Below are 70,438 nucleotides of genomic sequence, written 5' to 3'. Positions count from 1 at the left end.
TAAAGACTGTCTCCTAATTTCCAGCCTACATTAGCCAGTTTAAACCTATTTGTTCTTGTGCCAGTGCAGTCTCTTTGCTTAAATGGTTCCTTTCTGTACCTGGTATTTACTTGCTTGATATATTTATGGAGAGTAATCATATCCCTGCTTTTCCTTCCCTTCGCTGGGCTAAACAAGGCAAGTGCTTTCAGTCTCACCTTGTAAGACAGGCTTTCCATTCCCCCCACCGTGCTAATAGCCCTTCTCTGCACCACTTCCAGCATGGATTAATCTTGCTGGAAGATGGGCTATCATGGCTGTGTGTGATGCTTCAAACAGCATCTTCCAAATAGCAGGTGACCACAGCTCCAATCACAGCGATGCCACATGTGTACTGGCATTCCCTGTGCCAGATTGTCACCTGGATAAGGTGACACAAGCAGGAGACCTTGCTCTGTGCCTGCCTTGCCTTGCACCCAGCTGTTGGCCATCCCATCCGAGTCCCTGCCTTCCCCTTAAGCGGCAGCAGAGGTTGGGTGCTCCCGCATGCTAAAGAGGGTTGGTTTCTCTCCTCTCTGCTGCACTGCGATGTGGACGTGCAGAGCTCTCCTGTGAGGGGTTATAAACTCCCGTAGCCTTAAATGAAACTCACAGAGGACGCACAGACTCATCCCCCTGAACGCAAGAGGGAGATGGTATCACCATGCTCCGATGGTCACTAATAACTTTGCCTCTCCCGCGCTATTCTCAGCAGAGATAAACCTCCGGTGTCTGATGAGCCAGAACAGAAATATCCAGTGGCTCTCTGTTCTCTTCTATTTCTGCTGCAAGCTGGTTAACCCTGAAATCCAATTACTGCTCATTATTCAGTGGAACTTGCCTCTTATCAAACGGACACATTGCAGGGCCGCTGTGCTGACTCCGAGCGCTAATGGAGCTGCAAATTACTCCCGCCATGCTGAGGGACCCATAGGTGTGAGCCCAGGGGTGCCTCTCCAGCACCCAAATGCCTGCGGGGCTCTGGGACACCTACCCCCGGCTGCCCATCGCTGCTGAGCACGCTGGCAAGGGTTAATGCAGCCATAAACTCACCCTCCAACCCAGTGCCATGGGTGCCATGGGCTACTCCTTGTCCCCGGTGTGGGCTGAGCTTGTTGTGTGCAGGCTGAGTCCGGGGTAATCAGCCTTTAATGTCTGTGGGTTATTGTGCAGTGTGAAATGCAGGGGGCTGTTCCAGGCATGCCATGTGCAGGAGAGGCTGGCTCCCTGCATTATCCCGGGAAGTGGGCATGCAGCCAAGCCCAAACGCCACCTAATTCACATTCAGTGCTGAATTCAGCAGGTGGGGAAAGGCAAAAACAAAAAGGCTTTGCAGTTTTCTTTGCTGATTAAAGTCATGGCACAGCAAGTTTCACCTACGTTCATTAGCAGGGAGTTCAGGAGGGGGATGCTCCCAGCAGCAGCTGCTGCTGGTGCTCCCCCAGCACTGAAGAGGCAGCAGGGCATGGACCATACCTCCTGCCCATGACCCTGTGCTGCATGGGCTGGACGCAGCCCCAGGAGCCTGACCCATATGCTTTGCCCTGCACTTTCCCATCTCCCTCTCCCTGGCATAAGCCCACCCTGCTGTGATGGTCTCGGGGACAGCTTCTGAGGTCAGCCTGGCTGAAATGAGCCCCACAGTAGCCTCTGTTTCTCTTCCAGAGCATCCATCAGTCCTTCTCCGACACAGTTTAGGCTGATCCTCATCAGAGACAAGTGATGGAAATGGCAGGGGATGCTCCAGGCGAGGTCTCCTGACGCCATCAGATGTGCCTACCGCATTTGCTGGCACCCACCACTGCATCATCTGCTGCTGGAGAGCCCTGACAAGCCCTGCCTGCCTTCCTCCTTCCCTTTTCCCAGGGGAATGAGCATGTCCTTGGAGCACCAAAAAGCTGCTGCTCTCCCAGCCCTTTAGGCATTGCACTGGCCTCCCACGCTCCTTCAGAAAGGGGCTCATATGAAGTTGCCATCTACTCATACCCAAGGCAAGAGGACAGGATCAGGACCAGTGTGATGGGTGCGTGGACAGGATCATCCCCAGGCAGACACACTTCAGCTCCTCCACACTGTGAGAACTCTGCAAAGCAAAGCAGGGGCTGGACCAGTGGCTGGAGGTCCCCTGGCTCGGTGCTGTACCTGGATGCTACAGAGCTGGGCATCCCAGATGGGCAGTGAAAGCAGACATGGGGAGCTGAGCACAGCCCAGTGCTTTGCTTCTATCCCCAGCTGCCTTGTCACTTACCATCATCCTGATCAGAGCTCATTAATTCCTTAGGCTGCTCTCCCAGTTGGATACAATGATTAGCACTCTGGCAAATGGCACCAGCAAACCTGGTCCTCTCCCGCTGAGTACAGGGCAATCAGTTCCATACCTGCCTGCTGGGCACCCACAAGAGCAGAAGACCACAAGGTGCCACCCTGAGCTCCCATGGGTCCCAGCAACTCCTCTTGGCCTCGTCACCACTCTCCAGCTTGGCTTCCTCCTGCTGAAGGCAGAGCATCCCAGGGAGCCCCAGGAGGGGGAAGGGGGAAGAGAAGCCAACAATAGAAACCCCAGTAAGTGAAAGATTAAATATAATACCAAGTAAATTAATATACAAGAAGAGACGGCAGGTTTTAAATTAACTCATTACACTGCGAGGCTTTCAAACCCATTTATTTACCCCATAGGTCCTGCAGCTTCATATGGAAAATGGCTTCTGCTTGACTGCTATTAAAGCTGGAAGGCGGCCTCGGCGGGCGCCGAAGGCTGGCAGGCACCACCTGAGCGTGCCACAGATCTATGCAGGGACGGGTAATTGCACATGCAAAACGCTGGGCTGTGACAGCAAACAGGACGATTGAGCAGAGAAATGGGAATCCATTTCCATGCACAATTACCTGGGGGGGGGGCTGAGCCACGGCTTCGGGAGATGACAGCGCTGGGTGTCCGTCCCCCCCCATCCTTCCCTCCCCTGAGTGCTGGATGTGCTGTGTGATGATAACATCCTCCTCTCCATGCCTGCATGGATCCCGGGGGAGCCGGGTACTTCCATCCTCCCTGAGGTGGATGGAAGTGGTGCTGAGCTGGATAAACCTGGTGCTTATTACGTGGTTAGAGAGCAGGCAGCTTAATGAATGAGGTGTTGGGGGTGGGGGGCGGGTTACTGGGAAAAGGGGCAGGGAAGGAAGCGGATAGTCTCAGCCCCTTTGTGTGGGAAGTGGCTGCGATGAGGAAAGGCTTTGCTACAGGGTCTCTCCTTCTCAGGAGCTGCTGTTCCGAGGTCTTACTGATGAGGCGGATCTGGTTCCTAATAGATGATAATAAACAAAAGGGGGAGGAAAGAAAAAGCCCAGATCTCGTTCACTTCCCTCTGCCGCCCCTCCAGCTGGCAAACAAAAACCAAGCTGCACCGTGGGATGCTCAGCCCGAGCTATGGTGAAGTGACTCTGCCTGAGGCAGACAGCACATTCCTCAGGGGCTCCTTGTGCCAGCGGCAAGGTCTGGCAATGGCCCTGACACGGGAATCACACAGGCCAGCAGCGAGCAGAGCCTGCCTTTGTCTCCTTTCCTTGACCACTGGATTCAATGCACTACAATTCCCAGCAGCCTGTGGGAGAGGTTTTGCCTTGGAAAGCAGCATTAAGCAGGTCACGATGGATAAAGCACTTTGGGGGCTAGCTCAGCACTGGGCTGATGGAGGTGGGTGCAGGCAGTGAGACAGCCCCAGGAGCTCAGCCAGGGACATGGTCCCTTCCCAGCAAGGCAGAACCGAGGGCAGGGTGATGGGCTCAGGTCTTGCACACTCACAGTCTCCCACCTCCTCCCAGAGCAATTGTGATGCTTTACTTTGCCCTTCAACATCCACTGGCTGGGCAGGCAGAGGCTTTTCCTGTGTCAGTCTAGGGAGCACGACACGGGGGCACCTTTGTGTTCAGGCTGGATCAAACCTGCCCGTCCAAGGGCTCTAGGGACTATGACATTGTGATCCCAGATCACTGGAAGGAACCCCCAAGTCCCCTCTGCATGTGCCTTTAATTATGACACCTTCATCTCTGGAAACACCAGCCCTCCTTCTCCCCATTCATAATTCAGTGTGACACAGCCCAGCAAAAATCAATTCACTCTTATAAGAAAGTGCCAAGGCAAATTATTTCCCAAAGCTTTCGACAGGGCTTTCTTCTCTCTGACTGTATCTTTGGTGTTGAGTCCTAAATTACAGCTTAACCCTTTGAGCTCTTTCAGTCTGCTAGAGAGCCCAGCCAGACTGGTGATTGATGAAGCCATCAGCAAGAGCACCTTGTTGCCTCGTTGCCCATCCATTAGGGATGGACCCATCTAGCTGCCTACAGGCAAGTCCATCCATTTGTCCTTCCCTAAATCATTCCTCTAGGAATGCTGCTGGCTGTACAACCCTCTCCATATTGACCTTGTTGGGGGAGTAAGGGAAGCAAGGTTTGCCTTGGTTCATAGCTGGGCAGTTCATGTGTTTGGGATCTCTGGAGATCACCCACTGTTTCCCAAGGCAGTTTGTGGCCATCAGAGAACATATTTCTTTTCACAGTATCCTGGTAAAGTCACCATTGGGAAAAACCATTTGGCATCACTGATGTCTCAGGATCCAGCCCTAATGTGTGTCATGCTCAGGAGCCCCCCGGGCACTGCTGGGGGAGACCAGCCATGCTCTGTCTCACCCACACTGCTGTTCCTGCTAGAAACAGCACTTAGGAAGATAATGAAGCTCTTCTTCCTTTGCAAGGTCACTGGCTCCCATGCATTGGGTTATTATGTGGCCTTTAAAGCTCATTAACACACTCAGTTCCCAAGTGCAGAGAGAAGGAAGGGAGAAAAATGATGTGGCTTGAAATTAGGGATGTGAGGTCCCACGGAGCACCCATTGGCAGAACATAGTGGCAGGGGGCTGTCACCCCCTGTCTGAGGAGGTGCTGGAGGAGATGCCAAAAAGCCCTAAAATTGTCTGCTCAATGAAGGCTTTCTACAGCCTTGGGCCACAAAGGAGGGGAATCAGAAGGAGCCGATGAAAGAGCAAATCTAATAAAGGGAGTTTTAATCAGGGAAAAAGAAAAAGTGGGGAGGGGGAGACCAGATCAGAGCTGTAAACTGGCTGGAAATCAGTGCCTTCGTTATCACAAACACATGATCACAACTTCCTATTTGACATTTCATTAATTTAAGCCAGGAGTCTGGGGACCAGCGAGAGAAGAAGAAAGCACATTATTAATTTTAAAGACCTCCTCCCGGAAGGGCTCATGCTCCAAAAGAAAAGAGAAATGTTAGAAGAAAATTGTTTCTTTATATTTTCCCCCCTCCCCTCACTTTCCTCCTCTGCCTTTTCTCCTCTAGCTGCAGGAAAGCTCGCTAGCCATTAAAAACCCAGGGCTGGGCTCTCCATGTCTTTCCCAGCCCATGGGCAGATGCAGGGTGGGATACAGGATTGTCCCTGCAGGCACCTGGGAATGAACCAGCAGAAGCCACCCGTTGTTAGTAACTGATGGGCAGACTTGCAGAGCCTCGGGAGATGCCCACAGCCGCTGCCCAGAAGCATCCATCTGTCCTGCATCCCATCTTCCCTGCCTCGGAGGAGCTGAAGGCAAAGCTGCCAAAAATAAACCGATTCAGGACAGCGTCTCTATTGTAAGGGCAGATGGATGGCGCCGGGGCTGCGCTTGAAAAAGCAGATCTAAAAGGATGGAATTAAAGAGCCTTTGGAGAAAGGGAGGCTTTCTGCTAAAGCCGGTGTGCTGCTTTGCAGATAAGGCTTCTGCAGGTGGAGTGCAAGGCCACCCTTCAGGTCTAACTGGGGAAGGGAAAAGCCCACCCCAATCCTCCCCAGGTGCCTCCAGCACTATAAGGTGGCTTCCTTCCTCCTCCAGCTCCCACTATCAACTTGTTAAACATCACTTCTGGATCTCGGATCTAGCCCATGCATTTTACAGGATTTCAATCATCTTGGGCAATTATTACAAAGGACTTCTGGAGCTGTCACACATTCCCACCCCTGTCTGCACGGCCGCACATCGCAGCCGCACACTGCCCGCAGGGTGGCCAATTCAGCTCCATGTATTTTGACTGCTTCAAGTCCCGCTATTGATTTTTCTGTCAGGTCCAGCTGAGAATTGAGCTTATTAAAAAACAAACCATCACAACCGGGGCCGAGCTATGCTGCAATTCCTGCCTCCATGTGGGGCTTCCACCTTCCCCAAGCGTGGGTCCTGCTGCCCCCGGCTGTCCTTTGCTTTTGGGCCTGGTGGGCTGGTGGGACCCACTGATAAGAGAGAGAAATCAGAGTTTGCTCAGTGCCAGCAATTACCTCTGTCCCCATCACACACCCTGTTGAACAGCATTCACTCTCACCCTGTTTCAGCACAGATAATTTTAGCTCTTTAGCCCTCACTTTATCTCTTCAACTGAGGACTTCATTTGCTGCCGATGAAACCGGTGGTTTCAAGAGCTGGGCCAGGTTACTTGCCTTCAGGCAGATGTTCAGTGTTATCCAGACTGCTGAAAATGGGCAAATAATAGGGAAAAACTATGATCTCCAAGCTGAGCCCTTCAGGAACCTCTTGTACCAGCTCCCGACCTCACCAGCTCAGTGCTGGGCTCCCAGAGCCCAGAGGACAACCCTGTGCCACCAGTCCCACCCCAGCTAATTGGGTTTTGCTCCTTGCTCCTATTAGACATGCCCTGGAAGGGGTAAGGAGGCACCAGAGATGCTGAAGCCACCCCATGATGGCTTTGGCTTTTGTTCTCTTTTATTGCTGCTTTCTGACAGAGAAAAAACACAAAGGAGATATTTATGAGCCCTACCAGTGGTGGGTTTGGCTCCGGGCTGCGTTTAAAGCACCTCTGTTGTTTCCCAGCTTTAACTGCCTGCAGGATATTTACAGCGTTTGACAGCAGGAGCCAGAGCCAGGTTAAAGCACCATGAGCGACCCGCACCTCTGGCGAGCATTTGTTAGGGCAACACAGAAGAGAGCCCCTACATGAAAGCATGGCTATCTGTTCATGATACCGCATCCCTCACCCCAAATCCCCATGTAGGCATGGCCAGGAGGCACTGGGGAGGGATGCTGAGCGCTCCCCATGTTCTACCAGTGCGGTCCCCATTTGGTCCCCCGGTCCCTTGCTTCGCACACAGGAGCTGGGGTGAGTGGGGCTCAGCAGGTTGCTCCTTTACTCTCCTTCCCACCCCAGCTATGGATCTGCCTTATTTTTGCTTCTCTCCCACACTCCCTTTATCTCGTGTTTATTTTTCTTCACTGCTTTTGCATCCTATTCATCTGTCTCTCTTTCCATCTCATCTCCCCCGTCCTGAAAGGCTTGTCAGAAGAAAGAGCGAGCCCAGCTTCTCCCAGCTCTATTTACCAAATAAGGCCTGGAGTCAGGTTTTATTTAAGCAAAGGAAAATGAACTGGATGCAAGTAGGCCAGAAGTGCTTGCGAAGAAAAAGGATGACAACAAAAGGAAGGATGAACAAGGGAGCAGAGGCAGAGCATCCCCTTGCGATGCTGGACACAAGCTCATTGCCAGAGCCGGGATCTGGTGCCTCAGCCTCAGCAGTTCTGCTTGTTAGTGGTGCCAAAACAGCGTGGAAAACACAGGAATGCCATGGGAGGTTGGGGAGCAAATCAGGTGGCTGATTAGTTGGTTTAGGGCATCCTTTGTTTGAAGCCACAGCAGTGGTTTCTTTCCCCCCCACAGGCTATAATGCAATTAGGCAGCAGCTATCAGGAGCAGCAGCATCAGTGGGAAGCCTCTCTGTGTTGGGGACCCCCTAGCCAGCAACAGGTATGGGGGGGGGGCTTTGCCTTTCCTTATTGCAAACCTTTCACCATGCCACAGGGGCTGCAAGACATCCCTGACCTTCCTTCAGCCAGCCTGGACCCAGTCCTCCTCAAGGGATGCTGCAGTGCCTGGCAGAGAGCAGGACTAGGGCCCCATAGCACTACTGGGGCTCCTCCAAGAGATCCAGGGGGGGAATAAGGCTTTCAGGGGCACACTTCTCACTAGCATCAGCAGGCTCTAGGCAGGCTAATCAAAAGCAAGTGAAAAATACATCTTTGCAGGCAAACCGCCACCTCTCTGGAAAATAGCCTCTAAAGAGGGGCCTGGCCCCGTGCCCAGAGAAGTTAACTTCAATTGACTTGCCTGCATTTCACTTCAGGCCCTCTCTGATTCTTCTGGAGCAGCCTTGTAATATTGAAGTGCTATCGCAAGGAAATTAAATCCACTGCACTTAGCATAAGCACAAGCCCTTGCCCACGAGCCACTCTCTTACGCAGGCACCAGAGCATCTCCACCATCACTTACCTCAGGCTGCCTCTCAGCAGACACAGTCCCCTATGTCTGCAGAGTACCCAGCTCTCCTGCCAGGGAGGGCTGCTGGTTGTTCATGGCCGTGGCTCTTTGCTGCACAGCCTGGCTGCCACGCTCCCAAGACAGCAGGAAGAGATCCCCAGCAGAAACACCATTGTAGAGAGCTTTTACATGCTATATTCTAGCCTCAACCCCATACATCTCATGCATTCTCCAGCAGAGCCCTATCAATGCACTGCAATGGGAGCCTTCGTGTTTCCTTTAAATTAAACCCTAATTTACCCAGATAAGCAGGTCCTGGGTTGAGAGGCTGCCAAATCCCCATGGCCTATTGCCATTCTTTCTTATTAGCTGTTACTGGCCATCACCACAGTGATTTCACTTGCACCTCATTAGGCGGGCTGGGGTGGGATACAGCTGATGGTCAGCTAGAGCAGTGGTGCTGAGGGGTCCGGGATGCTCTTGGGGGTGGATACTGACCCACTGGAGCTTGTCTGTGCTGCAACCCCAAAGTCTCATGCCATGGAGGACCAAAATGAGGACCTGGGACCAGTGCTGGTGGCAAGAGGAGCATCCCTAGCAGCAAGCCCAGACCACTTTCAGCTCACCTTGTTATTGCCGTTCCCACAGCTGGACAAGCTGCCTGGCAAACCACTTGGAAGTCAGCATTTCTTAAACCAAGGCACATGGCCTTAAATCCCCTCTTTCCTCTCCTTGTGAACAGATTTGGTCCAGGAGCCAGGCATGCTCAGCAGCAAACCCACGTACAAGGAACGTGCATCAGCTCCTAGCAGGAAAGTGAATTATTGAAGTCCAGGGAAGTTGTGACGAACCAGCTGGGGTGGGCTGCTGTCTGCTCCGGTGAATTATTCAAAGCTGGGTTTTTAAGCAATTCCTGAAATAAAGATGATGGAGACAGGGGAGGGAGAAAAAAACACACTGCAAAGAGCCACCATGATGCATCCTGGGTGTGGGGACGAGGCTGTCCCCTCCACAGGCAGACATCATAGAATGGTTTGGGTTGCAAGGGACCTTCAAAGCTCATCTAATCCAACCTCCCTGCCATGAGCAGGGACATCTTCAACCAGAGCAGGTTATCCTGATGAGATGGGGGCTGCAGGCTTTGCTCTGCTTACATGTGAAAGTATCTCTGTCCCCAAAATAAAACCCCACCACTGGATATACATTTTAATGCTGTTTGATTCTAAAGCTGGATGCTGTGATCTGGACACAGCGGGGCTGGTTTAACCCCACTGGCGCAGCAAAACCAGGCAAAGAGAAGTCCTTGCTCCGGAGGACATCATGCGGATGTGATTTGATTTCAACAGAGCTGAAAGCAGCAGAGCTAGAAGAGATGTGCAGTGCTGGGAGGGGGGGGGAAACCCATCTCAACTGCCTCGGAGGCTTTAAAAAAGCCAAACCACAAAGGGAAACAAGAGGGAAAGCGAAAATACTTTATTACATGTGTTTGAAGTGCGGAAGATAGAGGAATGAGCAAACACCGAAGTGTTTTGGTTCTGCTGGCAAATGAATGTGCTGCTGAGCCTAATGGGATTTTAGATTAAAAGATTTAACAAAAAATAACAACCAACTCCACAAATAGAGCTTTATAAGGTCAAATAACAGATGCATGTTAGCAAAAAAACACTGCTGGTCTTTCGCCTCCTTCTGCAGGGATGCTTCTCCCATCCTGAGTCCCAGACTTCAGGTGCTCTCTTCTAATTCCTGCCTTTATCCTCAGCAGTCATGTTTCCCACTGAGGATGGCTGGGGAATAATCCTCTGGGATCCAGTTTTGGCTGCCTTTTCTAAGCAGAGCTTTGCAAGAAGCTTGGCACACCTTTGCAGAGCAAAAGGGCTGGAGATGAGGAGCAGAGACCCAGCCTGGATGGCACCAGGGATGCTCCATGGGGAAAAGCCCTTTTCTGCCTTCCTCAGCATGCAGTAAGGGCATTGCTCCCAAACATCCAGGGCGGATCCTGATACCCCCAAGACCCCCTTTGCTAGCAGGGCCATGGCCATCCCATCACACAAGCTGGCCCTTCATGTACCTATTTCTGTTGGGGATCAGATGTAAGTCTCCCATGTCTCATTTTTGGAGCAATTGGGTACTGTCAGCAGCTACTGACTTCAAGGACATTGGGGGGGTGCAGCATCCTTGAAAAATTAGGCAACTTCTGCACACCTAAATAGATGCTTAATGACAGACACTTGTGGGTGAGCGTGTTGGCAGCAGCCCAGGGCTGGGAGCACAGGAATCAGACACCATCAGGCTGCAGGATGGGCATCATTGCCCCTGCTGTCCTCCACTAGATCCCTGCACAGAGCTGGGAATGCAGGGGAGAGCTCCTGATGGAGGGTTCCCATGTCCCTGCTCCATCAGTGTTGCTGCGGGGTTATGGAGAGCGACCTGCATTTTGTCACTTCTGCTCCAAACCAGGGCTGAAGATTCTTCCTCACCTCTGCAAGCCATTACTTCTAACACAGCAAACACTTTGTGGTGCTCATAAAACCAAAAAGCATCAACCCAGTGCTGGAGCTGGCCCAGGCGTTTAGCTCTGCAATAAGGCAGAAATCAGGCAAATCCCCCCCTTCAGTGCCAGATACCAGCCTCATATCATCTGCCTGCCCCTGCAACATGTCTGGTGGTGCCAGGGGAATGCACGGGCAAGGGATCAGCTCCATTGCAGTCTGTCCAGATTAATAATTGGATGTGCTTTAGATCATGCTTATCCCTTTAAGCTCTTGTTTTCTAAGAGCCCCAGGGTGCTCTCACCCTGCTTTGCCCTGCCATCAGCTCAGCAATGGTCCCTATGGGACAGGGCATCCTGGCATCATTCCCTCCTCATCCCACCCACCCCAGCAGTGAGGATGGGCTCCCCCAGCCCACATCCAACCCTCCCAAGAGGGAAGAGTGAGGGTGTGAACATGCAGCATCCTTCTGTGAAGGGATGCTTGGGCATCGTGCTGAGGAGCGGATACTCCCCAGCAGCCACCCTGGACCACCGGGTGATTGGGAAGCATCATGGGCCTCTCCAGTGCTCTCAGCCCCCCTTCTCCCCCACTGATTGCAATCAACACCTCATTCATACGCCTCTGTTTACTAATTTTCCAGGAGGTATCACACTAATGAAGGGAGCCAAGCAATCAAGCAGCATCAAGCAGCCTCCCAGAAGTGGGGAAAAAGAGGAGAGCAGAGGAAGAGAGGGTGGCTCTCAGGAGAAAGAGGGGAATGGGGTAGGCAGGGGTGGGAGAAAGGAGTGAAGAGGCAGTTAGGGGGCTCCCGGGGTTCTCTCTGCCCTGCTACCAGTCCTGCATCCTTACCTGGAGTGGCTGGAGGACAAAGATGCTGTTACACGTTTAGCAATATCTGCAGTATCCTTGGCAGGGTGTTGAGGTAGGTGGGTACCACACTGGAAGTTGAGGTTGCTGGCCATGGCGCTGTGAGAAGGCTGAGGGCTTTGGAGGAAGTTCAGGTTGACCTTTGGAGAGCACATCACTGATCCCTGGGACAACAGGCTGTGCTCTGCAGTATCATCTGCCCTATGAGTTGTAAAAGTGCCATCCAACTGAGGGCTGCACACAGGTATCAGAGTTAAAACTGGCTTCATTCCCACTGAGCCCAGCCAGTCCATGCACTAGAGAGGCCAGGGCAGCGACAGGCAGGGCTGCATCCCCTCCGTCCACCCATGCCTTCAGCTGTAAGCAGACCAGGGGTGACACTCTGCCTACCCCAACACCACCCCTTGCCATAGTGCCTTCCTCCCATGGGGTGATGTGGCAAGAGGAGCTGTGGGGCTGGAGGACACCTTGCCAGCATGCCAGCCCTCCAGAATAAGCAATCAAGGGTTGTCCAGCAGGATACAAAGACCCCAAGCTGCCCATACCATGTTGCCTGCAGCCTCTTATGCCCCCTGTGCTTAGGTCCTCAGCTACCAGCTGATTCCTCTCAGGCAGGTCCAGCTCCATGCTCACTGCAGATGGGGACAGGCTCTCCATCACCTCCCACCGCTGCTGGAGCAGAGCTGTGGCCACACAGCTGCCTCTTGGCTCACTGCTGCCAGGACTGCAGCTTTGTGGATGCTCTTTGGAGCAAGGTCCTATTCTTCTGAGCAGAAAACCCCCTGGGGAAGGATTTCCAGCACTGGTGGACTGAGATCCCATGTGGGAAACTGGGTCCTGAGGACATCTCCTTGGTAGAAAGCAAAAGAGAAAGAATGTCTTACAAGTGGCAATCAGGCAACAAATAACACAGTGGAAGACAGACACAATTCCAGCCAGATGGAGAAACAGCAACAAACAATCTGTCTCCAGCAGAGGAAGCCCCATCAGTCCCAGCCACCAGAGATGGGAGCATCTGAGGGAACCAAAGGCTTTGCCAGGTGACCACTTTGACAACTCCCCAAACAAGTCCACTGGCATCCTGCTTCCCAGCCCCATTCCAACCCCAGGAGACCTCCCTTTTCCCCCAGGAGTGGCTTTTTGGGGTGCTACGAGCTGCTATTCCCTCTCCACTAAACGTTAGGCACAGCTGATTGATGAATGGGCTCTCAACATGATTGATCTCTTTGGCAGTATGAAATGTGGTGATTACCTGGTGCTAGTAGATTTTCCTAAGTGTATCTCATGCAGGCACAGGACATTTGTGTCATTATGGTCATTAACTCCATTGTTAGTGACTAATCTATGCAAAGATTTAGCCTGGCCTGTTTGAAGTGCACGACGCGGCGGCTGTGTTTGTGCTGGAGACAGGCTCTGCAATGGGAAAAGGGATTTTAATCCATTTTTCCTTCCTTTTTGGAATCCATTTATGGAGATCAGCATCCTCCAGGCATTTGTGCTCACTCCCTTGTCACGGGGGTTTGGAGCTTTTCCCCATTGGGACCATGGGAGCTCATGATGCTGAATAGCTTTGAGTAGTAAGCAGTTCCTCCAGCCCCTGGTGTCTCAGGAGCAGGGAGCTGTGCCGTAGGGAAGGAGGGTTTTCTCTGCCATTTGCCAAACCTAAACTTCAGCCCAGAAACTTATAACCACCATAAATGACACCCAGCAGGGCCATAAGGGACCCAGCACTGTGACTCTAAAGCCATTTCAACCTGAATGACCATGGAGCTCCAAACAAGGAGAGCAAATGCACTGCCTTTCCCCTCTGGATCCCATCACCAGCCTCTCCCAGGGCTGGCACAGCTTTTTTCTCCCCCTGAGCACAGTATTTCCTCCTCTGAAAGCAGCCGTCAGCTGAGACCTAATCAGCATTGCTCCAAAAAGGGAAATGAAACAGCAAAAACAACCCCTCCGCAGCGACGTTGTAGCTGATGCTCAAGTCAGGGGATCATTTAGGGGATGATTTATTAAAGAGCAAATAGGTAAAAGGAAGATTGGGCCGCAGGGGGAGGCACGACAGAGCAGGAGGGATTTAGCAACAAGGCAAAAATAGCCTAAAAACATGGCAAATGAGGAAATAGCGACAGTTGCCATCCCCACAAGGATGCGTTCAACTTCTGGCTGGTGTAACTCAGCAGAGAGCACGGGAAGCCAATGGAGCTGCAGTAATTTACAATAACTGCTAGTTTGGCTCCGTTTAAAAGCTCAGCTTTATGAAGACAGCAATACGTGTGTGTGTGAACGCGTGAGAAAGAGGAGAGGCGAGCTGGGAAGGTTTTATTTACACTGCAGCTTCGAAGCTGCTTAAACTGATTTGGAAGCAGGTGAATAATTAATTGCATCTTTAAGGAACCGAGCTGTTAATAATACTCCCCACAGTGGCAGTTTATAAATGTTCCTGTCAGGGCGGAACATGGAGCATCGCAGAGGGAATGTGTTGGGGGGGTAGGAAAGCCTGAAGGAAAAGTCTTTCCCCCCATTCTTCTGCCTGCAAAATGAATTAAAGTTGCCATTTTTCCTGTCATCCAGCTGTTGCTGACACCTGGATGTCAAATCAATATTATAATGACAGCACCACAGCAAAGAGAAAAAGGAAATAGGAAAAAGAAGTCCTATTACTACATGGAAAATATTTATACTGCCTCCCACTCTCCAGGGTATAGGCTGTTAATTGAGCACAAAGGGTAGGATTTGCCTGGAGCCTGCAGAACCCATCGGAGAAGCAGCCGATAATGTTATAGTGAAACTGGGTAAAAGGGGTGCTGCGAGGGGAAGGTGGTTCTGAGATGGACAGCACTTGGACCCTCCTACCTCCGAGCAGCCCAGCACCTCCTGCTGCATCCATCCATGCATCCATGCATCGGGAGCTGCTTGCAGAGTTGGGATGCACAAGCAAACGGGTGCTTTCATACTGCTTTCTCCCCTTGTTAATGATGCTGTTCAGCTCAGTGCATTCCAATGCCCTGGTTCATCTCCCACAGCCAAACCAGCCCAAAGCCAGAGCCACCAGAACTACCAGGCTACAGGGATAAAAACAGCACAGCAAAAACCTCCAAAGCTGGGACTTGTTGGGGGGAATCTAACCTTCCATGCTTCATGACACGAATAAGCCTCTAATAGGAAGTTGGAAGGGAAGAGTTGGGGGAAAAGCTGCTTCATTCAGGGAACCTTTGACCTTACGGAGAGAAGGTTTTGGCTCCCCGATGTGAGCAGCCAGAGCACAGCCTGGCCAGGGTACCACTGAGCATCCCGCAACCCCAGGAGCAGCAGCTGTCCTTTACTCCTACCCAGGATGTGTTCACAGGGACAAGAATCACCCAGGGCTTTGTTCACACTTTATTGGGGTGGTTTTCTGCCTCCTTATTCCAGTGTGGGACAAAACCATCACTCCTCACCTCTTCAATGTCTCAAGCCACCTCCTGTGACCTGTGCGCAGGGTAGAGGACAGGAAGAGACCTCACACTGCAGCTCCCAGCCTCTCCTTCTCTCCCAGTCCATTTCCAAGGTGGAAAACCAGCACCTGCAGAGCCCTGCCTCGTTTTCCATGATTAATCAGTTTGCTTGGGAGCAGCAGGACTTCCACCCTCATCCATCCCCCCCACAACAGCCACATGTGAAGGCTGACGTTAATCAGATAAATGCCTTTGCAGTAGCACCAACCATTTCTCTAACGCACGGTCTCCCTAGAGCTATTAATAATTACTCCAGACCCAGCCATTAAAGCATCACAAATAAAACATGGGTTTAATTAAAAAATTAACTCTAGTGGCAGACCCACCGATGCTAACGGGGAACAGCAGAGCACTTGTCAGGAGGGAAAGGAGGTGGGTGGTGAGGGGTGAGGAGAAGGGTCACATCCCTTGGGGCTTTGGAGAAGTCCTCTCCAAAACCCCTCATCGGCTTGGCCTCACAAACACTAACGTGAGAAGGTATCTCCGCATGCCCTGGGGTCTCTCTGTTCCATACAATGTCTCACATGGACCAGAGTTAAGGCAATGCCCAGCTCGGAGGCTACAATCCCAATTGCACCTTTCCCTATAAATGCCTCTGTGCTGCTGGTGAGGGGATGCTCCTGCATCTTCCCAAGGCTCTGGGAGGTTGATTTCACTGCTGGGATACCCTCAGCCCCACTGGGTACAGGATGAATCCTATACAGTAACTCCCTTCCCTGGAGGTGCCTGAACTATCCAGCCAAGCTGGATTTATCATCCCTGGGCTGAAAGGGGAGAGGAGGGGAGAGGATGGAAATAAAACCTGTCACCAGTGGAAAAATATTTCCATTACCTCGAAATGGTTTGTAATGGGGGAAAGGAAAAAAACAAGTGGAGATTCACTCAGCCCCAGTTCCTGTGCCCAAGCTCAGAGATGCAGATCACTGTGGCTGCCTCAGCACCATCACTTAGCACTGCACTAATACAGTGGCTGGTGCTGAAATAAACCCCAGTGATGCTCTGGTGAGCTCTTGGGGTTACAGCCCCAGCTTTTCCCAACTAATAGCATTGCTTGAGTAATCCTTCCCTCTGGCTGCCTCTCCTCCAGGGGTCTCAGGGTGCGGTAACTCCACAGAGTACAATGAATCTCTTCCCCTCCACTCACCAGCACCAGGGTTTGCAGAAGAGGGTAATGAACAGGTTCTGGGGGTGTTTTACACAAGCCTGATGGAGAAACATGGCTCAGCAGCGAGCCACTAACAAAAGATGCCTTTATTGCAGGAGGATGAAAGGCAGGATGGATCGAGGTGGAACAATGCTTCAGTGGCGGGGGCTTAATTAATTGGATATGGGAAAATACTTAAATATATCTATAGGGGAGAAACAGCAAGGCACTCGTGCAGCATTGCACGCGGGAAAAGCCAAACCAATGGACCTGGATAAAAAGAAAGATGCTGAGAGATGATTCCTCAGCTGGCACAGCGCTGTTAACACCTCTGGAAGAGGCACAGATGATAAAGCCCCCTAAACTGCTGGATACATCCCCTGCACCTTTCCGAAGGCTCCCAAGGCATCAGGTCAGAGAAGGAATACTTTCCATCCTCCCAGCCCAAGAACCTGCTAATGAATGCAAGGAGTTTAATCCAGGGGATGTTGGGAATACAAAAGATTGAATGAATTTGAGTTGCTTAACCCAGAGAAGAGATGGTCAAGGGCAGAAGTGAGTCTGCAGATACAGAAGATGATGGCTACAAAGTGGAAGAGAAAACCTATTTCTCTCCATCCAGGAGAAAAATGTTCAGGTGAGACATTAGGAATTCTCTTTCCAGCAGTGATGGGGAGGATATGCAGACAGCCCAGGTCCCATTCTGTTACATGGCTTGAGTTAATCACCCATGGAAGGGTAGCTTTTAATGCAGAAAGATGGACTTTAGCAGTTACAACAGGAAGAGCAGTTCCAGGGCAGGTGGGTTACTGGTATGCCTTGGATAATTATGCCAGGATATCTGCCCATCACTTCCCAAAGCATCCTGCACCCACACATGGCAGCTTGGCCTCTGTCAGAACAAGGATGGGGCATCAAGGAGGAACATGACTTTATTTCCTATCAGACATGTGAGCAAACAGCCTGCAGAGCTATTACCCTTCACATACAGTGAGCAGAGATTAACAGTGATTTATCTCAGACACTTCCCTTGGTAAGCATCCCCCTGCCTGGGCTGGAGCGATGCTCGGGGAAAGGCTGGAGAGAAAACACCCATGGGACTTAGGGAGCAACAATTCATTGTTGTTTCCCTTTCTTGGAGGATAGCTCAGTGGTTAAAGCTCTTTTAGAGACCTCAGACCCATCACTGCCTTCCAGTGCCTCACCTCTGCCTTATTTTGGTGCATTTCCCCTCTTTGAAAATAGAAAGGGGAAAGAAAAAGAACCCACCCTAACCCTTCAGTCTCCTGTGTGATGAGGAGAATGTTTCTGCTCAGCTGAAAGCCTTCAAAACCAATATATAACCCACCTGTAATAATGTCACACTTAAGGGAATTATTTCAAATCACATCTATTTGGGGAGATAGCAATTTAGACCAGCTTCCCCGGGATTGCTCTTCCCATATGTGTGGCTCAACTGCCTGAGCAACAGGTTGATGGAGCTGAGCAGCCTGCTTCACCCCATGAAGGGATCGTCAAATTCACCCAGCTCCTCATGGACTCTGCCATGTCTGCTGAGCATACCTGTGCCAGCACAGAGCTGGGTGACCCACTGAGAGCCTCAGTGTGAGCTCAAGAACTGCTGCCCGTGGGGAATAGGAGAGAAATCTCCCTGTCAAAAAAATGGGGAGAAAATAAAGGAGACCTGAGAGCAGCTCCAGTGCCTAAAGGGGCTGCAGGAAACCTGGAGGGGGGCTTGGGACAAGGGCCTGTAGGGACAGGCCAAGGGGAATGGCTTGAACCTGCCAGAACAGGGGAGACTGAGATGAGCTCTTAGGCAGAAGCTCTTCCCTGTGAGGGTGCTGAGGCGCTGGCACAGATTGCCCAGAGAAGCTGTGGCTGCCCCATCCCTGGCAGTGCTCAAGGCCAGGTTGGACACAGGGGCTTGGAGCAAGCTGCTCCAGTGGAAGGTGTCCCTGCCTGTGGCAGGGGTTGGAGCTGGATGAGCTTTAAGGTCTCTTCAACCCAAACCAGGCTGGGATTCTATGAGAATAGCCCTTTTGGGTGAAAATAGGAGCAGCTTCAGCCGCTCTCTGCAGCACACAATAAGCAGCACTGCCAGTGCCAGGAGTGGATACCAATTAGGAAAATATCAAAGAAAAAGCTCACTTGGGATGGCTTAAACCCATCAGGGCCAATGGGTGGATGCTGTTCTCCTTCTTGCAGCTCTTAAGCCCCTCTCCTTCTCGAGCATCTTGAAGCTTTTTCTCAGCACTCACCAAAGACAGGGGTGACAATGAACCCAAGCCAGGCAGGATCCTCCTGGGCTTTCCTGCTTCCCTGGGCAGAAGGGACAGTGGGTTTTCAAGCACATGAAGATGCACAGTAAGAGCGGGGTGCTTGGTGGAAGTCCAGCCTCTGGTTTTAGTGACTGACAGCACCACCAATGACTCCTCTCCTCAAGCCAAGGTTATTCCTCAGAGCAAAGGCACATTTGGCAGTTGGACAAGCCTTTCAGCAAAGGCAGCTGAACATCCTTGGTGTGTTTTGGGGGCAAGAGAGTGGCTTTCATAGTGTTTATGCCAGTGCTGCTGCCTGCACTGGGCTCTGCCCACATCACAGCTCCTCTTGGGGAGCACCCAGCACCCCACAGTGATGGTCATGTCTACAAACAGCATTTTAAAGGGACTGGAAAGATGCACCAGAGACAAAAGAATGTTATTTTACTAACCTGTGCTGGGGAAACTGGGACTGCAGTGGTAAAGTGAGGTACACAAACACCCTGGGCTAAAGCCTCCTCAAATGGGAAACATGAAAAGACTCATCTCTAATCCCTGCCCTTCCCTGGGATCTCCTCCCTAAGCAAAGATTTCCCCTTTGCTATTGCAAAGCAGCAGGTTAACAACTAAATACCCTCCCCTAGAAGAGACACAGGGAAGGGTTACTTGGCCATCAAGCAGCCCCTCATTGGCCCCAAGTTCTGCTGATGCTGCACTTTCTTAGCAGTTCTCCCTTGTTTCAGTACCAGGAGCATCTGCAGTGAAATGGGACTGCTCATTTCATTGGCAGTCCACTGCTCCTCAGCAGATGGGACTTTTCAAGCACGTCACCTCCAGTGCCACAGGCAAAGACTCCTTAAGCTGGTATCACAGAAGGGTAATGAGAAGCTGGGGATGGTCCCTGCTGACCTGGCCAGGGCTCAGGCAGCAGCAGCGCCAGACTGGATGCCAGCACCACCCCACCACATTGTGCCACTTAGCTTTACCCCCAGAGTGCCAATACAAAGGGAAAGATCCCAAATCCTCGGATGGAAGCTCCTCACAGCTGATCCTGTCCCTCCTGGCACCAGCCCCAGCCCAGTTCTAGGCCTTCATTGCTTCTTCACACAGATTCTTTGCTGGACTCCTCAAATTAAAGGCTGCTAATTTACTCTGCACAGAACTCTGCATCCTGCTGGTGCCTCTCTGCCAGCTGTGACCTCATCCCAGTGATTGCATCTGGGAGGAAATTAATAGACCCAGGCCATTAATTAATTGCTACTAACTTGTGCTGTGAACTGGACCCATCTCTCACATTCACAACCTGCGTGGGAACAGCTCCAGATCCCTGCTTGCAGACCACTTTACTCCGTTCTCATTCCAGCTGAGGGGCTCGGGTGGACACTTCCTGGTGCACAGGCTATTAGCAAACAGCAAAGCTCTAATTATCCCCTGCTCTGCAGAACCCAAAATGAAAGGAGAACCTTAGGAGCATCATTCCCAGGCATTGGACTCCGGATAATACCGAGGATCACAGAGGCACGTTTCTAGATAGGAACTGGAGAAAAGCAAATGCTCCAGCAAAATCTCTAAACACTGCACATATATTTTGGGTTTATTTGCTGGGCCAACCACTGAATCTTGTTTGCTGGCATGGTAGGTTGCTGCTTTCTGGTTTTTTTCCCTTCTTTCTCCCTGGGAGAACTTAATAAATCTTTGAAATCATCAAAAAGAAATGCAGCTTCAACACTTAGAGAGCACGGTTAAGTTACTTCCCGGCAATATAAACTAAGGCTGTAAAGTCAAATATTTCCATGCCGTAACGTGAGATGAAAATGAGGGTTTGGGAGGAGAGGGAACAGGAACTTGGCTCTCCCATTGCTTAGGGTTAGAAAAGCCTAGAAAGCCTGGGGCTGGCTGGTGGTAGGGATGAGGACATCACTATCCCCCCCCAGCCTTTGCTACTACCTCCCTTCTGCCACACACAACAGCTCCAGCTCTTCTCATTACAGTGCCTGTCTCTGCCTGACCCTGCTCTGAGGCTTGATGAAGGACATGTACACCAAGGCACGCAGAAGGGCATGGGCACCAGCAGCTTCAATAAGGGACCAGCAGAGACGGATAGAATAACCAAGAGAGTGCTCACCTCCCTCCTTCCCTCTTCCTCCTTTATTAATGCTTTAGACAGTGTTTGGGGAGGTGGATGCTGTGGCCCAAGCAAACCCACCAAACCCCTTCAGCAGTGTCCCAAAGGAGGAGGCTGGTGGCACTCACCAGCAACAGGAACAGGGATGGATGCAGGCAGGACCACGATGGATGAAGGCAGGATGCAGGGATGGATGCAGGCAAGAACTAGGGATGGATGCAGGCAGCATTTCCATGGCAACACAGCAAAAAAGCAGCATGGCAGCAGCCCCAAGAGAAGAAAGGGGTCAGGAGAAACTTTGCTGCTGGCAAGAGCATGGGGAAACAGGTCCTCCAGCATCGGGTGCAGCAACCCACACCAGCAGCTCAAGGGTGCAATGGGGACCCTGCACGCAGGTCCCCACAATGGGGTGCCTCGTCCTTCTCCAGTGCTGGGGAGCCGTGTCTGATTGCAATGCAGATTGCCAAGGCTGTGCTGTGCCCTTGATTTACTCTCTTAAGCCTCCTGCTTTCTAAATCTTGCTTTATTAGTATTACCACACAGCAGAGGACAATTAGCAGTGTATTAGCAATAAAGAAGCAGCCAGAGCCAGAAGTACCGCAGGTTATCATTTAAACCCTGCCAGAGTGGCCATACACACGTGCTCCCCCCATGACCAGGACATGGTGCCACCTCTCCCCATGGGCAAGGGGGAACCCCAGCAGCGAAATCCCCATCCCCAGAGCTTTTACCTATTGTTACAGCAGAGCTGCCACTAATCCTGGCCACATTTAACCATTTATATTGATTACCCTGTCAGCTCATTTGAATAATTAAAACCAGATGGAACCCTTTTATGTGTTTAAGGGAACAGCACCAGGAGCATCCCCAGAGCTGTGTGGTTTCAGTGCAAGGGAAGCTGGGCAGCTTTTGCTGTCAAATCTTCCTTTGGGTGACATCTGCCACCCTGTGCTGTACCTCCCATGTCCCCACCACCTCCAAGGTTGGGGTGGTGGCATCAGCTCAGGTCCCATCCCAGGGCTCATGGAGGGAAGTAACTGCTGTTGTACGCTGCTGCTATTCCTTGTACAAACAGCACTAAAAACACCAGCCACAAAACTGATAAACAGCAGCAAATAAATGAATCCAGTGCCAGAAGCCAAATATTCCAGTGCCATCTCATGTGTGTAAGGATAAGAGGGGTCCCATCCAGCCCCACTTTGGCATCGTGTCCCCCAGCTCCTGCTTCAAAGCCTCATCTGCCTGCAAGCCAGAGCAAAGCCTCTTGCCAGGGACTTCTGGCTTCTTAAAATGAATGGGAGACACCAGTGCAACTCTGGTTACTTGTTATTCCACCGTCTTTTGAAAGCAAGTAAAATATTCCTGGCATGGCACTGGTTCCGCACTCCTGCCACCACGCAGGGATGAGTTATCTTCACAGAAAGAAGCATAGATTAATATGTCAAATGAAAGTGAACTATCGGCAGATTAAGATGAAAATGCAATGGCCGGTGACAGGGAGAAAAGGAGGAGAAAAAAGACAATGAAGCTCCTCAGGAGGATGGGAGCATTACAAATTGAGTCATTGATCAGCGTTGGTGAAGTTGGAGGGAGCTGGAACACTCTGTGCAAGGCAGAGGCCTTCCTCTCCTGCCCATTGATGGGATGAGCCTCAGCCCAGTCCAGTGAGGGACCAGTCACCATGGTGGGGACATCCCAGAGCAGCCCCTCACCACCGCATCCCACCTTGCCATGTACTGTCACTGTGCCAAGCCTTAGGTACTCAGCAAGCCCCTGGGATAGGGATGTTCCATGCAGGGAGCACCATCCACACTCAGCCACATCCCTGGGCCAGGGCAGCAGCAGGAGGAAACTGGGAGGGCTCGGAGCAGCTCTCCTCTTGCAGCACTGCCCCTAACAGCAGCTCTGCTCAAAGCAGCATCCTCCAGAGTGCTTGGAAGCTTCTGGAGTGGATGGAGCTGTTGGAGCAAGTCCAGAGGAGGCTACAAGGATGGTCAGGGGCTGGAGCATTGGGGCTGTTCAGCCTGAAGAAGAGAAGCTGCGTGGAGACCTCAGAGCAGCTTCCAGTGTCTGAAGGGGGCTACAAGGATGCTGGGGAGGGACTGTTCATCAGGGACTGTAGTGATAGGACAAGGGGTGATGGGTTCAAACAGAAACAGGAAGAGTTCAGGTTAGATCTAAGGCAGAAGCTCTTCCCTGTGAGGGTGCTGAGGCGCTGGCACAGGGTGCCCAGAGAAGCTGTGGCTGCCCCATCCCTGGCAGTGTTCAAGGCCAGGTTGGACACAGGAGCCTAGCTGCTCCAGTGGCAGGAGTTGGAGCTGGATGAGCTTTAAGGTCCTTTCCAACCCAAACCAGGCTGGGATTGTATGGTTCTATGCTGGCAGCAGGACACTGCTGTGGGTCTCCATCCCACAGGCAGACACAGGCCCCCACCTGTTGTCCAGCACCACTGGTGCCCTACTCTGTACTGTCAGCATCCAATCTGCCCCTCACTGCAGCACCCAGCCCTACTTTTCTTTCCCAGCTCCAGGGGCAACCACCAGAGATAAATACCTCAAAACTGTTTTTCCAAGCAGGAATGGGTGCAGTCCAGCATTGCTTCACAGAAACCTCCCAATTTACAGGTGTTTCTTGTCCAGGATGAGCTGTTGAGCCTCCTCTGGTTTATTTAGACATACTTCCAGTGCCTGGAAATGGATATTTATACAGCCCCAGTGTTTTGATGCATTTAGATGCCTGGATTTGATGGATCAAGCTGCAAGCTGGCAGCTTTCTGTTCCCTCCCAGCACATTTCCCTGCTCCCAGCCCCACTCAGTGGTACCAGGATGTGGCCACTGAGCTGTGATGCTGAGCAGGGTCCCGCAGCCTCTCCTTCTGCTCTCTGGTGGGTAAAAGAGGCCAAACAAGATCCCTCTCCCTGCCTATGGCCCATGGACATCATCAGAAGTAATTAGGTTTGCCTCTGCAAGTGCCCAGGGGATTTATCCACCTCCACCACAGGGTCTGGCTGATTTAAAGCGGGATACGTATATACACCAGTATGTGTCTTAGTATTGCAGACAGGATATCACCCCTGAGCACCAAACCAATGGGGATGGGAGCTCGCAGTCAGGGCTGACAGGGAAAGGGGCAGGGTCCAGGCAAACAGCACTAACAAAGGGCCCTTTGCTGGGACAGGGAGCCTGGGACCTGGCCCAGCATCCTCCCACCCTGATCCCATTGCAGGGGGAAATACTGTGCCCAAGGGAGGGAAAAAAGCAGCACCTGACAACTTACAGAACCTGTGCTTTTGGCAGATGTCAGGGGTGAGAGTGGGAGCACCCCATCCTTTGGCTATGGACAAGACCTAAAGGTGTCTTTGCAGGGTTGCTTCTTCCTCAACACTTAGGGTGCCACAGCATCTTCCATCAGTGCACCCCAACCCCAGGAATCATCCCCTGTCTGGGCTCCCACCACCTCAGCCAGGTTGATGGCTGGACAGGACATGACACAGTGGAACAAGGGATGGCTCCTTCCAGAAAGAACTTTGCAGGGCAGAAGAGGACCCTTGCAGGGCTGCAGAGGCTGGTTTACCCACACCATGCTGTTGGTGATTCTCTGTTGGATCAAGCCAGGAATATTTCCACTGGCGCATCTTCTGCGAGGTGCTGGGCTTGAGAGGAGCATCCCAGGGGTTGCCAGGGACAAGAAACAGGCTGGAGGAACAGGAGCCATCCCTCCCAACTGTATGGGACACCTGATGTCCCTCAGGGCCACTCTGGCCCCACATAAGAGCTTTAGCCCTCAGAGCCCCAGTGCCCTGGCAAGCAGCATCCTCCTGCTTGGCACAGGCCAGCCTGTGCCCTCCACCCCATCCTTACCCATCCAGGGCTGTAAAAGCCTGTGGTGGAGGGACCTGCCATGAATCACAGCAAATTTACAGCTGAGCTGTGGGAAAGGGAATAACATAACTCTCGGGAGACAGGCTGGCGGGGAGCGGACATCCATCACACACACGTTCTGGGTTATTTACCACGCTGCAGCTCGCCAAGAGAAACACCCCCTGTGCTGGACAGTCTGCAAACAGCCGGCCATGGGGACCTATGCAGCACATGAACAGCCTCCATCCTGCCTGGCAGAGCAAACCAGGGGGATTATTTCCTCTCCAGGACCCTCTGCCCATGGGATGAGCCCAGTGCCTGGCACATGATGAATCTCAGCTCCCCCAGCTCAGGTCCTGGCTCCTGGTCTGGAGGAGCCTGGCAGCAGCGCCAAGCAACACTTTTATGAGCAGCACTTAATTATTCACCCTTTTAAAACGTTGTGCACCATAAACCTGGGATGGAGCTGAGGAAAGCGATTATTATCCCACTTGCTCTCTCTTGCTGGAGGCCAGCAGCATGTTGGGCAGACACAGCAGTGAGAGGATGATAAAAACCAGGGCCCTGCCTTGTTGACACTGGCTCTTATCCCCTTCACAATGCAATCTGTGTGAGGCAAGGTGACACCTTCACCTGCACCAACACCGAGCATTGGGCAAGCAGCAGCCTTCCCCCCACAGCCATGAGGGAGATGAAGGGTGAAGCTCACTCATGCGGTAGGAGGCAGAGTGACACGTCCCCACTTTGCACTGAATTAAGACCCCCACAGGAAGATACAGGGAGGTGGGACATGGACCTCGGGCATGTATCACAGCTGTCAGGACCTGTCATCAAATCACTGCCTCCTCAACACCAACAGCCTTAAATCAAGGCAGCAGAAGGGGCAGGCAATGCTCTCCAAGGCTCAGCCCAGGCAGCCACAGCATCCCTGTGATATACAGGAGTGATCATCCCCAGACACAGGCTGTATTTTGCCCTCCTGCAATCCTGGCCACACCAAGCCATTGGCTCCCACCCTTCAGGGACATAATTTGTCTGCTTGGCTCTAGCAGCTGCTTTAGGAGCATACCAAGACGCTCCTGTGCAATGGACCAAGAGCTAAACAAAACCTCAGTTACATAAATAAACCTCTAATCATGCCCTGTTACATTCCTCAGACTGAAGCACACATGGAAGTGCTCCATCAGCTCAGGAGGGATTTGAGCTTTAAGGCAGGACTTGCAAATCCTGCATGTTGGGTTTTCCAATGGCCTGTGGCTTGTCCTTGTGTTTGGCAGATACCTGGAGCTCCATTCAGCTTGCTCATTCTGATCTGCTTGCAAATGGTCCTTGATCCCACAGGGGAAGGTGGATGTTCAGCCCAAACCCTGTGTTCATTTGGAGCCATCACAAGGAGCTTCTGGTATCCTGCTTCCCAAGCCCTTGCAGAGAGGAAAATGGATCTGATGTACCCAATGGTTGAGTTTTTAGGAGGGATTTTAGATGTGCTCCCAATCTGGAGACTTTCTCTCAGTTCTTTCTTCGCTGCTTTCCTTGAGTTGGCAGTAAAAAATCAGGGGGACGCAAAGTCTGTGGCTCGTGCTTGGCACAGGGGAAGCAGAACAATCTTTTGTGCATTTACTGTGACAACTGCAGTTCAGGTTTAATTATTTACGATAATGTTCCCGGGTGCATTAGGGAATGTTCTCCTAGTTCATAAAAAATAATGACACCTTAGTACTGAGTGGCATCTAGCTACGGGCTCTGCTACTGCACTGGCTGCAGCACGTGTAGCTCCAGGAGCAGAGCCAAGCTGTCATCCCTTGTCCGGCTGGTGGCTGAGCCCATCTCTTGAGCACCCATAGGAAGGGTGGGAGACAAGCCCTTTGTGGCCCCACATTCAGTGCAAGTGTGCTTTGTAGGTCCTTACAGGCTTTTCCTGCCCCTCAGAACTGTAACACCATTCTCAGCTGCAGAGACACCATCCTAGTTCATCCAAAGGCAGAGGTCTTTTCCCAGCACAGCCCCAAAAAGCCATCCCCAGCAAACAGGCAGATGTGCTATACCCACCTTCCAGAGGAGCAGGAAGAGCAGGACAGGTCCCTGCAGTGCTGAGCAATGCAGCCAGGACCAAGGCTACCAAGGGAGGGGACATCAGCAGGGCCCCTCTGCAGTGCCCTACACTGCTGCAACCTCTGCACAAGCAGGCAATGCTCCTCTCCAATACGGCTCTCCATTTGGCTGCTTAATCCAGACAAGCCTTGTTGCCCTCTCCTGCCCATCACTGCACCTGTCAGCAGCAGAGGAGGGAGAATCCAATATCATTCCCAGCCTTCATCTTTCTTGGCTTGTTGAGAAGCATCCTTGGAGCTGAAGAGCACACCTGGTCCCCCAGGTACGAGGGGGCAGGCTGTTGGAGCAGGACACTGAAGGGACACAGACCTGCTGCACTGGTACCCAACCAAACAACCCTGTATCTTATCACCTACACACCCGTAACACACCCGCATGAACGGCTGCAGCCTATAGAGTCCTGAGAAAGGGAAGCCATCTCCAGGGGTGTATTTTTAGTCCCCACTAAGGCAGCCCCTCTCCTGCAGTACAGCCCATGAGACACATCCCCTCCTGCCACTCCTTAGCATCACATTTTGGTCATGTCCATTGCATTCCTATAAATACCTGCTGCCCCAACCCAGCACTTACTGCACCGGTATACACTGATACTTTTACTATGCCCTTCTCCATTAGACACAGGAATGAGGAAAGACAGTTAGTATTTCCTCATTAAATGTATCACATCCAATAAATTGATCATTCTTCTCTGCTGATTATTAGCAGCTCACTTTCTATCAGTTTAGGGCAGTTACATTGGGTTTCTTTTCTTCCACCTTCAAGGAGTAGCACAGTTTCCCTTAAGATCTGTTATAATCAAAGGATTAGAGCTCTGGAAATGTCCTTTGCATACACAGGAAGGTTTTTTTTCTCCCCTGCTCTCCTTCTCTCAGAGAGAGATGCTTTGAAACCCTGGCTCCCAGCTCCACAATACTGCCTGTACCTGACCTGGTTTAATTTTAGCCTTGCCTGAATCTGCCACCAGCTCATTTAGTTGTAGCATTGAGAGCTCTCCACAGAGTTGGCCACAGGTCAGCTTTGATTACAATTGCTGATTCCACCCGTGTCCTGCAGCTCTGACCCAGGTCTGGCTGCCAGGCACCTTCCTGTGCAGGGCTGTGACCCCCCTCCAGTGCTCCCGCATCCCTCTGCTCCAGATGGCACCCACGGGAGGCGGGACAGGAGCTGAGCCCCTCGTTCCTCAGAGCACAGCGTGGATAGACAGCAGGATTTACATCATGTCCTCTGCTTCGCAGGCTGCAGAGAAAATGAGGTGGAGATTTTCTGTTGGGATATTTCCAGCATTTCTGACCCAGCGAGTGATGCCCCAGGAAGAGCTGACCCAGCTGCCTGGTTGAAGCCATGATGGGCCAAGCAAGACACCAGAGCATGGAAAATTCCAATGAATATTCAGCTGAAAACTTGCTCAAATATCCCCCAGGTAAATCTGGCTGTATTAATTTCACCCTGCACATTAAGCACATTGTTATTGCATAGACAGAGCCACACAACCAGATAGAAATCAATCTGGGGTTCCCTCTCACCAGAGCAGGAGGATTTAAATACCTCAGCTATAAGGGCTCTGAAGCAGCATCCCACTGGCACCTCCTCCATCACACATGTGGCCACATGGGGTGGCAGCACCACCTTCCCTGCCGCACGGTGGCTATGAAGGAACAGGTTGTTGCTCTTCTGGTTTGCATTTTTCCAGAGGTATGGAAAAAGCACTCTGAAAATAGCCACATAAATAGTCTGGAAATGCAATTAGATCAGTTCTGTTGACCTCTGAGGCAACCCTCGCCGAGGCTTTTGCTGAGTCTCACAAGTCAGGAGGAACATGGCAACATAATTAGCCAGTGGAGACCAGAGCAGTGAATCCCATTCACTTCTCCGAACAGACCCAGCCATGAGAGATCCTTCTTCAATCCCAGCACCTCCTCTGGCTTTTCAGCCCCCTTGCAGCAGACCACAGCTTGCCCCACTTCATCTATACCCCTTTCCCCCATTCCCATCCCTCACCCTTGCATTTCTTCCCAGGCTGTAATTGGGATAATGGCCACATTTGTGGATGTGTTTGTCATCACGCTCATCTTTTTGTCCACTCCGTAACACAAGACCCATGCCAATGGATACATTCATCATTCCTATGTGCTGCTCTGGCACTAATGTTCTCGTGAATGTTGCTGGATTGCTTGGGAGATAATGAGTTTGCATCTTTAACAGCTCCTTCAATATTTGTAACTGGCTCTGTCTTTGCCTGGCTCCAATCTCTCTCTTACCAGGAGGTCTCTAATTGTGGCATGATGTGTCGCTTCAGCCGCTGATCACCAATCACTCTGTCAGCCAGGCCCTCAAAGCAGCACCTGGGGACCAATTCGCTCTGGTGACATCTCCGACAGCTCCACACAGTTCCAGGAATAGGGATGCACACGGTAAGGACCAGAATGCAGCCCCACAGCCAATACAGCCCCTGTCGCAGGGGCTCCAGCAGAGAGAAGAGAATTCAAAGAATCCGAGACGGGCAATTTAGATTGGGGTTAGGACTAAGCCAACTGAAAATAAGCAGCCAAACTTCTGAAAGCAGCTTCCACCTCCTATCAAGTTTTGAATCGCTACCTCCTCTAAATCAGCCCTGGAAATCAACTCCTTCTGCACTCAGAGTCAGCTTCTGCCTGGCTGCTTGGCCCTTCTTAATCCCAGAAATCACAGTTCCTCTCTCTCCATCTGTAAACTGGGGGGGAGCAGCACCCTGCTCCATGGGTGAACATTTCAGTACCTCTTTAAAGACACCTTGTGCTCTGTGGGATGCTGGTTGGGCTTCTCTGTCCCACACCAGGGGAAAAGTGGCTACCCCAGCTCTTCCCACATCCCATTTGCACCAGTATGAACTGGCACTGGAAAAACAATCCTAAACCAGGAGGGTGTGAGGAGGGGGCAAGGGATGAGCTGCTGCCAGCCCTGCCCTCCACACTGCTGAGGATGCTGCAGCTTTCTCCCCATCCCACTCTGCTCTGTGCCTTGTTTCGTTCCGAGCTCAGAGGGTATTTCAGCCATTTCAGTGCTTCTAATCTCTTTAGGAACATTGCTGAGAAACACAATTTCAAGCCTCCCAAGATGTGACATGACTTGTAATTCAAGGCAGAGGTGAGCGTCTACCACCCCAGGGACAGAAAATAAACAGGCTCCGCATGCTTCTGCTCCCAGCCCTCCTCCCCACGATGCTCATTTCCAACCCGAGCACCAAAACCTCAGGCTGGGGTCCCCACACTTCCCCTTTTGGCAGGAGGGGACCTTCAGCCTCATGTCCTTGGAAGTCAGCACCCTGGTAGAGCAAAGAAGGGGCTGGAGAAACGTTGTGGTGAGGAGGTGAGGATGCAGGGCCCAGGGTCTGCAAACAGGAGATGCTGGAACTGAGGAGGGAGAGGATGGAGGGTGAGCTGGGGGAGAGTGCACTGGACTGTGGTCCAGCCCCAGCCCCGAGTGGCTGCACAGAGAAGACAAGGAAGCCATTTCAGAGCAGGTTCTGCACACTGAAGAGGCTGTGCAGTGCATTCCAGAGTGCCATCTGCTGGCACTCATCCTGCTCCCCACTAAACCACCACCCCAAAATCAGCCAGTGTGCAGGTCCCGCCCCACAGGAATCCCCCACACTCCAGGCAGGCCTCCATCCCCATGCCAATTCAGTTCCCACAGCTCCACTTGTATTCATCTCTCTGCAAAGCCAAGTTGCCTGTTTGGATCCTTGTCTGGACTCAGATGTGCTCTTTGTTAAGCATCTTGCAAGGGTGCTGCCCCCCACATTGAGCTGTGAATCCCTAATTAGACCCAGCTCCCAGGGCAGGGACTGCCCGCACCAGTGCTAGGCAATGATGCTCATACACACTGCCTCATTCCTCAGCACTGGGGTGGGCGAGGCTGAAACAAGAGGAGAAATAATGCTGGCAATTAGCCTTGACATTTCTGGGGCCAAAACAAGGGGGAGGCAGAGGAGTGGGAAACAAATCGGTGACACTCAATCTCAGCATACCCAATTAAGCATCCCAAATTTCATTCTTAAAAAGGAATCACCGATTTTCACTGGAGAACACAGCGTTTTCTGCAGATCTGGGGGTGGCTGCTGGTCCCTTCCCGGTGCTGTGGGGTTTGATTTGTTCCCTTTGAGCATCCCATGTGGGTCACCCCAGCTAGGAGAGGGTGGAAGGGATGCAATGCCCATGGTGCAGGAAGGAGCTGGCTGCCTTCGTGCTTCACCCACAGAGGAGATGAAAGGCAGGCTGCAACCCTGCAAACTCGCATGACTTTCATTTGTCACCAGCACCGCTCTGCTCACTGCTCAGATGTTAATTGCAAGATTCCCCTGTATTTAACACAGCAACACATGGAGCTCCCCAGCTCTTTTGGCTGGGGGATGGTTTCATTACCATTTCCTATATGTTCGCTTTAAATCCCCAGTAATCCCCCACAACTGGAGCCCATTCCAAGCAAAAGGAGAAATCCAATTTAGGATCCTCTTCTCCCCGGCTGTGTAACCAGAGCCTTCTTCGTGCGACACAAGCATCCAATTCTGCTGCTTCACCTCTCAAGAGCTGCCCCTGTGAGACTGACCCAGCTGAAACAGCCCTCAAAAGGCAGCTCTGGAGGTGAGGCCGGGAGGAAGCTGGCTGCAGGCAGCACTGCTCTGCATCCCTGCGCCATGCTCCTGCACGTGTTACCAGCAGGCAGGTCCCCTCTCACACCGTGACCACCACACTGCTCCACACCCATCACAGCCCAGGCAAGGATGCTCCAACACATGTCAGCATCCAGGGGCTCAAGCTATTAGAAACCTCCTAAGGGCATGTAATTAGCTCACACAACACTCAAGGCATGTCCCAGAGGAGCTTCTGTCATCAGGAGCCAGGACATCCCTTGACTGTCTATCACCACAGACACCCCAGTCCATGCTACACTGGGCAGCATCCCAGTAAGCCTTTTGCCAGGGCTCTGCTCTCATTCCACAGGCTAAGAACAGATCAGCATCCAGCTTTTCCCAGCTACTGCATCCCTTTCTCCCTGGTCCTCTAGCACCCTGTGAGCATGGGTAAGAAGCCCTGCACATCTCCAAAGCCCTCCAGTGGGCCAGCAGCCTCAGAGCTTTCCCAGGACAGTCAACGACTTCCAAACCATACATCACCAGCTGCCCCACATCTTGTGGTACAGCCACAGCATCCCCCTGCCCAGTCATTCAAAGGATGTCAAAACTATCATCCAAAGGATCCCAGTTTCCAGCTATCCCACACCAGCAGCCATCTCCCTAGATGCTTTCCAGGTAGCATTTCCCCTGCCTTACTGCCTATTCCCAAGACAGTTTAGTCCTCCCAGAGCTTCTCTCCCATTCTCACTTAATTCCCATTAATCCCTATTAAATACACAGCATTCTGAAGTCATTCCAACAGAGATTGCTTAAAGAAGATTCCTCCTGTTTCCCAGGGCTGGAGCCACACCGAGAAACCAGGGGCAGGGGGTCAGTAGTAACACCACTGAAACAGAACTTGGACAAGACACAATGAGCTTTCTACATGTTTAAATCCCCAGTCAACCAAAGCCTTATGCTTCTGGGCTGGCTTTCATCCTCTTCCATGCTAGAGCTGGTAGGAAAAGGGTTTTATCCCCCAAAAGGACCATTATTCTTAGGGGACCATGCTGCAGGGACGCAAGGGCTGTGAGGGGAGAGTGGGAGTCAAACCCATCCTAGCAGAAAGCACCAAGTGGATTCAGTCTTTAGAGCTTGCTTCACTTTGTCTTTTTAGATGCCTGGCTGCAAACTCACATTTCCCAGGCAAAAAGTCTTTTGAACCAGCTCTCCCCGATTGTGCCCACTCACCAATCACCCGAATGGGACATGGCTGAGCATTTCTGAACGCCTGCTTTCAAACTGGGGAGATTGATCACATCTGACCTTCCCCACAGGCACTTGCTTTGACAAAGGAGCAGTTTCCAACAGAAAAGAGAAAACCAAACCAAGGCTACTCCAAAAAATCCATCCTCATCCTCACAGCTGACACCCAGCCCTTTCCCTCCTCCTTTAAACATCACTGCCTGCTGGCTCTCCCTTTCCTCCTCCTCCAACTGGTGTTCTTCCTCTGTGGTTAATGGGGAATCATCCTCATCCAGCCAAAGACTCAATCTCTTGGTCCTCTCTCTGCACACATCCTTGGCTCACACAGGACATGCCTGGTCCTTCTAGCAAGCTGGAAAAGAAAAGCAATGATCACCTGTACAAGAATGAAGTTTGATGTATCTCCCTTAACAGCTTGTGGAAAATCAGTAAGCATGGGGAATTTTGTCCCTGTGTAAAGAAACAGCCCGGGGAAGGGGATGTGCAATGTGTGCATCCAGGCAAGAAGCAGGTATAGAGCCAGGAATGGGGGCTCTGCTGGAGGGGAGGAGAGGATGTGGATTGTGCATGGGGAGGTGGGCCCATGGGTGCCAGGGCTGGACAGAGCAAGTAGGAGTTGATGGGGTGAGGGACATCAGCTCAGGAGGTGATGAAGGGGCTGAAGCCAGCCCGTGCCTCAGGGATGGGGCTCTTCTCTCATCCAAACCATTTTTGCCCCATTTCCACCCCTTCCCTGGCTTCGCTCATTTTAGGAAACACTGTCCCTTTCCCGCTATCTCCATTTCCCTCTCTCCTTCCCAACCCAGACCCAAGCAGTGCACTCACTGCAGGGTTTCACCAAGCAGCAGCACCAAGCAGAAACACACCAGAGGCAGGGTTTCCACAGGGCAATGGCTCTATTTGTGCCATGTCAGCAGCTGACAGCTTTCCAGGGGCTGGGCAGAGCTGCTGGTGGGCAGCAGGATCCCTGCAGGAGACAAGCCTAGCCCCAGGCTGCCGAGCTGCCACTCACCCTGACATCTCTTCTATTATTCTTATTATCCTTGGCTCCGTAGTGCACCCGCTGCCTGCTGAGCTGCTGCTCTCCAGCACAACTACACCCTGCCCGACAGGGGCCTGGCTTTATTACTGCTATATTCCTCGTGGCTGCCTCAATTTTCCCCTCTTCCCAGTGGGGAGCTAAGAGGGACCAAGGACACAAGAGGCACCTTCTGCAGTCATCATTGCGGATTCTACCCACTCCCAGAGAGCAGCTCTTTGCATCTCCTGAGCATCACCTGCACCAGCAGCACTGGTTTCAGTGAGGTTTCACTGCCTGGGTGCTCCAGTCCTACCAGCACCTCCCCGCTGGGAGCACGTCCTTGGTTTCACCAGTGTTTGAAGCTGGAAGAGGCTCTAGATGCCTCAGGAGTATTTTTCATGGGTAAACAGACCCTTTTACCTCCATGTCACTGGCTCAGCTCCAGCCCTGGGTCAATAAAGACAGAAAGTCATTGCCAGCTGATGAATGCCTGCCAGGGAATAAGGCATTGGTCTCAGTCTAGTTATGAGGAGACAGATGTCCACATCCCAGCTGCTCCTGTCACAGCCACTGCCAGCCAGCAGCCTCCACCAAGGGGAGGAGGTTTCCTTGCCACAGATCAAAACCCAGGCACCCATAGGTGTATTTCTGGGAGCATCTTCTCCTCTGCCTTGGGCCTTCAACAAAGCCAGGCCAGCAGCTGGCTCCCTTCGAGTCAGTGCTGGGGTCCCACTACACTCCACATCACCAGTCTCAGGCTGGGGCAGGAGGTGTTCACAGAAGCCCTGCCTGATTCAAGGAGAAACCCATCATCTCCAGCACCTTCTCCCTAGCTCTGTCCACAGACTCCATATTCAAAGCCCACTGAAACTTGGTTCTGGTACACGTACTGGCCATGGTACAGGACCAGATACTCAGACTTCAGGGTTTGCACTGACACCTCCAGCTCCCACATTTAGATATTTAAGAATCCCAATAGTGAGCATGTGCTGAGCTTCACAGTTGATTGCCATCCCTCATTTCTACCATCTAGAAGCTGGTATGCATCTTTGCAGACCAATAGAGCTCATGGAAACTCCAACATTTCCCCCTGCAGAAGTAAAAGCTGGTGATCTGAGGAGAAAAAAGCCTGAGACCATCTCCCCTTTGTGTTAGTTGAGTATGAACACCAGAGTCCCCACGCACCCCTAAGAGGCATTTACTGCCCTGAAAGTCCCGGCTTTGACCCTAAGGATGTACAGGGCCTCCTTATAGCAGGACTTGGGTCCCTGTAGCACTGTGTCCACATACCTGGAGAGATGGAGAGAAGCCAAGTGACTGGCAAAGCATCACAGAGTGGAAGACAATGGGAATACAAAGATGTCCTTGAGGTGCCACCAGCTCCAGCCTTGCTCCATGGAGCCCAGGGAGAAGACCTCACTGTGCCATGCAGGGGGACAGATCCTGCCAGAACTCAGCCCCTCGTTACTATGGTGATTAACATAGTGACAGCCATGTGCCACAGGATGCTTGTGACAACAGTGGGTGCACAGACAGGCAAGAGAGCATCAGTGGTCCCAGGCACTCCACTGGGACCTGGGAGCATCCCTTCCTCCTCCAGCCCCCAAGCACCATGGCTCAGAGGCTCCAGCTGACAGGCAGGTTTAATTGAATGTTTCTCCCTTTACATTTCCCTTTCCAGCAAATAAAACCAGAGTAAGATAAAAATATATGACGCTGAAAGGGGACACTGCCAGGGAATTTTTATCAGGTTTCATTTGCATTCTGCTCCTCGTTTGTTTGCAGCGCTCTCTCCATCGCTGAAAAACAGCTTTTTGCCCCCTCCCCTTTCCTGAGTTTTGCCACGTTTCCAGCTGGCAACTTGGGATTGGAGCCCCTTATCCCACCACTGGCCCCTGGGCAAAGCATCAAATCCAGCTGAGCTGCTCCATGGACAGAGCATGGTGCAGGTAACCCCTGCAACGAGGGGATTTGACCTTGTGGTTGTTATGGCAAGCCTGAAGGCTTCGTTCTACCCTGGCTCCTGGAATTAGCAGCTGGAAGGAGAACACAAACATCCAGTTAAAAACCCCAATGCTTGAGAGATCCCAGCTCCTCTGCCCTATAAATTTTGTCAGAGTTTATTGCTCTCAGCCCCATCAGGACCCAAAGGTGGAAATCCCAGGCCCTGGTTTCTTTCTCAGGACAAACTGATGCCAAGCTAGAAATAGTCTAGAAGCCTCCACAACCTTTACCTACACCACCAGGACAAGCCCAGTTTCTATCCTCCCTGCCCAGCCCCTGCTAATTTCCCCAGCCACTGTGATAAATGACTGTGCTGGCAAAGTGACATCTTCCTAATCTGCTCCAAGACAGATGGGTCCCGCTGCAGGGAGAGAATCCCTCGGTGAAGCCTGACTGGGAAGGAAACTACAGCACCGGGAGCTGGGGTGATGGCAGGGAGGGGGGGGATCACTGCATCTTCCTCTGGTTATTCAGTCCCACCCATCCCATTAAAGCCTTGGGGGCTTCAGGGTTGTGCAAAGGAAGGAAAAGGAAAAGCGTGCAGGGAATGGGCTCTGTGGAGGGTGTCAACTCCACTGCAAGCCCAGGAGCCAGGGTGGGGAGGTGAAGTATAAGCATCTTACCCTGCTTATTGCACCCAGAGAAACCACCACCTTTCCAGGTAAAGGAGTCATCACCATCTTCCCCCGGGAAGCTGGAAGGAAGGGGCAGCTCCTTGTGCCTCTCACATCACAAGCTGAGCAAGCACCAGGTAAAGCAGCAGCTTTCTAGGGTCAAGGCACAAAAGGCTTCGTGCTGGTGCTTCAGTGCACGCTCCTGGCAGCCTGCAAAGGCATGCTTTGGAGAGAAGCTCACTGCAGGTAGCACCTGCCTGGTCTGTTTTGGTGAAACCAAAGAGAGGCAACAAGGGGCCAAGCAGCAGGAAGGATATTTGGGAAGGAAACCAGTGCACAATAGCAAGAGTAGGGATTGGGATGGGCACAGAAAACTCATGTCTCCTTTTTAACTGGTCTCCCCTGGGTAAAGCTACCACCAATGCCTGTGAGTCAGTGGAGCCACAGGAGCATATGTGTCAGGAGCAGAGACAGGAGGGATGCCAAGGGCTCCAGGGTGGCCTGTAACCCACCCCAGGACTCACAGCAGGCTCTGACAATGGGCTGCCCTCGGACCTGACACTGTCCACATGGCTCTATCCCAATTATTGCTCCTTGTCAAAGCTTCACCCCTTCTCCCTCACAATCACCTTTGTTCACCACCGAGCACCTGTTCCCCAGGACTCACCCCATGTGGCTCAGCTCTGAAGGACACTTCATCCCTCACCAGGATGCTGTCCTGGCTGGGACGGGCTGCCAGGGACCTGCCCTGCATCCTTAGGCCACTTCCAAACCGCCGCCTTACATCCCCGCAGAAACATGCTCATCCTCAACCACATGTCCCACCTCCAGCCATCCCCGGTAGCCAGGCACTACTGGAAGAGGAGAGGCGGCTGGAGCCCAGGCAGCCGCTCTGCTTGCTCAAGAGATGGAGAGAACAGAGGCTCCTGTGCTCACAAGGACGGTCCCTGGAGCAGCTGCATGTGCCGGGGCTTCTCCTCTTACCCGCACCTCCGCTGCAGCCGCAGCAGGGACGGCGGCCGGGCTGGCAGCAGAGCCCCCTACCCCCCTTGCCCATCTCAGCCCCCGGCCCCGCGCTCCGAGCAGGAGCCGTTCCCAGGCGGGCTCGGGGCAGCAGCCCCGGCGGGGCGGGCAGCGCGGTGCGCTGGTGCCATCTCCTGGGCTGCAGCCTGGAGAACAGAAGGCTCCTGAAGGGGAGACCTGAGAGCAGCTCCAGTGCCTAAAGGGGCTGCAGGAAACCTGGAGAGGGGCTTGGGACAAGGGCCTGTAGGGACAGGCCAAGGGGAATGGCTTGAACCTGCCAGAACAGGGGAGACTGAGATGAGCTCTTAGGCAGAAGCTCTTCCCTGTGAGGGTGCTGAGGCGCTGGCACAGGGTGCCCAGAGAAGCTGTGGCTGCCCCATCCCTGGCAGTGTTCAAGGCCAGGTTGGACACAGGGGCTTGGAGCAAGCTGCTCTAGCACATCCCTTCAAGCAGGCTCTACCACAAGCTCCCTGATACCCTGAGCTCTCTCATAGGCCAGTTAGGACCCGAGATCTCACTGGACACCCGAAGTGAACCTGAGCAGCCAGCACAGCTCACCACTGCTTCCTGGATGCTCCAAGGGCTTGCTCCAGCCCTCCCCATGATCTCTGACCATTCCACCTGCACACAGCAGGGAATTCACTCCTTGAAAACACATCAGTCAATATTTATCTAGTGTTAAAAGACAGTTCCTGGATCTGACAAGCCCTGGAGAAGGTGGTGAGCCTGCCGACTCCAAATTACAGCTCAGTTCCTCTTCCAAAGCACCCTAAATCCCAGATAAAAATAAATGGGCTTTATCGATTTCCTTTTTAAGCTAACACCAGGGAGTGATGTGTTTAGTGCTCAAGGAAGAGCAAAGGGTATTAGACACAGGGAAGTACAGTCACAGCACTCTGACCCCTTCAGGGTGCAAATAAAGCCCATCTCACACCAAGCCCCTTACACAAGGCCTGGGGCAAGCAGCAGGAGAACTTGGGATCTGCCCCACAGGGGTAATCCTATGGTCCAGCATCACTGCAAGGCCCCAGCACAAAGATAGTCCCCCAGCACTGCCCTGCATTGCCCATCAGGTTGCTTCTGGGGGACTTTAAAGCCCACCACTATGCAGAGGTTGCATGCAACATACCCAGATGGGAGCGCTCTCAAATAACACCAAAGTAATAAAGAGATCCTTGCTTATCATGCTACAGAAACATCCTGGTCACAAGGGCAAGGAGAGCCCCTGGCTTGGACAGGCAGATAGGTAAGGGATGCAATCCCTTTGCCCAAGCAGGCAGGATCACCACCAGAAACCAGCATCAGCCCCATGTCCCACCACATCCCTGATGAGAAGGAGCAAAGCATAAAGGCACTTGAGCTTAAATGCAGGGGGGTGGAGGGTGTGGGTGAGAGCCCAGATGGGGCTCATCAGCGCAATTGGAACACTCAGGGCCCTGAAACTCTGTGAACTGGTTTGTCTCCTTAAATCAACAGCATGTTCCTGCCACACAGACTGCTTGCTTGCTTGCAAAGATATAAGAGAAAGGCTTTAAAGGACACAGGGCTGTGCTTCTCATGCCTAACGCAGCATCCCCTTCCTCCTTGTCTCCTCACCAGAGACACTGCACACCGGACATAGCGCATTAACCCCGTGACATCCCTCTGTGCAACCCCAACCACAGAAACACTGCACATCTGCCCAGCTGTTTGGAACCACAGTCACGAGGTTCACAGTGCTTTCTCTGAGCAAATAGAGAGCAAACCTCTCCAGGGTGATCACTATCCTAAACACTGGATGTGTTTAGGACAGGCTCCAGCCTGGCTAAAAGAGCACCCAGCTGATGTTCTGCTCCTCAGGGAATGGGTGCACAGCAAAGGCTAGGGATCCACCACCCCCAGTGAGATCCCTCCAGCTGGGTCATTGCTTCGACCAGGTCAGATCCAAAGGGTTTGCTTTGTTTCCTATAAAATCCCTCCAGCACTTGGGAAGGCAGATGCTGAGAAGCTAAATCCCAGCAGCATTCATGAATGCACTCCCTCCTGCCAGCACCGGATGGGATATTCCTTCCAGACGCTGGCGGTGCACTCCAAGCACGCTTGCTGCTCGCCTCTCCTCCCTCGGATGGGCTCTCTTCCCAAGCTGCAGCCCCTCACAGCATCAGGAACCCCAGCCTTGCTCCATGGGCGGCCCAGCCCCTCCTCTTCCCGTGCTGAGTGGAAGGGTGGGAGGCTGGGGCTGGTGCAAAGCCCAGCCAGGGGTGCTGGATGCCATGTTGGGGTGAAAAGCCGAGCAGGCTTATTAAAGGGTGAATGGAGTGCCTCTTCCCTGCAGGTGAACACCAGCATCCCACTGCTCTGAATCACTCTAGTCTCAAGCAAACAGAGAATGTTGCTCTCCAGGGAAAAGGCTCTCCAGAGAAAGGGCTCCTGGCTTCCCAACCTGTGCTGGGCTTGGGTGCAGTGGATGAAGAGGGGCTCCTGTGAGAGATGGGGTGGATGAGAGGTGCCTATGCATCCCTGCAAGCATAGCAGGACCTTGGCCAGGGGGCTGTGGAGCCCCTAGGCAGCCCTCCTCACCTCCCTCGCACCTGGAACACATCCCTGGAAACACATCCTAAATAGAGCTGGGCTCGGATAAATAAACGCATCCGGCCAGCACAAAAGGAGGGAGAGCAGCCCTGAGCCAGGAGGGATGTAGACCATGGCCGCCTCAATGTCAGCCCCTGGGCTACGGAGGAAGGACAGAGTTGAACTTGTCTGATTTCCCCCCAACCCTCCCCACAGTACCCCCATCAGCAGTGTGGCACTCACCAAAGGGCGAGGCAGCTCTTTGCTGCCTGCAAACGGAGCTGGGAGCACCCAGCATCAGCTCCCCCTGCTGCAGAGCAGGTTTCAGGGCAGAGCCAAAGGCACCGCTCCGTGCTGGTGCTGCCCCTCCACTGCTCAGCCAGATGTTGGCTCAGACAGGGCCTGGCTGCGGGATAGCAATGTGCTGGCCAGATGTGGGGCTGCGCTCGGGGGCTCCAGCGGTGGGGGTGGCTGAAGGGGGCTGCCGCAAGGATGTTTCTCTGGGTAGTACATGAGGCTTCAAGCAGAGGTTGCAATATCCTGACTGGAGGGGAAATAATGGTAAGTAATAATAACCAAAGTGAACGCTTTACTCTGTCATTGCCAGGCTTGTCTCTGATGTTTTCCCAACACCTCCTCCCAGTCAGCGCTGGGTGACACTGAAGCCAGCATGGCCAGCAGGCAGCATTCCCTGCTGCTGGACAGAGAAAACCCCACCTGCAGAGGCAGGAGCCATCCAGTGAATATCCCCAAAGCAGAGGATGCTCAGGATGCTTGGAGGTGTCTTCTTGCTCAAGCCATACTTGCTACCCTTGCTTGAGGCCAAAGTTCCTGTGGCAAACGGTGCTTCATCCCTTGGTGCCACAGGGAGCAAAGCAAACCTGGGAATGGGGAAGCAGGAGCAAACCCAGGGACAGAATCATAGAATGGTTTGGGTTGGAATGGACCTTAATCTTACCGAGTTCCAACCCTCTGCCATTAGGGACATCTTCCACTAGACCAGGTTGCTCCAAGCCCCTCAATCAGCCTTTAACAAGGCAAAGAGGGGACCGCTAAGGACAGACAGAGAGCAAAGCAACACAGATGTCCTCAGAAGAGCTCGAGATAAAGAGCAGGAAAGGGAATACTTGGCAAAATTGAATCAGTACAAATCAGCAAGTCTGGGTAATGTGTAACCCCCAGACTAAACAGAATTAGCTAATGAACTTACCCAGCCCCTGACAATTCCTCATGGAAAGGTACTGAGAAAACGGCACATCCCAGCTTTATTTAATGTCTTTATTAATGATCTGAAAGCAAGAGTAAACAACAAATTAATCATGTTTGCAGATGACTGTAAGCTGGAAGGTGTTGTAAACACTGCCAAAGACAGCAAAGTCACACCGAGGGCCCTAAAGAGGTTAGAAGTAAACCATCAGGAAACAAGCCATATGTAATCCGTCAGTGAAACACGGTGCGGGGGAGAAAGGACCTGAAACACAGACATCCATGAGGAAGGAGGGGGGTGCTGCTCCCAATCCAAGCAGGAGGCTGGGAGCAGCTTTAGAGAGGATGGAGAGATGGGATGCGAGCTACACTGTGAGCAAGGAGAGCCCTGAAAGCTGTTGGGGCTCTGTGGGACGAGGAGCGGGGATCCTGGCTAGGTGGGATGCTGCGTATCGGAGGGATTACGTCCTTGTCCTTAATACTTGCGGCATCGGCTTTGCACGGGAAGGAGAAGCTGGGAAGCCTTTTTCCCAGTGCGTGGTTGAACTATTATGAGCCCCAGGGTCTGTCCGACTGCCTTTATTCCTGGTGAGAGCTGCTTCGGCAGGCTGCAGGGAACGGGATAGAGCCTGGGATGGGTAACACGGCTTCGGGACTCCATGGACCCCAAGAGCTGGTTGTGCTTGGTGTCGGGGACAGCCACGGAAGCCCCCGGAGCCACCCATCGCACCCCAAATCACGCTCCTTCCCCTCTCGGTGACAGCGGCCGCTCCTCCCTCGCCTCGCCCCAACGGAAACAAGGGTGCTTTGAGCAGCGGGTGGGCAGGGGCCCCTTTAAGAGAGAAGAGCTTGACTCTGTCATCTGAGCGAATTCCTCCTTCCTGAGTGGCGGCAGAAGTTACAGGGCCCTCCCTCAACTCCCCTTCATTAAATATAGTAGTAGCTGCAGCCCTCGCCTGGAAGCGCTGCTGGAAGCACGGCTCTGTGCCGTTCCCGGAGCCCGAGCCGCTGCTCCAGCCCTGGGGGACACCATGGGTGCCCGAGGTGGCACTGCCACGCTGCTGCTGCTGCTGCTGCTGGCCTGCCAGCCCCCGGCTGTCACCGCGGGACCCCCGGCCGGAGGTAAGCCCCGTCCCACAGAAGGATGGAGCGGGGAGAAACCCAGGGGATAAGGGTTGGCTTCGGGAGAGATGGGGACCTAGCGGTGTGTGTGCAGGCTGTCCTCTCCCCGAGCTGTCGCCAAGCTGGCAGGAGCAGGGAGAGGGAGCTGCCTGTTTTCGGGTGTCCTGCGTGGAAAGCAGGGGAGGGATCTGGCCTGCTCACCCACTGTGGCGATCAGGGTGCTGGGTACCTGATGCTGTGCCCAGCGGCACATACGAACGTGGTGCTGAGTGGGATGGGGCTCGCTCCCTGCACGCATGCAGGAGCTGCAGGGTCTGCTCCGTGAGCAGCCCAAGGGCGAAAGGCACCTTCCCTGCTCCCTGGGCACGGAGCATGGGCATGTCCTGCAGCCCCGGCATAGAGAGCCACCCCTCCCTGCCCATGTTTGGCCTTGCCACAGTAGCTCTGTGCAGGGCAGCCCCTCTCATCCAGTGTGGGATGAGTGGGAAACACGGAGCCGGGCAGCATTTTCCAGGGCGTGCGTCAACTCCCGGCTCTGCTCCGTCCGTCTGTGCTGTGCACAGGATGGCTACATGCATGGGGCAGGGGAGCCCCGAGGGGTGCAGGATCGCCCCTCACATGATGGGGCACCAGGGGATGAGGGTCACCCCCAGGAGAAGGAGCCTGGTGCTGCAGAGCATGGGATGCTGGCTGCTGTACTAGGACAGAGCTGGGCAGAGAGTAGAGCGGGTGCTTTATATCCAGTTTATATCCAGTTAGCCCAAGAAGTGGCAAGGTTTGCCCACACAGCCCTTGGCACAGCAATGTGTCCTGCCTCAGCATCCTAACACCCATCCTGCATCCCACCCTGCACCTCCTCTGTACACCTTCTGCCTCCTGCTCCCTCTGTTGCTAAGGGGATGCTCATACCTGTGATGGTCTGAGTTTCACCTGGCTCTGGACATGGGTCCCATCCTGCTTGGGCCAGGTCTGTGCCTTCACCTGACCCTCACAGCCGTACTCTGGGTGTAACCAACCATTGACACTGTGTCAGCAGCATCCACAGCTTCAGCATTGATGGGAATTGAAAAAGCGCTTTTTTCCCTAAGTCCCCTTAAAACCACTATCACATTTCACTGAACAGTTTCTCTTCCTAAACCTCTCCAAGGGTTCCAAACAGCAGTTTTGGAAAGCAGTTTCCAAAGTAATTACTGACCACCCCTGGGCTTTTGCTCCCCAACCATCTTCTGCATCCAAGTCTGTGTTAGTGCAAGGAGGAGGACAAGGACAACCCCATAGCCTTGTGGCTGTCAGCACATGTAAGGTCCCTGCAGGTCCTTTGTTGTCCCTGCTCCCTCCACAGTGAGCAGGTGGCCTCTGGGACATGTTCCTTCCCTCCGGCCTTGTTCCTTCTATTTTATTCCACACACTAAAATGAAGATGCCTGGCAAGCTGCGTGGAAAAAAACACCCCTATTGTTAGCGAACAGAGTGGTCTCCTTCATTCCTGACCTTTCCATCCCAGGCAGGGATTTCACCACACAGAGCCATTGCCTGCTTGGGTGTCCGGGATGTCCCCCAGGGCTCCTGGGACTCCCAAGCTCTTCCATGATGAATGGGCTGCAGCAACCCCTACCTAAAACCAGCATGTGGCTTTCACTGGTACCAGCCAACCCCCCTGGGCACAGCTCCAGGGATCAGTGAAAGGGAAATAGCATAGGAAAGGAAGTTCAAGCTCATTTTCTGATGCAGGGGACTGTTTCTGCACCCAGCTGAACCAGATGTGCCAGCTGTGACCCTGGGCCTGAGTACCATCTTCCTGCAGGCTCCTTCCCCATGGGAGCATCCTTGCTGAGGCCACCAGTGCCTATAGTTTCATGGGCATTCCCATGTGAATGTGTTTGTGTTGCTTCCAAGCCCAGGTTCAGGGGGTTGGAAATGGAAAATTTTCAGCCCCACATGGGAAGAGTCATCGTGCACATCAACAAGTAGGAGATTGTATCAAAAAGAGAACAGCACTCATAAAGCTTGCCCTCTTGACACCCGAGTGTGAAGCTTTAGTAAACTGTTCTTAGGCAGCTTGCTTCTCCTCCGGTTCCCACTGAAGTCACTCACAGGCTGAGGTCCCCGTTCCCCAAAACCCCTCTCCCTGGGAGTTTGGAATGAGGACGGATGGGGGGAGAAGAATGGAATTGGATATGTGGGGTCCCTATGAGATTCATCCACCCTGAGCATCCAACAAGAGGGTGCCAAAAAGCCATTCCCAAGTGTTGGTTGGACACCTCAGCAGTGGTAATGGGAGTCCCAGGGAGGTGAGTGTGACCCCAGCTTGTGCATGGCTGCCCTGGGAGCAGTGTGTACCCCAGGGTACCCGGCCAGGACCCCTCCTGCCTCCTCCAGGGTTATCAGCTCTTTTTCTCTCCTCCACTTTTGGAAATCAAACCGATTTTACCAAAGTTTCTTTTCTGTGGATGTGCCGCATGTTTGGAGGTCACAGCTCTGAGCAGCTGGAAAAGCTTCCAGCTGATGGGAAAGAACAGGAAAAAAGGCTAAAAAAGGGGGAGAACGCAAACTGGTATCGTGGGAATTGTCAAGAAATATTCTCGTCTCACTCTTATATTTAGCAACAGAGAGCTGCGGGCAAATATATAACACACACATTCCTCCAGGATCGCAGGACAGGGTTAAGACTGAGGAACTAAAGTCAGGTTGAAGGCTGGACAGTAACAGGGCCTGGGAGGCAGCAGCCAAATCCTGTCTGTGTGCCTAAATAAAGCTCAAAGCACAGACTGTTCGCAACAGGCGAACAGCCCAGCCTGGCTCCCAGAGGCTGCTCCCTCAGCCCTTTCCAGGTGCCGGCCTCTGGCTTGTGTCCTTTTTGGGAGACAAGCGTTAGCATCACCCCAGCCTTCAGCTGGGGCAGTCCTAGAAACGCCTCAGCTCCTCTCTGTTCACTGCCCAGGGCTTGCCTGTGTCTGTGCAGGTACTTTTAGACTGGAGCTGAGGAACAGTTCCTTGCCCAGAGGGTGCTCAGGCATTGGAACAGGCTGCCCAGGGCAGGGCTGCAGGCACCGTCCCTGTAAGTGTTCACACAGTGTGGAGACGAGGCCTCAGTGCCATGGGTTAGGGGTGGCCTTGGCAGTGCTGGGTTGGACTGGATGAGCTTGAAGGGCTTTTCCAACCTCATTGATACTATGACACTGCACAGCCTGCTTTGCAACCAGCCCCTTCACTGCCACGTACCTTCAATCCTCCTGGAGTCACAGAGCAAGGAGGGTGTTCATCAGAGACCCCTCATTCCCAAACTAGCCCTTCCCTGAGTCATCTCCCAGTGCCCCATGCTTGTTTGTGCATTGCCACGTTGCATGTGGATGGGATGCCCTGCAGAGCTTTTCTAGGGTCAATGTAACATCACAACTGAGCTCAAGAAAAACGTGTGATGAGCTGAGCTGTTGCAGTGGGAATGGTCTTGCCTGCACCATGCTCATTTTATTTGTGAAGCCTGCAAATGGACCCAAGGCTTCTTGTTAATGTACCACAATCAGATAATCCACTTTGCCCTGATGGAAGGCCAAGGGCTGCTTTGCAAAGCAGACCCACATTGGGGCAGCTCTGGATTCTGCAAAGCCAGGCTTAAAAGCAGAGTAGGGGGACTGTTGCAGCTCTTCCCATCCCTGGGATGGGAGGATGCAGGTTTGCCGCCTGGTTGTTGCCCGTTAGCTGTCACTCATCCTCAGGACAGACCAAATAGGGCCTCCGAGCATCGTCCTGCCAACCAGAAGCGAGGTGGGGTTACAGATGTTTATGCCCCGTGCCCTGGATCCCAGAGAGTGATAAATTCCCATTTTCCATCCTTCCTTCCCAGGGTGTGCCAGTTGTGCATGGCCCTGTGCAATACCTCTGGGAGCTGCCCTGTGCCCAACAGCTACTCTTGGCTGCCTGACAGCCGGACAGACAGCCAGTAGCAGACAGAAAGCATCTCGGGGAAGCAAAGGGTGCTGCCAGAACTTGATGGGAGTGGAGAAAGTCATGGGGCAAGCACGGTTTGGAGGTTCCATCATGTGCCTCCAAACCAAAGACAGATAAAAGTCATCATCACTGTGACTCACTGGCCTTCGTGAGCTGTGAGTCAGCTTGGGATGGCCCCGTGAATCTCTACTGCTTCTTTTGCCCAAATCTTGGCATTCTGGTTGTTGTTTTTCCTCTGTGTACAGGCAGAGGAAAGGCGGGAAAGGGAAGGGTGTTGGGGGCCAGAGGCCCCCCTGCTTGCAGTGCCATATCCAGGCAGATTAACTGATGGTCCCCATCTGCTACCATGGAATCATAGAATCACAGAATGGTTTCGGTTGGAAAGCACCTTAAGATCATCCAGTTCCACGCCCCTGCCATTTGCAGGGACATCTCACACTAGACCATGTCACCCAAGACCCCAGTGCCCCCCAGTGCACAGGCAGAATGCGTGGGGGGGTTCACCAGGAATTTCCCATTCACTTTCCCAGACTCTGGCTGGGCTTCAGTCAGGCTTCATCCCATAGCAGTCTCTGGGCTCACCGGGGTCATTTCCTCTGGGAGCTGGGGAGGAGAGAGGGAAGCATTGGCCCGAGGTGGATGTGGCTGAGAACAGGCCCGTGCCGTGCCCCACAGCCCTGGGAGGGGATGTGAGCACCCGCTTCCACACCCCCACAGCCCCCCGCGGCCGGCCAGAGCTGCCCCCGTGCCAGGAATAGAGCAGGAGTTTGTTTGCTCTGTAAACAGCACCGGCACTGGCTTCCCATCCATGGAAAAGCCAGGGGGACCGCTGGAGTGGGGAGGTGGGATGGGAGGGGACTGCCAAAGGGATGCAGAGCAGAGAGGGAAAGAGAGGAGATGAGAAGAGAGGAGAAGGAGAAAAGAGAAGAGCAGATTCCAGCTCTAGAAAGCAGGGGGGATACTCATTTTCTCTGCAGTTAGAACTGCCAGGCAGGCAATTCAGCATGTCACCCCCAGATGAGCAAAAACTAGCCCTTTTCTTCCACTCCACACCATAAACACCTATCTCTGTTCATGGAGATGCATTACTTTGTCCCTCACAGCACCCAGCATCACTAAAAGCCCATCCTGGCCATGGCCCTTGTAGCTGTGTATGGTGTGTGGGCACTGCCCTGCCAGCTACAGCTACAGCCAGACCACCCCAGTGAAAGCTCCTTCCCTACCCCTGAGCCTAGAGCTGGATGCAGGGATTAACTCCAGCAGGTAGCTCCTGCAGAGCTCCAGCATCCCCCTCCATGCACTGCTCCATCCTTCCCCCCTCTTCCCTGACTTTGCCTGATAACCACCCCCATCTCAGCATTCCAAGAGCCGTCTGACACAAGCAAGGTTGGGAAACATCGGAGCCTGGGCAGCTGGAGATGGGCCCCTCTCCTGTGGTGCTGTTTGTTGACAGCAGGCGAGGATCTCTCCGGTAACATCCAGCCATTCCAGGGATACTCTGTGCATCCCCTGGCTGAGCTCTGCTGGTCACCTTGCCAGCTCCCAGGGAGGCTCCTTCCCTGCACTGGGGCTGCAGATGGGCTCGGGAATGGGCATCAGTCTGTGATGGGATTCAGGGATCTGCAAGTGGAATGGGTGCCCTGGGTGCCCAGCACTTCCCCCAAGGTCCCCCTGCTTCTGTAGTGCTGGGCCGGTCAGGATTGTCCACCACAGGCCCTGTGAGCCCTTCCCAAGCATGGAGCTGAAGTAGGGAAAGCTGTGGGAGCTGGGATGTTCAGGGTGGAGCTGGAAAACCTGCCAGCCAGTGAGCAGAGAGGGAGATGGCTTGGGAGAAAGAGAAAGAAAGAAAGAAAAGAGGAAAAAATAGAAGCAAGCCCGACTGGGGTGGTTTGGAAACCACGTCCTCTGGGGCTGATACGATATTTCCAGGCCAACCTCTGGCAGCGGAAGCCTGACTCACACTGCAGGGGACGGTACAAAAGCCCCATTGAGCCTCCTGTTTCCCCAAATCCTCCCACTTTCTCACCCCCGCTTCGCTTCCCAGGGCAAAAAACTCCAATCACTGCTTCCAGCTCAGGCTTATTCCTTAAGTCCTTCGGGAGCCATTCAGCCACATGGCATTAAGAGCTCTCCATCCCTGCTCCTGCTCACGCCAGGCCTGGGGTGCAGCCGATGCGTGTTCGGGGCTGCAGCAGTGCCAGGGATCAGCTCTTTGCACTCCCCTCCATGGCTCTGCATCTGGCTGAGCAGGAGAGAGCAGGAAATACCATCAGCTTATGGGCTGCTTGAATCATTGTAAAACCACGCTGGATAAGCAAGAGCTGGAGCTCTGGAGCTCCAGCCAAACCTCCTGGACCCTGCTTTATGGCCTCCAGCTCTAGCAGCTCCTTCAGGCTGCTTTGTAAGGATGGGGAAGGCAGGCAGGAGCTGGCAGACATGTGGGGCTGGAAAGACATGGGATAATACAGCAGAACCCCTCCCAGGCAGTGCAGGATGAGCTGGGTCTATGTTTTCCCCTGACCTTCAAGTCCGTGGGCTGCAAAAAGGCCCTTTTCTTCCCCAAAGCTGTGAGGCAGGGGAAGGCGAGCAGGAGAGCATCTGGCATGGGAACAAGGAGAGGAACTGGATTCATAAACACAGACGGAGGGTTTCAAAGCAGTGCAGTGCAGCCAGAGGTAGGGGTGGAGGAGCTGCTTTGGGAGGCAGGAGCCAGCGGGATGGGATGGGGGCAAAGCAGAGCAGCATGGTCCAGGGGCTCTGCTCCTGCACCCAAACCAAGGGTGATGGCCACATCAAGCAGCCCGGTGCAGGGTGATGGGCTCTGGGTTTGCTGGCAGCATCCCGGGAGCTGCTTTCCAGCAATCGTTGCTGGCCGGCACTCCTGGAAAGCATCAGCCCCGGCCCCGGGGAGCCCTGCTGCGAGGGAGGGCCAGGTGGAGGGTGGGAGGCGAGAGCCGGAGCTCTGGTTCCCATTGCCGGGGTTCCAGCAGCACGCACAGCCTTGGCTCCAGATGTGGGAGCTGCAGCCGCTGTCTGCAGTCATGCGGGATGAAGCCTGGAAGTGGGGATGGAGTGAAAAAGCCTCCTCCACATAGGTGAGACTGCAGCAGGGGTGGAGCTGTGCTGATGACACCCACCCTGTAAATCTGGGGGCTGAACCCCACAAGCAGGAGAGCAGGGAGAGGCTTTTCCCTGCTCTCCTGCTTTATCCCTGGTTTTTCCCTGGGGCTCTGCCCCATCCCAAGTGCCTGAGCCCACCCTGGAGGAACCAGCCCTATGCTGCCTGTGGAGGAGGGTCCTGCTAGTGTGGGGGGCCATGGCATGTCCCCAAGGTCCCCTTGGGCTTGGATGTCATCACTGCAACCCAAAAGCAGTCTCCATTGTGCTGCAGAGACCCAGGTCGGTGCTCAGCCTCTGTTCTGCACCCAGGCAGGTCTCTGGGCAGTCCTGAAGGCAACAGCAGCCCCCCAGTTGTCCCCCCGGCACCTCCTCCTCCAAGCAAGGCCCCCACTAAACCCCAAAGGCTGTGTTTGCCTTAGCCTGCCCTGCAAGCTGCTCGTTTCCTTCCCTGGCCATAAATAAAACCACGCCATAAAACGAAGGGAATGCGTAACATAAAGAAGCCTTTCTCAGTAAGAACCCTTCCTCCACAGCCCAGCCCTGCCACCTCTCGGGATGCAGCCAAAGCATGCGGGAGCACGGGTCCTGTTGGGAGCCAGGCTGGGATTTAGGGAGGCTGAAGCATGGGGACACCCATGGTGGAGGCAGAAGGACTGGTCCTACCCATCCTGATGGCAGAGCTCATACACACTGCTGGAGACCGGGAAGGGTTCATGCTGCCAAGCAGCATCCCCAGGGATGGGTGGGTGTCCTCAAGCCCCCTTGGTGTTTGCAGGGCAAGTGGCGGACACCACCCTCTAAAGCCATTCAGCCAAGAGAAAACCAACCCCGAACAACTCGGAGGGCCTCAAAACCAGCTCCTGGTGCTGCTGTGCAGGAGGAATACACCAGCCTGGGTGCTCCAGCTACACCCCATGCGAGGGGGGCTCAGCAGCATCACCGACACAGGGGCTCCTTGATGGCACAGGAAGGAAGGGCAGGAAGGGGGGCAGGAAGGGGGGCAGCCGCTGGGCTGGGCTGCCCCAGCGCCTGCACAAGCCCGGGGCTGTTCGGCAACAAAGAGCCTTCATTCCCGGGCTGTTTTTCCACCAGCGGTGTGGCCGGGGCGGGACGCGGCTGCAGACACTGAAAGCTTTCAGGGGGGGCTCTCCTGGCAATTTAATCCTGGTGATTAAATTGCTGCTTGTAATGGATTCCAGTCCCCTCCCTGCAAACACACACCAGTGCTGGCCCCCACCTGCCCCACACCGCAGCCTCAATGGAGCCTTTTTGAGAGCCTGGCCCCTCCCCAGGCTGGGATTGCTCAGCTCCTTCCTCCTCGGCCTCAGCATCCTCCTCAGGAGTCTCTGCAGCACCTTGAGGACTCCTCTGTACCCCCACACTGATACAGTTCCCCATGCACACCCCAAAATGCATCCCACAGGCAGGGATGGGGATACCCCAAGGTGTGGTAGGAGCCTGTGGGTAGGGAAGGCATCCATCCGCCAGCTCACATTTCCCACTGCACACCCAGGAGACATCTCTCTGTTCCTAAACCCCCACATGTCCAGCACCAGTTCTTTCTGCAAGCCCTTGTGCTGAGCTTTGTGAGAGCTCTCCCTTCCCTGGGATGAGAGTTGGCTCCTCTGTCCTCCTACGTGCGGGGGAGAAGTTTGTGTAGTTTGTGTACCGAGATGTTAACAACATGGAGCAGAGCCCAGAGCAGCCCCATTGAGCCCCAGAACCCGGGATAGGCAGGGATCCCATCCCCTCCACAGTGCTGCTCATCACCGGTTCTGCACCCGGAGCCACCAGAGCCTGCTCACTGTGGGGCTGCCAAAAACCTCCCTGAACACCAAACACCAGCAGTCGGAGAGGCTGAACTCGCCGTGCTTCCAGCTGGAGGAGCAGGGGGCAATGGCCCAGCATCCCGGTCCCGGCGCGTGGCTGGCGGCTGGGCAGGGTGCCGGGGCCTCGCACACAGCCCTCGCTTGTTCCCTGGCCTCGGGAGGAGCTGAGCAAACCCAGGGCCCCGCTCCCAGCCCCTCGCTCCCTGCTTTTGGCTCTTCTCCTGGGCGTTTTCAATGCCACCCCCCCAGCCCGAATGACAGCACAGCCTATAATCTGCTGGCTCCTGGCCGGCTGCTCGGAAACTGTGACGGAGCCCCTCTCGTCTCGTCAACACCTTTCCATGGGCCTGGCAAGGCAGGACAGCGATTTCCCGCGGGACACTGCACGCTGGGAATGGCAATTATTTTTAGCCAAGGCGAGCGGGACAGCCAGGGTGCCCACCCCAACCCACAGCCAGGACATGGAGAGCATTGCCCCCATGGCGGGGGAGCTTGAGCATCTCCATCCAGGGATGAGGCTCAGCTTGGGGCACAACATGGTTATGGAGTGATCCCCTAGGAAAGGTGCTTTTGGGTCACAGGAGTGCATCAGCATGGGGCGATGCTGGGATGTTTGGCTGCCGCCAGCACACGCCTAGGGCTGCATGCCTGGGGGGGTTCCCTATGTTCTCTGTCTGTGTCCAAATCGGAGCTGTGGGATGGTGCAGCCTGTGCCAAGGAGGCTCCTTCAGGGTGAAAAAAAACCCCTCATTTTAAAAACCCAAAAAAATCCAGCAAGCCACATTTTCTGCATCTTTTGCAATGTGGAGGGCAAGGAAAAGGGGAGAAGGAAGTGAAAAGCTGTGAGTCCCTTGTGAAAGAGAAATGCCACAGGTCAAGTGGTGTTCTCATCCTCATCCTGGCCAGGCTGCTGAGCAGAGGAGGAGAGCAGCAAAGCAGGATTTTGGGAAGACAAACAGCAATAATTCACACCACTGCTGCTGGAGAGGAACCCCAGGCAAGGTCTCCTCCTCCCTCCCCAGCAAACAGCACTGCTCCCCTGGGCATCCCCACGTTCAGCAGCTCTTCATTGGTAGCATCTGATGGGGAAAAGAGTGGAAAAACATCTCTGGCAGCTTCTGGAGAATGGAGGCGGGACATGATGTGCTGGCTGCGGCACTGCTGCCCCTTGTCACACTGGAAAGCTCCTCCAGCTCCCAAAAGTGAGCCCCAACACAAGCCTCAGCATCACTGGGCTGGCAGTGACAGTGGTGGTGGGTCCAGCCCTCGCCATGAGAGCAGCCGCTCGCTGCCATGCGAACAGCACGTGGTTTGGATTAGGGGAAGCCACAAACCCAAACCCCAGTGAGAGCCAGAGCATGGAACACGCACGGGGGAACCTCAACAGGAGCCAGCACATAACGTACATGCAGCATCACAGGGAGCACAGTACTTTGCATGCATGTGTGCACGCCTCGCTGGGGCACGAGCGCGCCTGCCCCGGTCTGGGCAAGGAAAGAGGAGGGGAAGAGTCCCCATTGTGTTGTGCCCAGCCCACCGAGTGCTGGGACAAGGTGGTGGTGAGAGCGACACCCATCACCCTTGGCCACCAAGCAAGGTGTGCTGGGGCTGGGTGGCTTTGCAGGGATCCCTGAGAGGAGGGAGCAGGTCAGGAGAGGACAGAGCCCTGTGAAGAACAGCAAAGCTGCTCTGAGTCACTGGGCTGAAGAAGACAAGGAAGGCAAAGTGCCCCGTGCCAGCAGCAGGAAATGAGCAGGCTTGAGCAAAGGGCTTGGTATTAAACCAAGATATTTCCATAGTTGCATGCTGCCATTTCTTCCCTGCCCACAGCGGGTGGGGTGACAAGCTCCTAACGCCCATGTTATTCTCATAAACCTCAGGAGAAAGCAGAGGTGTCTTCTCTAGAGCCAGCAGCAGGAAATCACCTCGTGTGGTGCCTCTGTTCCTGAAGGGCTCAGGAGAGCATCCCCTCCACAGGGCACAGCCCAAGAGAACACGCTGAGCCAAAGGAGAGCGCTCCAACTCTGCCCCTGCCAGGCTAGCACCACAGAAAGCTGGATGTGGGGCCTCAAACCCAGCTGTGGGTCTGCAGCTGGGTGGGTTTGGTGACAAGTGAAGTACAGCAGGAAGGCTCTGCACACATAACCTGGAGCACAGCAGGCTCTGCAGCCTGTGACTCCATATGGTCTGAATGCACGTGTGTTCTCCCCCCTCCTCAACGCATCCTCCCCAAACGTTTACAACTTACAGCTCTTGTTTATGCTTCGCTCTGCAAGCACAGAGTTAACTTTGCCATGGGCTGCTCTGGAGCTAAGGCAGACACGTGCATTTAACATGTGTGCTATGCACACGCATGCATAAGCCAGCTCAACATTATAAAGCACTCTAAAATTAAGCCTTGCCACTCCCTGTGCTTTTAATTCTGCCCTCTCCCGCATGTGCCCTGTGACACAGTCTTTCATTTCATGACCACATGCCATTGCGCTGAGTCCCTCCAAGTGATGTATACTGGGCGTTGAATGGGTTCCAGCGGCATATTCAGGCACCCTGTTTGAGCAGAGGCTTCTGTACGGGCTCACATCCACATATGGATCACAGGCACAAGCGTTTAGTCCTCCAGCACTGATGGAGCAACCACCTTCAGGGTGAACATCAGCAGTGTTTGGATGATACAGTAAATAATAACCAACAAATTCCAGACTGGTTGGAAGGGATCTTAAAGCTCACCCAGTTCCACCCCCTGCCATGGGCAGGGACACTTTCCACTAGAGCAGCCTGCTGATGGCTGTGGCAGAAATGGGAAGGGTAACAGTTTGCCTCCTAACACTTGGGAACTCAGCCCCATGACAAGGAGAAAGGTTCCTCTGTAAAGCTCCATGGGCAAGAACCATCACCTCTGTCTCACCACCCAGCCCCTGGAAAACTCTTCCTTTAGGAAAAGCAGGAAACAGGCTCCCTGAGGGCCTGTCCAGGCTGCAGTCACAGCACCCTGTCACAGGGGAAATGGGGAAGGACTGATGGGTGTGCATGGGAGGCTCCGGGCTCAGCACTGATGGGTGTGCTTGGCTCCAGGCTCAGCACCAACACCGCAGGGCTGGCAGGGGGTGTCCTTCCCTGCCTCACCTGCTCTCCCTTCTCTCCCCAGCCTCTTTCTTCGGGGACAGCTTTGTGGAGATGCCGCTGGCAGATGCATCGCGCACGGTGCGGCTGCGCCTGCAGCTCTACACCAGCCAGCGGAGCGGGCTGCTCTTCCTGGCTGCCGGGCAGCCCGACCACCTCCTGCTCCAGCTGCGGGACGGCACCCTGCAGGTCAGCACCCACCGGGCTGGGGGGCTCCATCCAGGGTGAGGATGAAGGGGCAGCACCTGGAAGCAGCAGCCCATGGGGCCAGATGCAAGCACGGGCTGCCAAGACCCCTGCCATGGGATGCTGAGCTCAAGAGGAGAGTGGACACAGGCTTGGGATTATCACAGACACAAGCTCCAGCTGGGGAAGCTCTTCACTACATAGAGTGGTGCTGGGGAGCATCATGGAGACACCCAGACACCAGCACCCCATGGTCAGACATGGTGCATAGCACCCCTGGGGTGCAAGGGGTTAGTGAAGAGAAGGGATGAGATGAGAGAGGTCTACCACAAGCCAAATAGAGCTAGGACATGGGAAGGGATGAGGGCAGAAGAAGAAAATTCACTCTTGTGGTTATGGTGTTGGCATTCACCACGAAGGAAAAGAGCAGGGAGCATCTGAGATGCACATCCTGCCTCTGTGCAGCACGAGCTGGGCCACCAACCACATCTAAACCAAAGCAGGACAGCAAGTGAGCAGCTGGCCAGAGGGCTCCCTAATGCAGACCATGTGTCTCAGAGGCCACCAGCTAACCCTCTGCTTCAGCAGGCTCCAGGCTGCTGCCTATGGAGAGCAAAGCCTGCTATTTCCCTGCCCGTTCCCAGGGGAAACAGCAGCCCAGGTTGCAGGGAGGGAGGCTAGTAGGCAGAATGAAGCAAGGAAGGAGTGAGCATCTGGCAGATGTGAGGGGAGGAGAAGCCCAGCTGTGGGACCGGGAAATAGAGGAACACTGGAAAATCAGCACAAGACTTAGGAATGAGTGAAAAGGAGGGAAATTCAGAGAATGGGACAGAAGGGTCATGAACAGAGGGAGGATGAGGGGTAGTATGCCGGATGAGGGGCAGTGTGCCTAGAGGTGGAGGAGAGCAGGGCACAGAGCAGCAGAAGAACCAAACCACTTGTGCGTGCCCAGGCAGGGGTCCGTGCTCCAGCAGGGATTTGTGATGGATGGAGAGGTGTCTCCTTGCTTGCGCTGAGCACTCTGTGCCCTTCCCTGCAGGCCAGGCTGCGGCTGGGCTCGGAGGAGGTGATGCTGCAGTCCCCAGCGGAGCTGCAGCTCAATAACCTGGCAGTGCACGATGTGGAACTGCTGGTGGAGGATGGCAGGATGACACTGACCATCGACGGCCTCTTCAACAGCTCCGTGAACATGGCAGGGCCCGCAAGGGAGCTGGACATCCAGCACGGCCTCTACGCCGGGGGGACAGGCAGCCTTGACCTGCCGTACCTCGCCGAGGCCAGCGCACCCTTCCGAGGTTGCCTCCACTTGGTGACATTCAACGGCCTGGATGTGCTCTCCCCTCTGTCCTCGGATGGCAGCTCCAAGATCTTCCACCGGGTCCAGGAAGGCTGCAGCACACAGTTCTCTGCAGAGCCCGAGGAGCCCTTTGGGTTCATGGGGCCACACTCCTACGTCGCATTTCCCACATGGGAAGCGAGGGAGGAAGCAACCATTGAGTTTGTAATAACAACCAGTGTCACCCAGGCACCCCTCATCTACCACGCGGGGCTGGAGAATGACTTCTTCTATCTGGAGATCTCCAACGGGCGCCTGAGGGGATTTGTGGAGAAGGGGAATGGCATCATTGTCCTGCACAACAACGTCTTCATCAGTGATGAGCAGCAGCACTACGTCAAAGTCCACACAGACATCCACAAGTTTGAGATACTGATAGATTACTACGCCTCATCCACCTCCAACAGGGGTATCAATAACTACCTGGACCTTCAGGGAAACCTCTTCATCGGAGGTATGAATGAAAAAGCTCTGCAAAGGTTGAGAGAGCATCATCTTGCTTTCATCTCGGTGTGGACCATGACCAACAGCTCCTTCGTCGGCTGCTTGGAGGACCTGCGGATAAACCTGCAAAGGAGGAGTCTGCAAGATGCCGTGATCACAAGGGACATCACATTAGGCTGTGGAAAACAGGACCACTACTGGGAATACGATGAAGTGTATGAGCAGGATGAGGCACCCACCTCCCCACCTCCAGATGTCTGGTCAGGAGCTCCAGGGCTGGTGGTGGAGCCGTGCCGGCCGGACAACAGCTTCCCACCCGCCTTTGCCAACATCAGCAGGCTGCTGCATGTCAGCCCCCTCATCGTCTCTGAGGGGGGTACGGCCTATCTGGAGTGGAAACATGCCCAGCCAACAGTGGACTTGAGCCTTGCGAACATCCGCCAGTCCCAAATCCTCTTTAGCATCACCAACGACCCGAGGCACGGCCAGCTGGAGCTCGACATTCCTGGGTCCAGGAGCAGGAGGAAGTTCACCTTGTTGGACATTGTGAATCGGAAGGTCAGATACATCCACGATGGCTCTGAGGGGCCCATGGACCAGCTGATGCTGGAGGTGACGGTGACAGCCCAGCAAGGGGTCCCAGAGTGCTTGCGGCAGGGGCAGATGTACCTGCTGCCCATCATGATCAACCCCATCAATGATGCCCCACAGCTGATCTTCCCCCATGGGAACCAGATAACAATGCTGAAACACACACGGAAGCACCTGACCACGGACATCCTGCAGGTCCTAGATGATGACACATCCTGCGATGACCTGGAATTCCAGCTGCATGGTGGCCAGCAGATGGAGGAGGGTTATGTGGAGTACGACTTTCATCCGGGAGTGCCCATCGAAGAGTTCTCCTGCAGGGACCTGGAAGCAGGCAATGTAGTCTACGTGCATCAGAGTGGGACAAACTCACAGCTCACCTTGCAGGTGAGTGATGGCACAGTCCCAAGCCCCATTGCTACCCTAAGCATTCTTGCCATTGACCCAGACATCCACCTGCGCAACAACACTGGTCTCTCCATCTCCCAAGGAGGAGCTGCACGCATTACCACAGCCAACCTGTCAGTGGAGACAAATGCAGTGCAACAACAGGTGGCCATCCTCTATGTCCTCACAGAGCCCCTAAAGTATGGGGAGCTCCAGAAGCAAGGGAGCATGGGAGGGGAATGGAAAAAAGTTGAGTCGTTCCACCAGCAAGACCTGGAGCAAGGGCGCATCCAGTATTTTAGCACAGACCCGGAGCACCGGCTGGAAGATAGCGTGGAAAAGCTGAGATTCAAAGTCCAGGTGGGGCAGAAGGTGCTGGAAAACAACACCTTTCTCATAAAGATTAAAAGAGCCACCATTAAGATGAAGACCATGGTTCCTCTCCAGATGAAGAACAAATGGCACAGAAACATCACAACTAAGGAGCTGGAGGCAATGTTGGAAGATCCAAACTCCACCCCAGTCCCCTTCCACTACATGATAATCCAGGCTCCCAAGAAGGGAAACCTGGAGCTGCTCGGCAACAGGCTCACTGAAGGCTTTGGATTTACCCAAGAGGACCTGCAGAGAAGCCACCTGAGCTACAGTGTGACCATCAGGAACTCTCAGCAAGCCGAGGACACCTTCCAGTTCCGCGTGCACGCGGGTGAGCAGCACTCTCCTGTCTATACCTACACCATCAGCATTGGTGGGGACCCCGATGCACCAGTGCTGACCAACGTCCTTCTGACTGTGCCGGAAGGCGGGCAAGCAGTCATCTCCAAGGACCACTTGTTTGTACAGAGCATGAATAGCATGGATTACCTCTACGAAGTGATTGAGGGGCCGGCGCATGGGAGGCTGGCCTGGGCCGCATCCCACGGCTGGGCCTCCAGAGAGGAGATCACAGAGTTCACCAACGATGACATCCTCCAGCGCCGGCTGCTGTACCAACATGATGACTCCGAGACGCTGGAGGATGACATCCCCTTTGTAGCAACCAGGCAGGGCGAGGGCAGCACTGAGCCCGAGGCAGAGGAGGTGAGAGGTGTTTTCAGGGTCTCCATCCAACCCGTCAATGACCACACTCCAGTTCAGGTGGTGAATAAGGTGTTCAATGTGGTGCGCAACGGGCAGCACCTACTGACAACAGATGACATCGCCTTCACCGACAAGGACTCTGGCTTCTCCGACACGCAGCTGGTGCTGGCAAGGAAGGACATTCTCTTTGGCAGCATTGTGTCCGTTGATGACAGAAGCCACCAGGTCTATCGGTTCACACAAGATGACTTGAGGAAGAAGAAGATCCTCTTTGTCCATTCAGGGGCTGACCGGGGCTGGATCCAGCTGCAGGTCTCAGATGGTCTCCATCAAACCACGGCCCTCCTGGAAGTACAGGCATCAGAGCCCTACATCAGAATAGTCAACAACACTGGTCTGGTCATCCACCAAGGCAGCCGCGGGAGCATCGATTCCTCTGTCCTCAGCCTGGAGACTAATATGGACATCAGGTCAGATGAAGAGATACGGTTCCTGATAACAAACCCCCCGAGGTGGGGGACTGTGCTGAGAGGGGAGCAGCCGGTTATGGCCTTCTCCCAGAGGGACCTGCTGGCAGGAGAGATCTCCTACCGCCACAATGGGAGCAGGAACAGGCAGGATGAGCTCCAGTTCACCGTAGAAGTGAATGAGGTGGCAGTGGAGGACACGCTGGCCATCAGTGTGTTCTTGGACACCCATCCCAGCCCCCTGCACATAGTCAACAACAAGGAGATCCACGCCTTCCAGGGGGAAGGAGCTGGGATCAAGGAGGAACACTTACTGGTGAGTATCCCCCTCTCTAGTCATTCCCCAAGCATGCATCACTTCCCTGGCCACCAAACCAGGAGAGCCACTCATGGGACTCCACTTTACTCTCACCTGCCCAGAGCAAAGGACTTGTCAGGCTTTGCCATGGGGTAGATAGGGGGTTCTGGCTTCGCATGAGCAAGAAAGTGACTCTTGCAGCTTATCCCACAGCAAAGCCTTAGGGTATTGTACAGCAGTGGGGCAGTCCAGGCTTGCAGGCACCAGCCCCACACTCACACTGTATCTTCCCCACACTCCCAGGTGACCCATGAAGAGATCCCTCCCCAGGACATAGTCTACCTGGTGAGAAGTCCTCCGACCTCCGGCTTCCTGGCAATGCTTCAGCACGGCCAAGACTCAAACGAGCAGCCCAGCCTGGACCCCATCCAGTCCTTCACCCAGGAGGACATCAACAGTGGCAGACTCCTCTACCTGCACTCCAAGCCCCAGGAGGAGCGTGACCAGTTTGTGGTGGACATCACAGCCAGCAGTGCAGACCCTCTGGAGGGGGTGGTGGTGAGCCTGGCCGTGCTCCCCATCACCGTCCCATTGGATGTCCACAACATCACTGTGCCAGGAGGTGGCTCTGCCACCCTCTCCACAGGCATCCTCAACATCCCCAACTCCTACTACACAGCTCTGGGTGTGGAGTTCGTGGTACTCGAGCCACCCCGGTTCGGCATCCTCCTGCACAGCAAGCAGCCTGTGGGTGCTGGGCTGCACAGCTTCACCTGGAGAGAGGTAGAGCATCAAGGGTGCCCCTTGCCTACCACACTGCTTTCCCAGGGAGGTTGGAAACATCCCAGGGTGGGCCCCAGCCCTCAGCAGCTCTGAGAGGCTCAAAAGGCTCCTCTCCCCATCCAAGATATTTGCCCTTGGGATGAAGTGGTTTAGGGTGAGGGGCATGTATCATCCCCTATGGTGTGTTTAAATGTCCCTGGGGATACAGGCAGGGCACCCACACCGGGATGCCTCGGAGCGACTGGTAGGTGCGCATCTTGCTTCCTCCTCCCCGGCTGGGTCCTCAGGTCCTCTCCCCAAAGGTCACCCAGCCCCTGCCCCACAGGTGGAGCAGCAGCAGATCCAGTACCAGCAGCATGGCCCCGGCGCCAGGATCGACAGCTTCACTTTGCTGGCCAACGCCTCCGAGGTGGACCGGCAGAGCCAGCCCAGGACCATCTTCATCACCATCCTGCCCCGCGGTTCCAAGGGGCCCCACCTCAGGGTCAACGCCGGCCTGCAGGTAAGATGCCACGGGGATGGGCGGGCAGGCACCCCACGAGGCTCAGCGCCAGGACACCGGGGGGTGGGGATGGGGGTCAGACCCCCACTCCAAGCCTGGTCACGCACCTCTGGCAAACGGGGCACAGCAGCGCCGGGACGCGGATGAGGCAGACGACAGGCTCCGGGTAGGGGGGCGGTTTCCCGGCGGGGCGAGGCGCTGCAGGAGGCGGAGACAGCTCCGCCAGCCCCGTTCCTTCCGCCCCGTCCTTGCTGCAACCGGCCACAAGATGGGAGCATCGCCCCGCAGCAGCTCTGCGGCCCGCAGCTACGTGCCACGGCGGCAGCAGAGGCCCCTCGCCTGCCCCAGGCCCGCTCCATCTGCACAGGGTGGAAATGCTCCATTGTGTAGGCACCTTTCACACCCCTCCTGATGCCCATCGCGGTGAAGTCAGAAGCAAATAGGTCTCATCCGCTACTGGAGGCCCCTCTTCTGCTTCTGACACCTCCTGCCCCATTAAGGGTCACTAATTGCAAATTGCAGCAAACAAATTAGTAGCAAACAGGAGTGCCACCCCCCTAGGCTATCCTTACCCGGCCCAAGTTTTCCCAAGCTGGCTGGAGGGAAAACTGCTCCTTCCATCCCAGTCATCATGGCCAGATCCTTGCAGTGACTTTGGGAAGGTGTCTGAGAGCTTCGACTCTGGAGAAGATCAAAGAAACATAGAATTCTTTAGGTTGGAAAAGATCCTTAAGCTCATCCAGTCCAACCCAGCACTGCCCAGGCCACCCCTAACCCATGGCACTGAGGCCTCGTCTCCACACTGTGTGAACACTTGCAGGGACGGTGCCTGCAGCCCTGCCCTGGGCAGCCTGTTCCAATGCCTGAGCACCCTCTGGGGCAGGAATTGTTCCTCAGCTCCATCTAAACCTGTCCTGGTGCAGCTTGAGGCCGTTTCCTCTTGTCCCATCCCTTGTTCCTTGGGAGCAGAGCCCAGCCCCTCCTGGCTCCATCCTCCTGTCAGGCAGCTGTATTGATATCCAGGGGAAGGGGACAGGCAAACTCAGGGCTATCAGCAAAGTTTGGGGTACCCCATCCACAGCCAGCCCCTCCTCTTGGCCTGCCTCAGTTACACTCCCCAGCCCAGGAAGCTCAGCCCCTTCCTAGCAAATCCCTTTTATAATGCAATGGGTGCTCCAGGATCTGCCTCAACTGTGCCTAAATCCTGCACTCCCATAGAGATTGGTTAACCCATTAGCTGCTGAATCCATGGCAGCCCCATCCCTGCTCCAGAGGCCACAAAGCCCCTCTCTGCTGGCTCCCTGGCTCTGGCAGGGCGGATGGAGCTGGCAGAGCAGCTCTGGCCCCAGTGCCATCCATTAGACACAGAGCTGGCCCTGTGTGACAAGAGGAGAAGGAGGAGGCTCCTTCCCTGCCTTATTTTTAGCCAGCCCATTATTAGCCCAGTGACTGCAAGGCACTCAGGGAAGCACGTCCTTCCCTCCCAGCCACCATGCTAAAAAAAGGGTGAAGAGAAAGAAAAAGCTCCCAGAATAAACCCTGAGTTTATTCCATGTGCCTTTCCATCGGGATCCCCCCCGGCCCTGGGAGGGGTAACCTCGGCTGCCCGCAGGAGGGGCTCTGGAGCTGGGAAAAGCTCCCTGCTCCCAGCAGGAGCAAGGCTCAGGAGGGGCCCGGCCCTGCTGTGTTTGTGCTGCGGGGAGGGATGACTTCAGCGTTTAAAGGTCAGGCCGGGTCCAGGAGAGGGATTGCACAAAGCTTCCCTCTGCTGCCTGCGGTGGCCAGCGCCGGGATGCAGAGTCCATGCAGGGATGAGGAGACAACGGGCAGGGTTCAGACCCCAAAGCGGAGCCCTTTGGAAAGGACCAGGAAGTTTGGCCTCAAGCAGCTTCTTGGGTTGCAGCAGGAGAAAGGGTGGCAGGATGCCACCAAGAGAGAGGCTTCCAGTGCTGCACCAGCACACACGGGCACGCTCCGGGCACTGCTCCGCTGCCGCTCCTGGAGAACAGAGGCGACACAGAGGCTGAGCAAACATAATGGGAGCAGGAACCAGGCAGGAGGCTTTAATAATTCAAGGGACAGGGAGCATGGTGAGGTGGCTCAGCCCCGGTGGCGCAGGCTCTGAGCCACTGTGTCCCAGTGAGCAGGGATGCCCAGTGCTGCCAGTCCCCCCGCCTACAATCACCTCTCCAGGCTTTGACCACAGGGAGTTTTCCTTGGCACCAAGCCCTGGCTGTGGTAGCAATTCCAATGGGCACTGAAGTGACCTGGCTGTGGAGAAGGAGCAGCCTGAATCTTGGGTGCACACAGCAGCAGCAGCAGCTCCCATTGCTGCGTGTGTCCACCAGCGCTTCCCCCACCCCATCCCTCCAAAGCTGTGTTTTCCAGCCTGCCTCCTGCCATCCCACAGGGACTTCCAAGGGATTTCATTTCACTGCCGGCACCCACACCCACTCAAGCAATGTTTTGGGTTAGGCCAGCTGAAAGCAGCAGAGAAGAGCTCATCACAGCCAGCTGAGCAGCAGAGCCAGTGCCGGGTGTTGTCCTGTGGGCTTGCGGGATGCAGCACATCCTGCCCCTCCGCCCTGCATGAGCTGCAGCAAGGCTCAGTCCATGCAGCCCATGTTTTCTGGGCATCCTGAGAGGGAAAGGCAGCTCTGGGGTGTGCTGAACTACAGCAAAGGATTAGGGGCAGGGAAAACTGCCTCCAGCTGGAGATGGGAGATGCCGGGGCTTTGGAGTGGCGGCATCCCCAGGGCCTGGGAGAAGCGGCCCTGGAAAGCTTCACAGTGGCCCTGAGCTCAGCTGCATACTTATCATTCCTGCAGGGATTGCTGGGGCTGCTGGTGGCCTTGCTGCAGCCTTGGGAGAGCACAGCAGGATGGGTGCTTTGCTGGAAGCGTGAGCTGAGAGAAACATCCAGCCTGGGAGAGATAGGGCTGTGGTCATCACGTACCCAGGGAGCGAGTTCAGGGCCCAGTGACCCCACTAAAAGCTCTTTTCCTGCAGAGCAATGGGGAGCAATGTGTCAAAGGCACAGGACCATGCCTTCTTCCATTCCCAGTGCTTGGGAAACCTGAGGCACACAGGGGCAAGCCCTGCCCCTTGCCCTCCTGCACACACCATGCAGATGCATTGAACATGGTGGCAAACCTGACAGCGGTGCAGGGCGACAGAGGCCAGAGGATGGAGGCATCCCCCAGCACACAGACAAGGCATCCCTGGAGGCTGGGATACGCTCAGACACCCAGTGAAGCACTCTGAGTTGGAATGGGATCTGGAGCCGGCTGGGGAAGAGGGGAGAGGTGCTGGGAGCATTGCAGGGGTTTACAGCCTCTCCCTATCCCCCAGCTGCGGGAAGGTGCCACAGCTGCCATCAGCCCCTATGTCCTGAGCGCCGAGGATGAGGACTCCCCACCAGAGGAGGTGATCTACTCCATCCAACCCCCAGCCAATGGGAAGGTGGTGCTGAGGTCGGCACCCGGTGCTGAGGTCCGGCGCTTCACCCAGGCCCAGATTAACAATGGCCTCATCCTCTTCATGCACCAAGGTAGGACAGGGCTGAGGTGCCCTTGCTCCCTGCATCAGCCTGAGGGAGGTGGTGGCAGCACTGGAGGGGAGCTGTGCCACCCAGGCGGATGCTAACCCCATCACTCAGCACCCTGATCCAAGCCACACCAGGTTAATGGGGGGCTGCGGCCTTCTCTGCCACAATAAATGCCCAGTGAATGCTTTCTGCAGGACAACTGGATGGGGGCTTTGCCTTTGACCTGTGGGATGGCGAGAACCTGTCTCCTGGGCACTTCTTCCTCATCAGGGCCCAGAGAGAGCCACTCATCAGCCTGGCCAAGAAGCAGAGCCTCACCGTGTGCCCAGGTGGGTACAGGAGTGTTCCCCATCCTCACAGTTGGATGGCAGACCCTTACATCAGCCCCTGCCTGAGGCATGGCCATGAGTTGAAGTCCATCCTGGACATGTTTTCCAGGTGCCCTGCAGCCGATCACCAGTCAGAACCTGCAGGCAGTGAGCAACAGCCCCACCAGCTCCACCGCTCTGTACTACAGCATCGAGCAAGCCCCACGCCTGGGCAGGCTCACCACTGCCCAGGGAGAGGAAATCAGGAACTTCACCCAAGCCCAGGTGAGCTTTCCCTGTCCCCAGCATCCCAAGGCACAGCCCTGCATCACCCCACGGGCCCCAGCCCGGCCCATTGCCACCAAGGGCACCTGATCCCTGGAAGAGGCAGAACTGGGCTGCAACCACATCATGGCTTTCCCAGCTCTGCCAGGGGCTGCTAAGAGGGATTAAGAGCTGCCGCCCCAGCACCGGCTTTACCACGGCCACCAGCCTTGGATTTAGTGCTGGAAGAGGCTCAGGGAGTTATAATCCCCTTTCCCTAGCTCCCTCCCTGCTGCAGACCAGCTGTGCTGGCTGCTGCCGCAGGTGAGAGCAGAGTGCGATGCTTTCACCCCTGCTCTGAGCTTTGTCCCACAGGGACAGGCTTTGCAGGGACAGGCAAAGGGCTCATTACTAAACCATCACTCAGAAGCACGCAGGTTTGCCCACCCTGGTGCTGTGCTTGCCTGGCCCTTATGCTGAGCCTCAGCTTCCCCCATTGCTGGGCAGAAGCATCCTGGCAGGGAGGCACAGTGACTTCTGGATACCATACCACTCATACCACTGCTGGTGATGATCCCCATTTCTTACTTAACCAGTGCTTGGGTGCTCCTTCCTGGAGCCAAGATGAGAGCCCAGGGTGCACACATTGGCTCTGGCACAGCATCACCAGCTCCTCAACCCCCAGTGCCACAGTGCCCATCACACCAGCAATGAACCAAATGCACTGTTTTCCACATGGGTCCGTATTTTACCCTTCAGCAGAGCTCATGGAGGTTTTCTTTGTTTCCAGGTGGACAGCAGGTTGATTTTCTACCAGCACGAGATGCCAGAGAAGCCCTTCTGGCTGGCCCAGGATGCCATCCGTTTCCGTGTGGTGGCTCCCACGACCATCTCCGATTCCTTCATCCTCCTTGTGCTGATCTCCTTCGAGGCAAAGTGTCCCCACCGCTCAACCCAGCTATGGAGAAATGAAGGTAAAGAAGGAAAGGAGAAGTTAGGAACAAATGAGCTCTCCTGAAGCTGGGATTGTGCACACTTCAGGAGAGCTTGTTTGCACATAGACACTGCTGTGCCACTTCCCATGGCCAAACAAGCATGAGCTTTGCATCAACCACCTAAATCTGCATCCATCCCTTAACTGGCTCTGTGCACAACTCCTTCCTGCATCATCTCCCCAGACTAAGTCCCAGTGATTCTCATGCCTCTCCGTTTCTTTGCAATCCTCCTTTCTCTGCTCTAACTTGCTCTCCTCTAGCTCTGCTCTCCCCTCCAGCAGATCCTGGCTCTTTGCAGGCCTCACAGACCTTTGGGTTTTCCCTTTCCTCCAGGTCTCCAGCTCCCAAGGGCTCAGCAGGCTGAGATTGGCACCTCAGTCTTGGATGCCTCCAACCTCCTGAGCCAAATCCTGGCCCCAGAGATTGCTGCACACGATGTGGTCTTCCTGGTGACAGAGCTACCAGCTCATGGGCAGCTCCTGGTGGCCGGTGTGCCCCTGGAGCGGTCTCAGCCATTCTTCCTGCAGTCAGACCTGGCTGCAGGGCGCCTGGCGTATGTCCATGGTGGAGACAGCATCTCTGAAGACCATTTCAGGTTCAAGGCTTGGCTTCAGCCCCAGGCGCAGCAGTCCCTCCGTCTTCCACAGGAAGGGGTGGTCATCTCCGAAGCTTTCAATATAACAGTGACCACCAGCAGCATCAACCCACTGCAAGTGGTGAAGAAGCAAGAAGTGCTGAGGGTGTCCCCAGGCTCCACAGTGATGCTGTCCAAGGAGTACCTGGATGTGGCGGAGCCATGGGGGTCCCCAGAGGAGATGGTGTACAGCATCCTCCAGAGACCTCCTGCTGGCCACGTGGCCAACACACACAGCCCACAGGAGCCCATCAACCGCTTCACCCAAGCAGATGTCAATGCAGGCCACGTGGTGTTTGTGGCCAGCGGGAGCCATGCCCCAGGCTCCTTGACCCTGAGCCTCTCCGATGGCCACCACCTGCCCACCTTGACCTCACTGGACATCGAGGTGCTGCCTGTGGGGAGCACCACTTCCAGCCCTGTCCTGCTGGAGGTGCCCCAGGACCTGAATAGGGCCCCTGTGTCCCATCATCACCTCCTGGGCACCGCAGGGCTGGGGGCAGGCAATGCCCTGTACAGGATCACCAGGGAGCCAAGGTTTGGCCAAGTGCAGGTCAACCAAAAGCCATCACGGGGCTTCTCACAGAAGCAGTTGGACCGTGGGGAGGTGACGTTCACCTTCATCAACCTCAGCTCTCCCGAGGATGCCTTCCAGTTCCTTGCCATGTCCCGGGCAGCAAACAGGACCGGGGTAGTGAACGTGACTGTCCGTGCCTTGGTGAAGACTCGGCCAGGCAGCCTGTGGCCCAGGGGCACCACAGCCCTGCTGGACACCAGTGTCCTGGATGCCAGCGAGCTGGCCAACCGCACCAAGAGCACCCCAGTGTTCAAGGTCCGCAGGGCACCCCATGCTAGCCGCCTGGTGAGGGTCTCCAGTGACCCGGGACAGCCCAGCACCCCCATTGAGACCTTCAGCCAGAGCGAGCTGGAGCAAGGGCTGGTGGGGCTGGAGCTGCTGGATGCTGGGGAGACCGACCAGCCCCTGCAGAGCGACAGCTTTGTGTTTGAGCTGGTGGCTGCCGGTGTGCCACCCGCATTAGCATCCTTGGGGTACAGCATTGAGCCCTACAATGCCTCAAAAGCCTACGGTGTCACCCTGCTGACTGCCCCTACAGCACCCTTGCCCCCCATGGCACAGCCCCATGGCACAGCACAGACCAGTCCCAATTCCAGCGAGTTGGGCATGCCCCCCACTGCCTGGATGGGCCCTGGTGCCACCACCAGCCCCAGCCCTGTGGAGGGGGGCACCTTCCTCAGCTTCATCGAGGCCAACATGTTCAGCATCATCATCCCCATCTGCCTCATTTTACTCCTGCTGGCCCTTATCCTGCCCCTGCTCTTCTACCTGCACAAGCGCAACAAGACAGGGAAGCACCACGTCCAGGGAACCCCATCCTCCAAGGCCAAGAATGGGGCTGTGCCGGATCAGGAGACCTTCCGGAGGACGGACCCCAACCAAGGCATCCCCCTAACGACTGTCAATGCCCTGGAGGGCAAGGGCACGGGTCCCCCTCCCCAGGCTACTGGGGCACCCCCAGACCCTGAGCTCCTCCAGTACTGCCGGACTTCCAACCCCCCCTTGAAAAACAACCAGTACTGGGTGTGAAGGGTTCAGGAATGGGGCACGAGACCTCCTGCAGGTCCAGACCCTCCCAGATACAACCTCCTCCCGGCTCTCCTCCTCCTCCCTGGGAGCTGGCATCCCACAGATGCAGGAGGGCCCTGGGGATACAGGAGCCCCAAATCTGCGTGAGCTTTGGGCAAGGGAGCTGGGCTCTGCATGAGTGAGGCAGGGCAGGCAAGACGCCTGAGCATCCCTGGGGAATGCTGACTTTGTGTGCTCACTGGGGCCACCCCACAGTGCTGGAGCACCCATCTCCACTGAGCCACCCAGGCAGGTCCCAGTGGTGGCTCCTCCATGGGCAGCTCTTGACACGATAGGGAGGATGAGGAGCAGCTCGCGCTGAGTCAGGCTGGGGATGAAGCTGCCCAAATCCCCCAGGGCTAGGCGGGCTGACACTGGAATGGGGCTTGGAAAGAACTCTGTGGCCAATGCCAGGGGAATTTAGGAATCCCCACCCACTTGGAAAGAAAAACCCTGCCTCGCTCTTCCTCTGCGTGCCTGCCCTATGCTTCATACAGCAGCTTGCACCCAGCCCGGGGGGGTTGCACAACAGGGAGGGATGGCAGGAGCTCACCTGGGCAGTGTGACACTGGAGAGGAGAGCAGGGAACCGGAGCCAGCCTGGTTTTCCGCTGTCTCCTCCAGCACAAGAAGTAAACAGCATAAGCTGTCTTTGCCGAGGTGCATCATGCTTTTCGTAAGCTGTAATGTCCCTTGCCAGGCCTGTTCTAAGCCCAGCAAGCTGCCGAGTGACATTTGGAGGTAATGGACCAAGCTCTAGGCTCTTACTCAACTTTTCCCTAGCCTGGAGTCCTCAAAGCTTCAACAGGAATTGAGGGAGAGCAGAGGGAAAAACTGAGCCCTGAGCCCAGGATGGGACCCAACAATAACACCCTGCTCTGCTGCAGCTGGGAAGCTCATCACAGGGCAGAGCCCGCTCACACAACACGGATGGGAAGCTGAAGCAAGGCCCCGGGGACCACAGGGATGTTCCACACTTGCACCCTCTTATCCAGGGTAAAAACCCATCCCACGATCCCTGCCCACACCAGCAGCCCCACTCCCAGCCTGCATCAGAGCAGGGATGCTTGCTTGGAGCATACCAACAGCTTTCCTGGCTCTATTTATGGTGCCAGATGCTTGCTGAGAAGGCAACACATCCTCCTGGGCACCCACAGGGTGCGGACAAGGAGCCCCATGTCCCCCAGCCCCATGGCACAGCATCTCCAAGCCCTCCCGGCCTGAGGCAGCCCATGCTGATGGGTGCCAAGCCTGAGCACTGCTGCCTCCTTCCCTGCTTCCCACCTCCTACCCCACCTGAAGGGGGAACCAATGATGTTTCCTACTGCACAGAGGCAAATCACATCCTCTCCCCTCTGTAAAACGAGGACAGTGCATGGCTGACCACACCACAGCCAGGAGCTTGGGACCACCTCTGCAGAGCAGAGGGAATGCCATTGCCTCCATCCTCTTTGAGATCTCAGCTCTGTGCCTTTCCCATCACATCCAAACAAGCACCTTTATTACCTTTGCTAAGTGTGTGCCCCGCAGTGAGGATGGAGGTTTGCATGGAAGCTGGTGGCAGCCACCGAGGGTCCCCTTGGAAGCATCCGCCGGGTTTTCCTTCCCAACGATTTTCTCCACGCACCCAGGGATTAAATAAAAGGAACGTGGCCTATTTTGTCAGGAGCACTGAAAGCAAAGCAGGTTATTTTCAAGGCTTGTGGTTGTATTTCCACTGCTGGGAAACATCCATTTCCTGAGGTCGGGGGAGGACAGGCAGTAACCTGGAAAAACCCCAGTGCAGATCCTGGCTCTCCAGGGTTTAAACCCAGAGCAAAGCTGGTGACTCCACTTGGGGTTTGGATGGGGCGGGATCACCACCACATCCCCAGGGAAGGGGTGAGGGTCCAGGCTGGTTCCTGCCTGCCCATGGAGCAGGCAAACCACAGCCCAAACAAGCTTCAGAGTTTCCTGGCCAGGGCCCTTTGGCTTCCCCCCACTGCAAAGCACCAAATCTGCCTGCTCACAGAGGCACAGCCCATCCTCATCCTCCTCCTCACCCCAGTCTGGACCAGAACCACTCCGATCCAGGAGGTTTTGGGGGTGACAGGAGCTGGGCTGCACCCTTCCCTGCCAGGCTGGTTATGAAGCTTGCAGAGGTTCAGGGAGGATCCCAGCCTGGTTTGGATTGAAGGGACCTTAAAGCTCATCCAGTCCCAACCCCTGCCACAGGCAGGGACATCTTCCACTGGAGCAGCTTGCTCCAAGCCCCTGTGTCCAACCTGGCCTTGAACACTGCCAGGGATGGGGCAGCCACAGCTTCTCTGGGCACCCTGTGCCAGCGCCTCAGCACCCTCACAGGGAAGAGCTTCTGCCTAAGAGCTCATCTCAGTCTCCCCTGTTCTGGCAGGTTCAAGCCATTCCCCTTAGCCTGTCCCTACAGGCCCTTGTCCCAAGCCCCTCTCCAGGTTTCCTGCAGCCCCTTTAGGCACTGGAGCTGCTCTCAGGTCTGCCCTTCAGGAGCCTTCTCTTGTCCAGGCTGCCCCAGCCCAGCTCTCTCAGCCTGGCTCCAGAGCAGAGCTGCTCCAGCCCTCGCAGCATCTCCATGGCCTCCTCTGCACCCCCTCCTGCACCTCCAGCTTCTGGTGTCTCCCCAGGCTGGGCACATGGGGGTGTCCCACACCCCCATCCCTCCTCTGCCTTCCCCCCATTGCTGTGCCTGGCCTGGAAGTGCAGGTTGGGGTGGAATGGGGACATCAGGCATGGGAGCAGCAGGAAGGGCAGAGGAAGGGTCATCAAGACCCTCATACATCTACATGCAGCTTCCAAAGGCACTGCGTCAGGTTAAAGCAAGGTCAAGGGAAGGCAGGGGGTGGCAGAAAGCAGGGCAGGAGCCAGAGG

General features: G+C 54.7%; 1 protein-coding gene across 1 annotated transcript; it reads left to right on the top strand.

Annotated features, from left to right (window-relative positions):
• Window positions 1–41,912: 41,912 nt before the first annotated feature.
• Window positions 41,913–69,223, top strand: CSPG4 (chondroitin sulfate proteoglycan 4). Its single transcript, XM_031045926.2, has 10 exons — window positions 41,913–42,073; window positions 54,115–54,278; window positions 55,315–58,896; window positions 59,182–59,661; window positions 59,987–60,163; window positions 63,515–63,713; window positions 63,905–64,039; window positions 64,149–64,303; window positions 65,073–65,256; window positions 65,611–69,223. The coding sequence occupies exons 1-10, from the start codon at window positions 41,983–41,985 to the stop codon at window positions 67,515–67,517; spliced, it is 7,074 nt and encodes a 2,357-aa protein (XP_030901786.2). The 5' UTR covers window positions 41,913–41,982; the 3' UTR covers window positions 67,518–69,223.
• The last annotated feature ends 1,215 nt before the right edge of the window (window positions 69,224–70,438 follow it).

This window comes from Melopsittacus undulatus, chromosome 9, assembly GCF_012275295.1.
Source record: "Melopsittacus undulatus isolate bMelUnd1 chromosome 9, bMelUnd1.mat.Z, whole genome shotgun sequence".
In the NCBI taxonomy this organism is placed as follows: Eukaryota; Metazoa; Chordata; class Aves; order Psittaciformes; family Psittaculidae; genus Melopsittacus; species Melopsittacus undulatus.
Note: the sequence above shows the minus strand (reverse complement) of the source record. Positions and strands in the feature narration are given on the sequence as shown.

Bases quoted from the DNA above. Each gene is read 5' to 3' on its own strand.
- CSPG4 (XM_031045926.2), top strand. From the start codon at position 41,983: ATGGGTGCCCGAGGTGGCACTGCCACGCTGCTGCTGCTGCTGCTGCTG. The intron at 58,897-59,181 runs GTGAGTATCCCC...CCACACTCCCAG, and splicing joins TCAAGGAGGAACACTTACTG to GTGACCCATGAAGAGATCCC. The intron at 64,304-65,072 runs GTGAGCTTTCCC...CTTTGTTTCCAG, and splicing joins GGAACTTCACCCAAGCCCAG to GTGGACAGCAGGTTGATTTT.